Below are 72,089 nucleotides of genomic sequence, written 5' to 3'. Positions count from 1 at the left end.
TGCTATGTGGATGTTTCAAAACCTTAATATGCATTTCAAAACCTTAATATGCATTTCAACATTGTCGAAATTAAGGAACATAGATTTTGGCTTGAAATGTGAGCATTAGTTGATGTTTGAAAAATCTGGCTTGACATAAATATGAGTAAGATCACGGTTGTCACCATAAATAAAAATAGGTAATTGATTAATAAGGAATGTACAATGTAATGCTTAGTTGTATGGTTTTTATACAAAGTATTACTGGGTATATAATTTATATTACAATTGATTAACAAGGAATGTACAATGTAATGCTTGCTCGTATGCTATATTTATACATAGTTTCATTAGGTATAGAATTTATATTGCAATTGATTAAAAACAAATGTACAAAGTAATGCTTAGTTGTATAGAATTGATATTAAAATTGATTAAAAAGGAATGTACAAAGTAATGCTTAGTTGTATGGCTATATTTATACAAAGTTACACTAATTATTTTATAGTGTACAGTTTTAGTGAGAACAATTTTAAAATGAGAACCTTAAAAACTAAAAATTATATTAATTCTATAATATATTAATATCAGTTGATATTACAAAACGTATCAATTTGTGATATTCATGAACCGACATTGATAAGGATCCATGTATTTTATGATCCATTTCCCAAGAATTTACTCATTTATGATGTTTGATCTAACAATTTTTGTGAGGCTATTTTTAATTTCTCAACACACAGCAAAAGATAATAAAGAGATCCAACCACAAAAATTGAATCTAAACAAGAATGGATGGAAGATTAGGAATGGAAAGCATGTGTATAATGATGAGATAAAAGAGTTATGACCATATGACCTTGAACAAAAGGATGGAAACAACCCTAGGCAACTTTCAATAGCTCTATCACCCCTTGGCTCCACTACTCAATGGATACACTCTATTGATGCATACCTCTACTTGAATAAATCTATAAGAATTGAGACAAGCAACCTTCAAGGAAGGAATTGGATACATTCCTCAGAGGAAAAACTCACTAGGGAAATAACTTCAATCACAATCTTATCTAGAATGAAAAATGATATTAAAAGATATTTATACTAAGGGTCCAAAATGTGGAAAAAGACACACCAAATCTAATTCTCGGGTGATTCACCCGGTCGGGTGAGTTGCAGGGTGCAAAACACCCGCCCGGGTGTTCCTTCTGGACCTCCAAATCATTTCGCCCGGTCGGGTGTTGTCCAGGTTGAAAAACACCCGCCCGGGTGTTCCTTCAAGAGTTCCCCGCCTTTTCCGCGCGACTACTGTAAAACCGCCATATCTCCCTCATTCAGACTCCGATTGGTGGCAGTTTCATAGGATATCATCTCGATAGGACGGTTGCCGGTTGAATCCAGCTGTAGTGATCCTCCACTTCTTGGAAAGGTTTTGTCCTCAAGTCCGAGCCTCTTCTATTCCTCGCATCCTCGGGCGGCCCTATAGCTTTATTGAATCCTTGGCATGTCTTCACTCTCTTCCTTGCACCCCAATCAATCCATGGATCACATCGAGGTGAAGACACTTGACGTCTAGCACTGATGGTCATATCATCCTCCCCTCCTTGGGAAGGATTTGCCCACAAATCCGGGTTCCGTACACCTACAAAATAGAACGAGAGCGAATCAAATATCAAAGTACGATGATAAAGATTGAGACCACTAACGGATCTAAGAGACAATACTACACCAAAGACGTTGTATGGATTTCCAAATGACGGAAATAGGAAAATGAGACAAATTTTCAGGGACGGATGGAGTAATAATTTTGTCTGGCATATATCAAATTTATTATGTGAACGATGTGCATAATTGCTCCTCAATTGTGTGCATTCTTTTATTACCTAAAAAGAGTAAAAGCAAAATCATATAAATGTGCTTGATTTAAACCCATAATTGACTATGCTTTTTAATTTGATAGAGTTATTGTGATTGTTCAAATCATTTTAATTAGAAGAAAAATGAATTTGCAAATAATTTGGGTAAAATCATTTGTTCATTGTAACAGAAATAGTTGTTACCGTTACACATCCATAAGTTCAACCCTATTTCTCTTTATTGATAGAGCACAGAATTGATGGTGACAGATGCTAAATCTGCCCGGCCCGAAAATGGGCCGAACCGAAACAGGGACCATAAGTGGAGGTTGGCGGCGGCCGGGTGCGGTTTAAAGTGGAGCTGAATCCCAAGGAGACCACGATTGTTTCCTGGAAAATGCTTCTGAAAAAGGAAAATTTGAGTGAGGCCAAGGGGCCCGGTCTGTCGCCTCCGGGCCCGTCTCTTGAAGCCCGTGGCGATGCCATTGTAGAGCCGCCTACTCCTAGCTGCGGCGGCTTCTCATATGAATGAAACGGTGGCTAGCAAATCGAAGGAATCACAGGTGAACCGTATGAGCAACGTGATAGAAAGGATTGAAAGAATGCATCCGAGTTCGTTCCATCTTCATCGTGGTTTTCATTTTCTTCATTCCACATACGCCAACCAAAATCCACCTAAGTACAAATCAAATCTTGGATATGAATTCACCAACAATTTCCCAAACCAGAGTGTTAAATGGCAACAATATAGAATGAAAATTAATGAAAATGACATTCTTACCGCATACATTCTTTAGATCCTTTCAATCACGTTGCTCAAACACTTCGTTTGCAATTCCTTCGATTCATTATCCGTCGCTCCTCACCGAGGTCCCACGGGCTTCAACCCGGAGCAGACGGATCAGGCCCTTTGGGCTCACTCTAATTGACCTCTTTGAGATGCTTTATCCAAAAAACAATCGTGGTCTCCCGAGGATTCATCTCCACCATAAACCTCACCCGGCCGCCGCCGTCCACAACCGACGGCGCCGGTTTCAAACCGTGCCAATTCCGGCCCGTCGGATTCAGGCCTTCCACAATCAATTTTGTGGTCTACTTATGAAGGAAATAACCTTACATTTGAGTTGACGAGAGAGTGAGTTCATTATCTGATATTTATAACAGTTACAATTATGACTGACATTACTTTCATTATTTCAGATTCCACCCAAATTCTTTTTACATATTCATTTTCTAGCTCCGTTTCTTCTATTTACCCGATTAAAAAAATCATAATAACTCTTTCAAGTAGTTATAACCTACATATCAAAATCAAAATTTTATTAGTAACGATAATGATAGGCAGGTTAGATGAGTTATAGTATATGCACACTAATATCCTATTGATGTTTATAACAATTAATTAATATAGTGAAACATTTAACAATTTTTTTAATAAAAATGTGAGCATAAGTTAATTGATTAATATGAGTAAGATCACGGTTGTCACTGTAAATAAAAATAGGTAATTGATTAATAAGGAATGTACAATGTAATGCTTAGTTGTATGGTTTTTATACAAAGTATTACTATGTATATAATTTATATTACAATTGATTAAAAAGGAATGTACAATGTAATGCTTGCTCGTATGCTATATTTATACAAAGTTTCATTAGGTATAGAATTTATATTGCAATTGATTAGAAACAAATGTACAAAGTAATGTTTAGTTGTATAGAATTGATATCAAAATTGATTAAAAATGAATGTACAAAGTAATGCTTAGTTGTATGGCTATATTAATACAAAGTTATACTAATTATTTTATAGTGTACGGATTTAGTGAGAACAATTTTAAAATGAGAACCTTAAAAACTAAAAATCACATTAATTCTGTAATATATTAATATCAGTTGATATTACAAAACGTATCAATTGATGATATTCATGAACCGACATATATTTAGTCAGGAAGTGATATATATTGTTATAGTGATGTGCTCTAATTTTAAAAAAAGTTTTTAAATGAATCACCTCCGTATATATATCATAACCATTATATTTGACACCATTATTATACTAAAGTGGAACGGAAGAAATAAAGTAAAATTGAGGGACAATAAATTCACGTAAATTTCTCAGTTAGTTACTTAGATGTGCATATAAACATGACTTCACATTTCTCGCTAGTTCGAAAATACAGCCAAAATCCTATACCATTTTCAGTTATTTATCCATTTACATTTAGTATATGTTCATTACAACTCAGAAATATTATCAAGTTCAATGTTTTCACACAAATATTAGCAAGTTCAATGCTTTTCAAGTTTGTGCCATTTCTCTGCTCTACAAAATTACCAGCTTCTCAAGGAGAAGATTGGCTTCTGCCACCTCGGCATTGGGCATTCATTTTGCTTTCTTTTTCGGTTGCAAACTTTACGGCTTTGTATCCGTATGGTGTAGGATGCTGCTGGTGATCAACTTCTTTAACTTGTTCCATGTGCATTGTTAGAGGCATCCTGTGGTAAAACATTTTTTCCTTGATTTTCTCTCGATCCTAAGCCAACAAATGAAACGAAGATGACTGTGAGCAGAACAACGAAACACTAACATGGGACTTCATCGAGTAAATATAAGGAGAAACCAATGATTATACATGAAATTTTGAACATCATATATACTTCAACAATTTTCCACTAATTTCTAACTGCAAAGACAAGTCCCACTATTTGCCCACACGTTTATGAGAATCCAACATAGCAGGACGGGGCTTAGTGGCAAAACTGTAAAATCCCATACCTCCCGGAAACTGCGAATGCCTTTACTTTCTTTAGCTCTATATATAGCACGTTTAATCCTATTAATATTCATGAAGCCACTGGGCCACAATGAAGCCAGCTGCATTGCAACGAATTATATCAAATATAATGGTTATCATATAGTTTGACAAAGACAACATGCAAACACCAAAGATAGATATGCAATTCACATCATGAACCACGCACACTAGATCGTGCAGTTCTACTTTTCCAACGTAGGCACAACAAAACTTACAGACGAACATGAAGTATTATTAACTTTACTCAATATCTTCTGCAAACACAATTAACTAAACCTTATCCAGATAAGGCATTGATGTTAACTCAACATTTAAATTACCTCTTCATATAACGTTTCAACTGGAGGTCCTGAGAATTCTTCTAGTGTCTGAGATGAAAACCAAATAACAATTAGGATCGAAAACCTAAAAAACCCCAATACTATTTAAATCTTTTGGAGTATTAGTTTATTATTTATTTTCCCATACTCTTGAGCTACAAAAATCAGATACATACCTCAACATAAAAATCATATAATTTACAAATTTTATTTTCCAACACATTGTTGAAACCGTGTTTGTGTTTCTTTCCCACAGCTCGAGATTTCACCATTTCAACAACTTCTTGTTTCATCTTCTCCATTTTATCATATTTCTCTTGTTTAGCGGTTAATCCCACATTAGCCATAGCTTGAAGATTTCTCTGCCAATAAATATACTTAATGAATCAGTAATTAGCGAGGTAATCACACTTGAGAACACATTATATTCGAGGCTAATAACGCTAAACAATAATAAAAACAACAATAAATGTAACATAATCAAGAAGCACAAAAATGGTTGAAAGTATCACCCTCTTCCCCGTAAATAATTTTATATTATCATTCAAATGATGGTCTTAAAGATGCAAGGTATATTACCACACGTTTTTGCAAATAGACTTGCACAAATACGCGTTAATTCAAGGCAAATAAAGCACCCGGTACAGTCCACCACGTGTTGCATGGAATAGCGCATCAAAGGAAAAAACTGTAGAATCCTACACACTTTGAGTGATTCCTCATTAAATGGTATCCCAGTGACGTAAATGCTATAAACTAATATATTATTTTCACATATATATATAATAATAGACTTACACATATATATGTAATCCAAAGCATATGAAAAATATAGTGAGTCCATCATGTGTGACATGGAATAGACCTCCCGATGCCAAAAAAGATGTGAACATGCTAGAATCCTTGTTGTTATCGCTACAACTCACTTTTAGACTCCTTTATAAAAGAAACGCCGCTACCCACAGGAGGGCGAGTTTTAATATTACATATCTTAGATACAAAAACAGTAGGAACCGCGACAATAATCCTACGATCTTGGGCATCTTATTTGAAACTTACGATGAGAGTGGGCAACTAATTTATTGTTATGCTCTAGGTATGTGTAGACATTAAAGAGTGAACGGAAAACTTACTTCCCTAACCATACTTGGATATATATCTCCATTGTAGTTTCATTAGCATTGTTATCCTTTTCGAACATTCTACCATAGAGTGAACATTCTATTACTCAACATGAGATTCTTTATTTTACTAAATTATGTATAAAGGGTGTATTAGGGTCCTCACACATCTTTAATATAAAACACAACATAAATCACAACCTTTGTATTCTTGGATTTGATGATTGTGATAAGCTACATTATTAGACTAAGATGCTACATTATTAAACTAATAATCAACCTTATTAGACTAAAATTCTAAATTATTTTACTATAATACTCCCTCTGTCCCAAAAAAGTTGAGTCGTATTCCTTTTTAGTCCGTCCCAACAAAGTTGAGTCATTTCTTTTTTTAGCAAAAGACAAAACATCTAATCACTCTTTTTTTATTCCATCATTTACTTTATTCTCTCTTATCTTTCCTACTTTTTTTCATATCTCCTATTTATTTAATATAAATTCTTAACCTCCGTGCTCAAAAGTTTTGTCTCAACTTTTATGGGACGGAGGGAGTAGTATATTACTAGACTAATAATCTACATTATTAGATGACACGTGACATTAATCTAACCATTTGATCACAAGACCCGATGGACTAACTTGTGTTTTGTTTATAACAATATTTACCATATGAATAAGAATATATCCCTACATAATGTTTTATCAGTAAAGGAAACAAAATGATAAAGTAGCATGGATGGATAAAGAAAAATTTAGTTAGATTTCATTGGATGGTTCTGACTCATTAAATACTCCGATGATTTATAAAAGAGAATGAATTTCAGACTACTGAAAATAAATTTTGCAAAATTCCATCAAGTTGATCTTTTGTAATTGCTTAAATAAAGTCTTCCGCCCGCAAACATAGACATCTGACAAAAGATAGACCATTATTAGACTCTTCGTGTGAACTTCAGAATTCTATTCGTTTGTTACTTGAGGAATTAGTCTATGTTGATAGGAAAAATAACTTTAGATGACCATATAAATTTAAGATTCAGGAAAAAATTATTCCCAAAAGTTAAAGTGCTTCAATTGTTGGTGATAAAGAAAATAGTTCCACAACAAATATCTACTTCTAAGCCATGCATCCCATAAGAGGAGTTCACTTTGAATACATGTCTTTAAAGTTTTGGATTTATCTCAGCCTAGACATAGCGTTCCATCTCGATATACTTCTGTAATGTCATCACAAAAAAAGGTTATCAACAGCAAAATATCAATATGGAGTATATAATGAGATGATAGGACCAAATCCATCCAGTCAGTATGTATTCCAGGTCATCAAACAGTAAAGACAACCAGCAAAAAAATGATGGACGATTTTTTTGTGAAAGCCAAATAGCAAGAAGAACAAAACACAATAACCTTAAAAGTAAAAATTGTTGTCTTAAAGAGGGAAAATACCTTCAGTGTCGCAATCTTCATCAAGTGTTCCAAAATGCTCATTAGACGGCTGATCACATCCTCTAGAATCCTTCTATAGCAGGAGCCCTGAACAGTAAAAGACGTGGTTTTGATTTATACTAACAGACTGGCCAATTAAGCATAGACATAAATGATAGTTCATTAAGTTAGCTCTGTAACAAAGATGAAAAAATTCAATTGCTATTGAGTACCGCTATTCTAGCCACTTTTGCAAGGTCTCGTTTTATTTCTGAAGGCAATCCCTTTCTGTCGGAGTGAGATTGATTAACAAGATCCTGAAATCTCTTTTTGTCTGAAGGTGGCTATTCTAACCACCTTCTACAGGATCTGTAGAAGGTGGTCTAACTGTTTATGCAAAAGCACAAAACAATAAATATGGCATGAATCACACTAAAATTAATAGAAATAAACTAAGATGTAATATAAGTAGTGAGATACATTGTGCAACTGCCTTCTCCAACTCTCCAAAGGCATTCTCGAGATTTGTAATATTTGGAGATTCCTCCTGTAAAAAAAATGGTAACACGATAAATTTAGGGTGATAAAATCAAACTAAGTACGTGGACAGAAAAATAAGGCAACTTGATGAAAGAGCAGAGCACACCAACTCCGTATCATTAGTGAAAGAATCATCGGTGTCGTAGTCATCATCATCAGACATGTTGTGGAGAACAAGATCCTCCCCATCCCTGCTACCTTGCATGTTCTGCATATAAAAACAAAATCCACCCCAATCAAAAATAAATCTCGGATACGAATTCACCAACAATTTTCTGAACCAGAATGTTAAATGAAAGCTAGGCCAACAATATACCTACAAAACTCGGAAGATAAAAATAGTAAAAATCACAATATAGAAACAAAATCAATGAATTAATTAACTCTGACTTAACTGCACCAGCAAATTCAGCATAATTAACAAACATGCAACAGTTTTTTATTCACAAAATCATCAATAACAACTTTGCATGCAAGATTACCGTTTCATTCATTTGAGAAGCCGCCGCAGGAGGAGAAGTTGGCTGCTCGTCGCCACGGGCTTCAAAAGATGGGCCCGGAGCCGACGGACCGGGCTCATCGGCGTTACTCAAATTTGCTCTTTTGAGAATCTTTTTCCAGGAAACAATCGTGGTTTCCTCGGGATTCAGCTCCAAATGAAACCGCACCCGGCCGCTGCCGACCTCCACGAGTTTGATGAGTTGTAATATGTGCACACTAATATCTTATTGCCGTTTATAACAATTTTAATAAAATATTTAACAATTATTTTTATAAAAAGCATGAGGATAAGTTGACCTTGGGAAGAATCCAATCAGGCAACCTAGAAATTATGGCTTGAAAAAAAATGAATACAATCACGGTTGTCACCATAAATTAAAGTAGGTATAGAGTATATGTTTGAATTTACAATTAATTAAAAAGGATTCTGCAATGTAATTCTTACTTATACAATTAATTTGAAAGTATTCCACAATGTAATTCTTACTTATATGGTTCTAGATGGCTATATTTATACAATCAATTCGAACGTTGTAATTCTTTAGTTTCTCTGGTAGTCCATTTTGGTATTAATTGCTATGCTTTAATAGTAATTAGTCTAGCTTTACTTGCTATTTGGTATACAAGTTTAATTACTCTCTCCGTATAAAAAAATTCTATTATGATTGGTACGAGTTTTAATGAGAAATGGTAAAGTAAAAAAGAGAAAAAAGAAAAAGTATGTAAAGCAAGAGAAATAGAGAGAAAAAATAGATAAAGAGGAGAGAGAGGAGAAAAAATAGGTAAAATATGAAAGAGAAACTTTCCAACTTTAGGGAGGAGTACTATTTCTTTGTACATCCCAAATGGATGAAATGGTACTCCATTTTTCATGGACAGTCTAATATACATTTGATTTTACAATTAATTAAAAAGGAATCTAAAATGTAATGCTTAGTTGTATGGCTATATTTATACAAAGTATTACTCCATCTGTCCTATTAAAGATGATACACTTTCCTTTTTAGTTTGTCCCAACCAAGATGGCTCATTACTAATAATGGAAATACTTTTTTCTCTACTTTATTCTCTCTCTTACTTTACTCTCTTCACTTTACACACAAAATAAAGTTACATAAATTTCTGCGCCACCCAAGGAAGGAGTCATCTTATCTTCCTTGGGACGGAGGAAGTACGTATATAGTTTATATTACAATTGATTAAAAAGGAATGTACAATGTAATGCTTACTCGTATGGCTATATTTATACAAAGTTTATTAGGTATAGAATTTATGTTACAGTTGATTAAAAAGGAATATACAAAGTAATGCATAAGCTGCGTTCGGTACCACGGAATTGAGACCTTGGAATTGGAATTGGAGCCTCCAATTCCAATTCCGCTGTTCGGTATCACAAAAATATGTAGATTTGGAATTGAATTCCAATTCCTCAAATTCCAATTCCACAATTCAAATTCCATAAATTAACAAAAGAATTCTGATTCAATTCCATGTAAAAACGGGTTGGAATTTAAAAATCATGCGGACCCTAAATCGGGTCAAAATAGAAACGGGTCATATAAAAACTGAAATATGCAGCACTTTTTTCATTTCCTCTCTCCCTCTCTCCTCGCGTCTTTTTCCACTCTCCCTCCCTCCCTCCCTCTTCGCGTGCCCAAGCTCTTTCTCTCTGCAATTGCGTCGTGCCCTAGCCGCTTCATCTCTGTGATCGATTGATGGATAATCAGGTGAAGAATCAAATTTCTTATTATCAATTTGATACGGCCCGAGCTCTAGATCGCCCAATCGTGACCGATATCACACCCCTCCAACCACGATTCAACAATCAACAACAACACCACAAAATAATCGATACAAAAATGCAGGGGAATCAACAATAGGAATTGTATTACGATGAATCAAAGAGGAATTACAATGAACGATAATGAGAATTGACAATGCGAAATAACAATGTGATGGATCCACGACCCAATGCACACACACATTCACACTCTCAACATGCATTACAAAGGTGGTGGTCCTTCTATTTATACTTCTACTCTTCACGCGCTCCGCATTGCAATCCAACTCTGCATACCACGTCATGCGCCACGTCAGAATGTGCAATGTGCAATCATGTGCCTTATTGATCCTACCAACTTATTATCATCCTAGTCACCCGAGCTCACACCTTGCTACCATCGCAGACGAAGATGCAAGCTCCCTTGTTGCATGTATGGTGATGTAGAAATATGCATGCAACAATACCCCCCTCTTAGGGTTCCTTGTCCCTAAGGAACCATGAAAAGCGTTCCTTAATTACATCCGCGAATTCCCATGAAGTATCCGCCGGTGACTTACCCGCCCAATGAATCAACCACTTCGTCACCGCTTGATTATGATGTTTTACCATTTTGCGTTCAAGTATGGCTTGAGGGACCGCATCATTAATGTAGCTAATAGGTGGAAGATTGTCTACCGGGGACAACGGAGCTGCTGTTGGCCTAAGAAGAGAGACATGAAAGACATCATGTATGGCCGTGGTAGTAGGCAAACTCAACTTATAAGCAACTTTTCCAATCTTGTCGATGATTTAATAAGGACCATAGAACTTGGGATCAAATTTATGATGTTGTCTTCTGATCGATTTTTTACGATAATCTTGCAGCTTAAAGCCACACCCAATCACCTATTGCATACTCCTTATCGCGCTTTCCTTATCAGCCTGCTTCTTTATCCAATCTGCCGCCTTCTGCAAATTAAGTTTTAGTACTTCCTTTCCCCATACAACATGTAGGGATAGTTGCAGATCCTCCTCTTCACCTTCATCACCCTCTTCTTCTTGCACCTCCTCTTCTGGTGGAGCCTCCTCACTCATGAGTCTCTGTTCTATCATTTGTATCACAAATGACTTCCTCCTAGCACACTGATGATTTTGAGTAAATTTCTCTGTACACCAAAAACATTCCTTCCTAGCTCTCCTATCGTCTAACTCTTTTGGAGTCAGATTAGAGCTGGCTCTTACCCCTACCTTATTTCCTCCATTACTCCATCCTCCAGTCACCCCAGAATGCTTATGTTAGTAGCGGTTACAGCTATAGGCTTGTTGTTTGAGTAGTAGCTATTAGAGACTAGCCCTCCACCTTGTGTCACCTTTGGTTTAATACGCAAAGCCTTCACAGTGAAATCCTGCAACTTTGCCAAAGAATAGGCCTCATCTAAGCCTCTCGGCTTGAACATCCTCACAGGCATTTGGAGTTCATCCATCAATCCAGACAAAAAGAAACTAAGGGCCTGATCCTCTCGAATTCATGTTCGTGGATAGAGCTCATCAAACTCATCCATATAAAGTTGCAGTGCCCCCCCCCCCCCTCGTTGTTTCAAATTTCTTAGATCGGCTAGTGGATCTTCATAAGCGTGCGTTGCAAAGCGAGCTGACGTCGCCGCGATATAACACCTCCAATCTACATATGCTATATCCCCTTGCAAGCACGCGAAACCTTTGTGCCATTGCTGAGCTCTGCCTTCTAGATGGATTGCAGCCACTCTCAATCTGCTTCTCTCCGGCACTCTAGCAACCTCAAAAAAATATTCTGCCCTCATCACTCATCCCTCAAATCAGATCTCATCGAACTTGAAAATCTCATAACGAGTGGATCTCTCCCAATCATTCGACTCATCGTCCGATTTCGCACCCGATCCATTAGTATTCGTTGCACCCGCAGCCGATTCTCCTCCACCACTGCCCGATCCTTCTCCTTTCACCCATAGTGTTTTGAATTGCTGATTCTGCAAGTTGATCGCAGCAATAACATCTGTCAATTGTGTCATCTTCTCCCCATGTGTCATGACCGCACTTTGCTAAGGATAGCGGAAGCGGGTAAATCGCGACTAATGGGAGGGATTAAAGAAACGGGGAAAGAAAAGGGGAAAGAACTTGTGAATATGCCCGAAGGCCAAGTCGATCATATCATAGAATAGAAGTCAAATGTACCATTACATGGTCTTAGAACTAGAATAAACATTACATCAATAAATCAGAGTTCGAAGGTGAGATTCTAAGATGTCTCACTTCACAAAAGAGCAGCGGAATAAGTCCATGCTAGACGACTTCGTGTATGAAGACACGAATCATGAAAAAGATCCACTGGATTATTTAGTAGCATCGACTCCGATCATTTCTCCATCCTCTTGACGTTCAACCTGCACATTTGTAAATACATGCAGGGCTGAGTACAGGAGTACTCAGTGGACACATGCCGAAAACAAAACATACAATATATAGTTGTCATCCATCTACAGTATCGCACGGGGGTTTTTCTTAAAAGGCCCGAGCATACTAAATTCTCTGTGATCTTAAAAGTCCGACTGCAGTCTATGTTCTTTTGGATCCTCGCCTTATCTGAGAATCGTGTACCGTGAAGGTGGCCACCTTCAGCGGACACATCGCCGGCCAACCGCTGATGGCTCACGGCTCTCGTGCACGTTATTCCGAACAGGATTTGCGGTCCTATTGGGAACCGAATTTCGTTAAACTCGGGCTGGCATCGCCAAAACCCGCAGGCATCTAGCCCCTAGCAGATAGGCCTCAAAATAAACATTTTATGGCATGACAACACTTCAAAAATAATCGCTGCTTCATTTTGAGAAAATGATTTTTCATAACTTCAAAAGTATTTGCTTTATATCCACACTATAGTGCTGGATATTAAAAGAAAGCCCACCTGATATGCTTATGTCTCAACTCAATTACTCGCTTTGGCCTCACTCGCCCTCGAGCAATTTATCCCTTGAAAATAAATAGCGTAGCACGCTAATTAATACTTGAATTATTTCTCTTTAGAAAGAATGCATGCATCCTATTGGATAGCACCTATATCTCAGTCTCGTCTTATAGGATTTTTCTTAATCCTACCTCGGCTTTACTACTCTGCAGAGTTTATTTATTCTCTTTATTATCTTTGGAGAAATTCTATTCTCTCTAACTTAAATATTAGGGCACTTATTTAATAGAATAAGAATTCTTGGAAAGTCTCCTCTTAAATCCTTTCTTCGGATTTTTCTTAAGGCCGCCCATGGCGTCGCGGGGCAACGCCGGTCGGCTTTCGCGTCTCCCACTCTACTACTTTATTTTCCTGGAATCTAAATAAATTATTTAGAATTTAACTTATCAACTTTCGGGCTCCAACTCGATATTTTCTATCTTTGAAAACTTAGCAAATTGTTTGGAAATTAATTAATTGAGCTCCAACTCAAGTCCTTAAATAAATTCCATCCAACTTCTCATAATTTAAATCTTGGCCCAAAGCCCACTGCACTCACTTAATTATAACAACTCAAGTGGCCCAAATCAACAGAAATTCCTTGGCCCAATTCTTAATTAATTACTAACGCCCAACAACTATTTAAAATAAATTGGCCCAACATACTCCCCTTATACTCCATCGATCAACCCTTCTTCTCCAAATTCACCTTATTCCCAAATGAACTCTTTCTAAAGAAGAAGAAGCAGCAGCGACAGCCACTCTTCCATCTCCGGCGAATCGCCATCTCCGGCGAATCGAGGCCTCTCTGCGTCGCCGGAGCGTCGCCGGCTCCGCCTCTTCTCCCAATTTTGCACATTTACCCCAAAATCATTTACCTCTCAAACTGAAATCCCTAATCGAATTCAGAGGCGGCGCCTTTCCTCTTCGGCAAAACCGCGCCCCACCCCAACGGAATTCCGGAGTCCCGTCGGCGCGTACTCCTTCCTCCATCGAGTTCTCCCTCTTCGCTGCCCTTTCTGTCGAGCTCTCCCCGTCGCCTCTTCGCGCCAGTGGTGGCAGCGCCGCCGCCGAGCACTCGTCGGGCTCCTAGTGCTGCACGCACTCTTTCTCCGGCTCACGTGGGGAAGCTCCGAAGTTCGCCGTCGCACTCACGCCTCCAGCTGCGAGCAGGGCCGCTGCCTTGTCGCCTTCTCGGCGAATCCAGCGGCGGAGAGGAGAGCCTAGTCTCCTCTTTCCTCTCTCTCAGCCGCCTCTGCCGCTCTGCGGAAATTTTCGGACTCCGTCGACGCTCGCTCGTCGCCCGGCAGCCCCTCCGTCTAACCTAAGTCACCTCCCATTTTCTCCTTTACTCAATTTCCTTAAATTCTAGTAGATTGGAGATTGATGGTATTTCTATGTTCTTGTTGGAGTATTTAAATTCCATGATCCATCCTTTTTGAGTGCTCACTGGAATTGGTCTTTGGCTATGGTATTAAAGTTCTGATTTTTTTTCAATTGGGGCACTTGGCTTACTGTATTGAGTCTCTATTCTTACACATGCTTACTGTGGGAGATCTTGAGGTTTCTGCTATTGTTCCATACTTGGTTGTGAGAATCTTATGGAAATTCTAAGTTCTTGAGCTATCTACTTGTTGTTCTACATGATGCGAAGAGTGTTGGTGTTGAGGTTGTTTACCTCACTTGCTGGACTTGTATCGGTGGTGGCAGTTTTCGCCCTCGCCGCTCGCCACTCCTTCCTCTCCTCTTCGCCGCCCCGCGCTTGGTGTCGTGAGTGGGTGGTGGTGTCGAGAGTGGGGTGGCGGAGGTGAAGGGGAAGGTGGCTCTTATATGGTGCTAATCTATTGGAAGCTAGGTTTGAGACTTGGAGCCAAAGGATCCTATTTTGGGCTTGCTAGCACTCTCACTTTCGAGCTTGATGATTGTGAGATTCTTGCCGTTTTGGTGATGGTGGCTGATCTTCTTGGCTGATTTCTCGGCCTTGATCGACGGGGAGATGAGAGTTTGTCTCATCTTCTACTTTTGGGCTTGTGTAGGAGCTCTTTCTCCTATGCCTTCTTTGTCTTGAATCTCTTTTGATGTTAGATGAAGTGGTGACAAAAATTGACTTACCTCATGCTCTATCTTGTAGCTCTTCTAGCTGCACTATTCACCTACTTGCTCCATCTCTTATTTAGCTTGTGCTTCCCTCCCTCTTTACTTGTGTGTAACTTTCTAACCCCCAATTTGGTGTAAACTTTGTAGGTACATGGAGGCATTCTTGGAGCTTGTGGAGGGAAGCAAAATCGAGATTAAGAAAAAGAGGGAAAGAAAGGAGATGCTCCTCTTGAGCTCATTTGGTTCTATTCTCAATTTAGTTTGCTTCCAAACTTGAGAATTAAAGAAGTAGGATAGATAGCGTAGAATAGGTGCATGTTGATTTTTATCAAACTTGCAGGCATATACTATTTCCATCATCCATGTATTTCTATTTCTTCACAGTGTATCCACATTTCTCTAATAAAAGTATTTTCTCCACTTTTATTCTTGAAACTTAAATTTTCCTTGCATTTTATTTCCTCCAACGAAGATACTTAAATTACTCCAAAGTCGAATACAACGAGGAAAGTACGATTACACATCTTCTAAAAGAAATTAATTAAGCTAATAAATCTGATTTATCTCGAAAGAAGGGAACGAAATTCCGGGGCGTCACATTCCACCCTCCTTATAAGAAATTTCGTCCCGAAATTTGTGCAGCTCTACTTGAAAAGTTCGGGGTAACGTTCCTTCATCTTATCCTCCAACTCCCACGTGGCTTCTTCTTGCCCGTGGTGCTCCCACAGTACTTTCACTGAAGTGATCGCCTTATTCCTCAATTGTTGCACTTTTCTATCCAAAATTTTCTTTGGCTTTTCCTCATAGCTCAGATCCGGATTAATTATCATCTCTTCTTGGTGGATCACGTGCTTCGGATCGAACACATACTTCCTTAGCTGGGATACATGGAACACGTTGTGAACGCTTCCAAAGCTTGGCGGTAGCGCCAATCGATAAGCTACTGGTCCGACCGCTTCCAAAATATCATACGGTCCTATGTAGCGGGGTAGGAGTTTTCCCTTGACTCCAAATCTGGTGATCCCTTTCGAGGGAGATACTCTCAAGAAAACCTTATCTCCTACAGTAACTGCAAATCTGTCCGCCGAAGATCTGCATAGGACTTCTGTTGTTCTGAGCCTCTTTGATCCTCTCTCGGATTTTTCTGACAACTTCTATCATCTCTTCGACCGTATCTGGCCCAGAATTTTCCTCTCACCAACCTCATCCCAATAGAGGGGTGATCTACACTTTCTTCCGTATAAATCTTCGTATGGAGCCATGTCAATCGTTGCCTGGTAGCTATTGTTATAGGCAAACTCTATCAGAGGCGGTACTTGTTCCCAATTGCTCCCTCTATCGAGCACTACTACCCTTAGCATATCCTCTAGTGTTTGAATCGTTCTCTCCGACTGCCCGTCGGTCTGTGGATGAAAAGCAGTGCTAAAATTCAGTTGTGTCCCTAGCTCTTTCTGTAGGCTCTTCTAAAATCTGGACGTGAATTTAGCATCTCTGTCTGACGTAATCGTCGCTGGTATGCCGTGCAGGCGAATGATCTCCTTCACATACAACTGGGCTGGCTTCTCCGACCCGTATGTGATAGGTATCAGTACAAAATGGGCGCTCTTAGTGAGACGATCCACTATCACCCAGATTGCAGTATTTCCTTTTTGAGATTTCGGCAATCCCGTAACGAAATCCATAGCTATGTGTTCCCACCAGAACTTCTTCTTCAAGTCCTTATACATCTTTGTACTCCTTGGGTGGGCGGTGTATGGAGTATCGTGTGCCTCGCTCATTATCTCGTTTCTGAGCTCTTCCTGGTTCGGCACACACAATCTCCCTTCGAATGTGAGGGCGTTATCTGCCTCCTCCTGGTAGTTCTTTTATTTGCCCGTTCTCACTTTTAGGCGCAACTTCTCTAGAGTTTCGTCCCGTCTCTGGGCCTCGATGATTCTGCCTCTCAACTCGGGAATGACTACTAGAGTAGAAACTATGCCTTCTACAGTTTCGGGTGCTCGCACCATTTCTAAACTCATTCTATTGAATTCTCGCAGCAATTCCTCTTCCTGAGTGAACAGGACTGCCACTTGGTGCTGAGTCTTCCGGCTCAACGCGTCTGCCACAACGTTGGCCTTGCCTGGGTGGTAATTTATGCCGCAGTCATAGTCTTTTACTAATTCGAGCCATCTCCTCTGTCGCATATTCAAATCCTTTTGCTCGAAGAAGTACTTGAGACTCTTGTGGTCCGTGAAAATTTCACACCTAACTCCATATAGGTGGTGTCTCCAAATTTTCAAGGCAAGGACCACTGCTGCCAGTTCTAGGTCGTGTGTTGGGTAGTTGAGCTCGTGTGGCCTGAGTTGCCGTGACGCATAAGCGATCACATTCCCATTCTGCATCAACACACATCCAAGTCCGCTCTTGGAGGCATCCGTATACACAACGTAGTCCGTCCCTGGCTCTGGGACTGCTAGTACGGGTGCGCTGGTCAATTTCTCTTTTAACAGCTGAAAACTCGCCTCGCACTCAGGAGACCATGAGACCTTGGTTCCCTTCTTGAGTTGCTGAGTCATCGGCCGTGCAATCTTCGAGAATCCTTCAATGAATCTTCTATGGTAGCTGGCCAGTCCTAAGAAACTTCGGATCTCGTTGAGAGTAGTTGGTACCTTCCAATTTCGTACCGCCTCCACTTTTGCAGGGTCCACTCGGATCCCATCCGCTGTCACAATATGTCCAAGAAAATTCACCTCATTGAGCCAGAATTCGCACTTGCTGAATTTGGCATACAACTTCTCCGCCCGAAGCGTCTCTAGAGCAGTCCTTAAATGCTCTTCATGTTCCTTCCTATTCTTAGAGTATATCAGCACATCGTCGATAAAGACTAGGACAAACTTGTCGAGGTAAGGATGAAAAACGCGGTTCATCAGGTCCATGAACACTGCCGGTGCATTCGTTAGTCCAAACGGCACCACCGTAAACTCATAGTGACCATATCTGGTTCGGAAGGCCGTCTTGGGCACATCCGCTGGTATAATCTTCAGCTGGTGGTATCCCGATTTCAGATCCATCTTGGAGAACACACTAGCTCCTTTGAGCTGGTCAAACAAATCGTCGATCCTGGGTAAGGGATACTTGTTCTTGAGAGTCAGCTTGGTAAGCTCTCGGTAGTCCACACACATCCTCATGGTCCCGTCTTTCTTCTTGACGAACAGTACAGGTGCTCCCCATGGCGAGACGCTGGGTCTGATGAATCCCAGGTCTAGGAGTTCTTGCAGCTGTACCTTCAGTTCATCTAGTTCCTTTGGGGCCATTCGGTATGGTGCCTTTGATACTGGAGCAGATCCTGGTTCTAGATCTATAGTGAACTCCACTTGCCTGTCTGGCGGCAAACCCGGTAGTGTGTCAGGAAACACATCCGGAAATTCGCGAGCGATGTCGACCTCTTCCAATTTCCTTTCGTCTTTCTCCTCTTTGTTCAAGTAGACAAGGTATGCGGGGCATCCTTTCCCCATCAGCTTGTTGGCTTGCAACATCGAGATTACAGATTTTCGCGTTCCTAAAGAAGTTCCGTGAAAGCGGTTAGCTTCACCTTCGGGGTTTCCAAAAGAAATTTGCCTCTCTTTGCATAGGATCGTGGCATGGTTCTCAGCCAGCCAATCCATTCCTAGTATTATGTCCACATCCCACATGATCATAACACTCAAGTTGTTCGCTACAACCTTAAGTTCGCCCAGAGTGATCTCTAAGTTCGAGCAAGTTCGAGAAATCTCTATACGACCTCCTACTGGGGAGACTACTTCCATTCTATGTTCTGACTCCTTAGTAGCGAGTTTCAAAGTAGTCACGCAATTTGCAGAAATAGACGAATGCGAAGCACCAGTATCAAACAGAAGCATAACAGGGGTATTGAAGAGCTTACCCATGCCTGCCAAGTTTCCCTAGTTCACCTCTGGCTGCTTCTGCCTCATTGCATAAGCTCGAGCCTGTGATGGGAGTTTTGGCCTCTGCTGCTGATTCCTCGGTGCCTGTCGTGGATTTGCTCCAGGTTGAACATTCATTGCGCGCAGTCGTGGGCGCTCCCGTCCCTGAAGTCTTGTTTGGGCAGTATTTGGCAAAGTGCCCAGTCTTCCCGCAGTTGAAGCAACCATCCGTCCCTGACTTGCAAATGCCGCTGTGCAGTCTGTTGCATTTGGGGCATTCGCGGGACCTTAAGGTGTTCCCCTTGAATGATCCAGGGCTAGTTTGATATCCGCCATCCTGTGGCTTGCTTGGTCCATATCCTCCCCGCTTAGGCTCAGATTGGGCCTGTGGTCCTTCCCATTTCCTCTTGTCCCTGTATGCTTGGGACTGAGCTGGGGGTGGAGCATGATTCACAGCTGACCCGGTTTTCTCTCTCGGCATAGCTGCCTCAATATCTAGTGCTCGTCCTAGAGCTTCAGTGTAGGACAGTCCTTCATGACTGGCCAGAGTCATCCTTATCTCGTACCTCAAACCGGTACAGAATTTCTCGGCCATCTTTTGGTCGGTGTCCACCTGATCTGGTGCATACCGAGCCATCTCACAGAACATACGATCATAATCAGTCACTGACATCCGTCCTTGTTTTAGATGGTAGAATTCTACCTCCTTCTTCTTCCGGTAGATCTTAGGGATGTACTTGCCATAGACCTCAGCTTTAAATTCCTCCCAAGTCATCTCCCTGAGCTGCTCTGGAGTCATGGTCTTCTTCCTTGCTTCCCACCAGAAGTCAGCAGGTCCAATCAGTTGAAAGGTCACGCAAGATAGACGTGTTAGAGTTTGTATACTAGAAATCACGTTTCGAGTGATTGCATACTGTAAAACTCTTATTTTATTTTCCAATAAATAAAACAGATTATTTTTGTCATAATATTGTTATGTTTTACATTTAATGGATGTTAATGCATGTTTAAATGTATAAGTCAACTTAACAAAGTCTAAGTCTTTGTTTTAGTAGACCGGTTGTGGGCGTCGTCCACTTTAAGGTAATACGGTCAGTTCTAAACAAAGAAAAATATGTATTTCACAACCTAGATGGAATTTGACTATCCATCGAGAAAGGTTGCAATGTCAGTCCGCATATTTCTAAGCTTTACTGAAATAAGATGACATTGGTGTAGTATAGCACTGAATGGATCTAACAGCAAGACTTGCCTTAGGCTATCTACTGAAAGGCGAGGTCTTGATAAATATTTATTTCTTAATCAATGTAGGTTAGCATTGAGCATACGGTATTGATTGTGCACTACTTTGACTTATCAAATGGTGCGGGTTTTTCGTAACCCAATGATCCTGATATATTGGGTAGTGGTGATCAATATCTAGCGGTGCTAGGATTGCTATTATATTGAATCGTGCGCAAGCTGAGTCTCGTTTGATAATGTTCTCAAGAGGAGCGCGAAACAAGGTTTTATTATTCGGAACCAAGCTAGTTGGAGTGTGATTACTCTATGAATAATAAATAAGCGTTTCATGCTAAGTCCACTCTTGGAATCAATAAGAAGTTAATTAATTAAGTCAATAGCAGACATTAATTAATTAATGGACATTTTAATCTTAAGCACGAGAAATGAAAGATAAACGGAAACCCAGATTACTTGTAATTTCGGATTTGGATGGGGAGAGTTCAATATTACTTCTGTAGTGGCTGCTCGTAATATTCCAATTATAACTTATATTAAATTGTGGGTTCAATTTAATTAGTAAAAAGTAAATTGGATGAGCCCATATCCAAAACCTTCCATAGATCCCTGTCTGGGCCCAATAGGAACTTAATATAAATAGGAGAATAAAGTAGACAGAAAACACAATTTTTCATCATTGTAATTTTCGAAAATTCCCCTCCCCAGCTGAGGAGATTTTCGAATTCCTCTCCTATTCCAAAAAGGATTTCTTCTGTCTTCTTTATTTAAGTCCTAGTATTCTAGTAAGATCAGCCCACACTGATATTGGGATACAGTTCGGGAACCAGAGAGAAGATTTGTGGTCTAGTACTCAAAGCATCACGTGGAGAAGAAGCTAGCCATCTTCAATTCTTTGGAGAATTAATCAGGTATTTTTCTGCTGCGTAGAAAAGCATGTTTTAGGTTTCAATATTCTTAAAGCATGATTGATTCAAGTTGTAAGCATGATACATGTGATATTTACGCGAATAGGTTTTGTCTAAATTATCTGCTAAATAGATCTGATTATTATGTGATTGATTTATTGTTTTAAACACTCCGCTTCCGCTGCCAGTTCCAACAATTGGTATCAGAGCCAGTCTTTGGCTCTGATTATTTGGATTTAAATTTCGCGAAATTCATGTATGCATGTCTTATTTGATTTCGAAGCATGTTCTTGTGTTTTTATTATTTATGTTTACGCATGATGAATTCAAGAACATTCAAATCATAGAACTTGAATTATTCGAACGTATGAGATGTGTGATTCGTCGGCGTTTACGCCGGGACGAATCGCACTACATGCGATCGGAGTAGGGTTGTCGAATTGAGTGGGAGCCGAGGGTCACAGGCAAGGGGCGACGCGCCGGTGAGATTGGACTCGCGCGCGCCACCGGCCGAACCCGCAAAACCCTAGCCGGCCCCGATCAAAATCTCGACTATCGCCAACGTAAATATGGGAGCCGAAGGACGCGATCATACGGCGACGCGCCGACGAGCATGGGCTCGTGCGCGTCGCCGGTCGAGACCGCGATCCTTGGCCGGCAGTCTGCTACGTCGCGCGAAGGAAAACGGCGTGGTGGCTCGTCCGAGAGCTATCGAGGCGCCAAGAATCCAACAAAATCCTAACCCTAACCCTAGATCGTTAGTCGACCCAGCCCTAACGAGGCGCGACCGAGAGCGGCAACGCCGGCAGGCGTCGGCTGCTGGAGCGCGCGAGCTCGTCGGGCAGTGGGAGATCGCCCGAAAGTCGCGGCTCTGGCTGCGTTTTCTGGCTTGACGTCGACGGAAGGAGATGCGGCAATGCCGCGGAAGGGAGAAGGAAGCAGCGCGCCATCGGCGCGAACTGCCGGCGGCTGTCGGGCGGCGAACACGCCGCTCCGGCGAGAGTCTCCGGGCGGAATCTTCAAATCTTCGTCGTGATGATTCGTGCAAACCTCGAATCGCAAGATATAGACGATAGATTATTTTAATGATTATTTAATTGATTAATTAATAGAAATCATTAAAAAATAATATTATTTAATGAAATAAAATATTTTGGGAAGATTTCCCTAGATTTTAGGAATATTTGGATTATTTTCTATATCTATGAATATTTTATATCCTAGATGATATAGATAAGAATAATTTAATAGTTTCCTAAATATAATATATCTAGAATCTATAATAAGATAAGATATATGTAAGATTACATTAAATAATATAATTTAATTTTCTTCCTAATCTTGAACTTAGAAATTATATGAATTTAATTTTTCATGTCTAATTAAGATTATAAATAATGTACTTTATTTTAGATATATCTTATAATATGACGTGAATAAGAATTAAATTCTAGAACAATAATTCCTAAACTAAGATATTAAAGATAATAAAAGTATTAATTATCCAGTCAATTAAATACCAACAGAATTTAATTTAGTCTTAATATGCCTTAAGGCTAAAGGATAATTAATTAAAACCATAACTTAAATATCTAAGCGATAATTATGAACTAAAAGTTCTTATATGGTCTCCATCGGTTGGACTGCCAAATTTTGTGAAACTGATTTTCTAATATTATCGCCACCTACAGAGTAGGGACAATAATCCTACGAAAACAGTAAGTTCATAAGGGTGGAATTCTCAAATAATAAATAGAATGAACTAGAAAGTGGTTCCTAATATTATCGCCACCTACAGAGTAGGGACAATAATCCTAAGGAACTACGAGTTTCAGGGTTCAATCAGAATTTATGAGATAGCTTGGTTTTGTTATCAACACATGAACATTGTTATGGGAGTGTGTTGTAGAAATAAAATTATGTAATGCTAAACCTGATGGTCGTGCTTAGGCAGCATTAGATATGTCGACCTCCAAAGGAGGAAGCTATTGATATGTCGGTGTTGTGACCAGTAAATTGTCAAAATTTTAATGCGTATTAACCTCCAGAGGAGGATACAATTTATTAATTTGGCTGTTGTAAGATTTTGAACAAGTTTTATGGTTAATCTACTCAATTTCCTTACATAAGTTTATGACAAATAGTAAAATCTTCTGTTTGCAGTGCAATAAAATCCGTCAAGATGTCTTTTAATCCTCTTTCTGCCATTCTCAAAGAAAACAAACTCGAGGGCCAAAATTACATAGAATGGAAACAAAACTTGGATATCGTTCTCACAGCCGAAGAGTACAAAGTTGTGCTCACTACTCCACGCCCAGCTGTGCCGGCAACTAATGCCGCACAAGCACTGCGAGATGTGCATAGACGGTGGCATAAGGCGAATGAGATGGCTAAGTGCTATATGTTGTCTTCTATGTCATCAGTACTCAAGCATCAGCATTCTGCCATGGAAACTGCCGCCGAGATCATGACGAATCTCGCAAATCTTTTTGGTACTCAGAATCGAACGGCTAAGTCTCAAGCCTTTCGGAGTATCATGACGAAGTCTATGAAGGAAGACTCGTCTGTGAGGCAACACGTCCTCGAGATGATGAGCCACCTCAACCAGATTGAGATTTTGGGAGGGACGATTGATCCCGAGTCCCAGGTTACTATAATCCTTCAAAGTCTTTCCCCTAGCTTCCAACAGTTCAAGCTCAATTTCGAGATGAACAAGCGGAATTACACTTTGGCAGAGCTGCTGACTGAACTTCAGTCGGCGGAAGACCTTATGGTTCAAGCTAAGGTAGCTATGCTGAGTTTGGCGCCTAATTCCTCTGGCTCTAAGCCTAGAAAAGGAAAGAAAAAGGCACCCAACCCAGTGGCAGCTAAGAATGCTAAGGGAAAGAAGAAACAGCGGGGTGACAAGAAGCCTACTGGAAAGTGCTTCAAATGTGGAGAGAAGGGTCATTCGAAGCCAGATTGTCCTAAAAAGGGCAAGGCTACAGGTACGCACCATGCTCTAGTAGTCGAGTCATGTTTGGCTTCGACATCTACTCATACTTGGGTTATTGATACTGGAGCAACTGATCATATTTGTTTTGATCCTGACTTAATGCAGGTGACAAGACGGCTACATGATCGTGAGATCGAAGTCCAGCTGGGCGACGCTACGAAAGTGGCGGCCGTTGCAGTGGGAGACGTTTATTTACGTTTTTCTAGTGATAGATTTTTGATTTTGAAGAATGTTTTGTTGATACCTTCTTTTAGAAGAAATTTAATTTCAGTTTCTAAATTGTCTTTTGATGGATATTCGATTTCTTTTAATGACAATTGCGTTATTAAGAAAGATGGTTCTTATATCTGTCGTGGTATCATGGAAAACAATCTGTACACGATCACATCTACACAATTTAATCAACTTAAATCAGAACTCAATGCTACATCGAAAATTTCTAAGAAAAGAAAGAACCTTCAACTTCAATGAATGAAACGTACTTATGGCACCTTAGACTTGGTCATGCCAACGAAAGAAGGATTCATGCGATGGTTGATCAAGATCTTATTAAAGGTCTTGAGAAGGAACCGTTTTCGAAGTGTGAGTCCTGTCTCGAAGGCAAGATGACTAAGAGACCTTTTAGGTCAAAGGGGAATAGGGCCAAGGAAGTACTTGAGCTCATTCATACTGATGTGTGTGGACCAATGTCAACCGAGGCAAGGGGCGGTTTTCGATATTTCGTCACCTTTACAGATGACTACTCGAAAATCAGATACATCTATTTGATGCGCTACAAGTCTGAAACTTTTGACAAGTTCAAGGAGTTTAAGTCTAAAGTAGGGACGCATCATGGTAAGAGTATCAAATGCCTGTGATCTGATCGCGGAGGCGAATACCTAAGTGCCGAGTTTTTGGACTATTTATCAGTGGCGGGAATTGAGTCCCAAACGACTGCGCCGGGCACACCCCAGCAGAATGGCGTGGCTGAAAGAAGGAATAGGACCTCATTGAATATGGTCCGGTCGATGATGAGTTATGCACGGTTACCTGTTTCGTTTTGGGGTCACGCTTTGCTTTCAGCAAACTATCTCTTAGACAACTTACCTTCTAAATCTGTTCCTACTACCCCATATGAGTTGTGGAATGGGCGCAAGCCTAATCTGGAACATCTCAGAGTATGGGGGTGTCCGGCTCATGTATTGGAAAAGGATCCAACTAAGCTGGAATCAAGGACGGAGGTTTGTGTGTTTATAGGATACCCTAGAGGAACGAAAGCTTATGAATTCTATAGTCTCAGAGATCAGAAAGTGATTGTGAGCACACATGCCACATTCTTAGAAGAAGACTATGTAATGAATCATAAGCCCAGCAGTGAGATAGCTCTTGAAGAGCTCACTCAAGTTACAACTTCCATTAACCAAGAACAATTACCTAGTGTACAAATAATTCCAGAAATTTCAACTAATACTCCAGATATTGTAGTGCCGCGCCGCAGTAGGAGGGTCTCTCATGAGCCCGATAGATACATTGGTTTGGGAGAGTGCATGGATCACTCCTCGGACAGCAATGTACTTGATCCCTGGAATTTTGCAGAGGCGCAGGCAGATGTCGATCATTGCGAATGGGTGAAAGCAATGGATTCAGAACTACAATCAATGGTAGACAAGGACGTCTACGATTTGTCTGTCCTACCCGAAGGTATTAGGAATATTGGGTTGCGAAAAACCCACACCTACTGATAAGTTAAAGCAGCGTTTGATTAAATAACGTATGTCCAATATTATTACAAGGATTAAGAAATATTAAATCTCCAAGACATCATCTTTCAGTAGATAGCAAATAAAGACGTGTCTATACTTTAGATACATTCATTGTTATACCACACTAGTGTCACTAGTCATTCTCAAGCTAAAGACGACTTTCAGATTAACACTGCAACCTTTCGCAATAGGTAGCCAAAGTCTATCTAGGTTGTGAAAAAGTTTTACTTGTACAAGGTTACGGTTGGGCCACCTACTGTGATGACCTGTTCCATGACCCAACCTTCAATGTAGAAGACTTAGACTGAGTTTACTTTCCGGCGTTTTAATTATATAATTAGATATATAATTAAAGACGATCAATACCCATTAAATTAAAATACACAACATGAAGAAAACATTTATTATTCTCACGTAAGGAGAGTTTACAATATACAAGCAATTTATCAAATTCATAATAAACTCGAAAAATGCTTTTTAGTATATATGTCCCAAAACCTCTACCATATTCGTCGTTACTTCACCTTATCTACGACCTTTGTCGTATGCCATTGTCCATTGCTCTGCATCAATGCGCCGAAGGTACTCAACTGCCTCTAGACTAACATACCATAAGGAACGTCTTCTCCTAACATATTTTCTCTCTTGTGTTGCTATCCCCATTTTCAACACTAGACTCTTCACCCTCACATCCTTGTGATGTTGTAACACATTTTTTCGTACATGTACTAAGCAAAATCAGTGAATGCGTCGTGGCGGTTGTTCCCATATATCAGACTCTATTGCATTCAACATTCCTGGGTAGACCTGCCCAAGGTTTACCGAACTGGCGGTTAAAACCGAAACCGTAACCGTCGGTTACGGTTCCGAACCGAAACCGTGAGAATTTACCCTAACCGAAACTGTCTATTTTTGAACCGTGGTTCGGTTTAGGTTCAAAAATTTTTGAACCGAAACTGTGCCGGAACCTCCGGTTCCGAGCGGTTCCAAATCGGAACCGCAAAAAACCGGTGGTTCAGAACTGCGAAAAACCGTAAAAACCACCGGAAAACCACCGGTTTGGAACCGAAACCGGCGGTTTTGGAACCGGAACCATAACCCGCAAAATTCCCTCGCGGTTCGGTTCCAGTTCGGCAATTTCCAAAACCAGAACCGGCGATTACGAACCGTAACCGTCGGTTCCTGAACCGTGGGCACCTCTATTCCTGTGTGTCTATCAGATATGATGCAAACATCTCTATCGCCTTTCATAACATGAAGTTTGATTAACTTCATAAACCAATTCCAACTTCACTTTTTTCATTATCAACAATTGCGTAAGCAATAGGTAAATAGTTCTTGTTTGCATCAAACCCAACATCGCAAAGAAGTTTACCTTTGAGCCTTCCACGCAAATGAGTTCCGTCAACTGCACTGGCTTCTGAAAAGCCTCCACACACGGCCCGAATGCCCAAAATACATACTTGAACAACTTTCGGTCTCGGTACTAAGTCTTTCATCATGATGCCACTCAACAATTGTTCCATGGGTGTGCTTCTGCAACTCAATCATATAACTAGGCAAATCTTTGAATGATGACTCTCATCCACCAAAAGCAAGCTCTATAGCCTTCCTCCGAGCATACCATGCTTTCTTGTAGAATATTTCAATATGATACTTATGCTTCACATCCTCAGGCTCCTTTAGAATATGATGCTTAATGCACAAAGCCACCATTTCTGATGAAACGTTGGCGTGGTCCCTGTAGTTCGGATTACCTACACAAGTATGTCTATTAGTCCATGTCTGATTTCCCATTTGTGGTCGTGCTTCCTCAATGTTGCTCAGAGTTTCCAAATACAAACTATTTTCTTCCGTTGTCTCCCCTTCCCTTTTGCATTTTTGCACACCACATTCCACTTTGTTGGTTTACTTTCCACCACTCTGTATTCTTTTGTGGATGACTCCAAATGCCACAAAGTAAGAGTAGTCTTCAACTATAGCTTGATATCAAATTTGGGTTCTAAGCCAATCCGTGTAGAATTCTTCTCATCCCAAAACCAACTGCTACATTCAGAATCATCATGGTTACTTTCATAGTAATTACCTTTTGTCGTCAGTAAAGTACGAAAATAACGTACCCCTGGATGCTCATACTCCTGCTCACTTCGCTCTTAGGGACTATTGGGGCATACATGCGAGGCACATTCAATATTCACCATCACATGCATCTTGGGTTGCTTTTGAATCTTCACTCAATTCAGGTGGGGTTGTTGATTTTTGGGAGATTATGAAGAAAGCATGTAACTTACCCGAGGAAGAATCAATTAGACGAATTTGGTGATTTAGGCAAGAATTGGACAAAAAGGTGGCATTCTTGCAAGGGGTTCGCGAAAATGAGGAGTATAGACCGATACTGAACATTCTGAGTTCTGTTATGTTTGTTGCGATTGTAAAATTTCAATTGAGATACGCATTCTAGGAATGTGTATTTAAATGTGCATTCTTGGAATGCATATTTAAATGTGCGTTCTTAGAATGCGTAACACCCATTGATACAAAAAAAAACAGCCCATTTACAAAAGCAGTTTTTCAGAACTGCCCATTTATAGAATTTTCCAGTAACTGTTTTATGTTTATGCTGCCTTCTTCAAAGATCTTATGATCATTTTCTTACTATGTAATTAATACTCCCTCTGCCCAAACTTAAGAGTCTTGTTTTGTCATTTTCGTCCGTCCCAACTTAAGAGTTCTATTTCACTTTTACCATAAATGGTAAGTAGGTCCTACATTGGACCATAGCGCACCCGTATATATATATATATATAGGGGTGTGTTAGGGTCCTTACAGCATCTTAGCGTAAAACACAGCACAAATCACAGCCCTTGGATCATTAGATTGGATGGCTGTGATTTGTTACATTATGATACTAAAAATCTACATTATTAGGCGAGGTACATTATTAGACTAGAAATGTACATTGTAAGACTAAAACTGTACATTTCTAAACTAAAATGCTACATTATTAAACTAAAATGCTACATTATTATCCGAGCTACATTATTAGTCTAAAATTCTACATTATTAGATGACACGTGGCATTAATCTAACCATTAGATCATATGATCCAATGGACTGCAAGTGTTTTGAGTTTTACTTATACTTAGCGTTCTGACCTGAATACATCCCTATATATATATATATATATATATATATATATATATATATATATATATAGGTCCATGATCAATTGAGATTTTTTAGGGTAATTGAGAAATGAGATGTGATACGCTCGGATTTTGCACTATTTTAAGGCCAATATTTGGTCCGTTTTGATGTCAAAGTCACTCTACACGTCCATTATTTGCATATTTTGTCTATTTTGTTATTTTGACGTGTTTTGTGAGAAATGTGCATAATTGAGCAGAAAAAGGGAGCCAAAACGCGTAGTCTGGAAATCTGGAGTCAGACGGCGACCGACGACCGCCGCGGAGTTGTACGGCGACCGCCGGCGCCCGGCGGGCAGAGCAATGCAGCGGTTCGCCTCAGAAAAATACGCTTGGAAGAGAAGTCTCACCCGATGGTCCGCCGCCGGAAGAACAGACTCTCTGGACTCCAACTCGCCGACCGCCGGCCAAGGTGCGGCGGCCCGCTGGAGAAATGCGGCGAATCCGAGATGCCCTAGATTTGCTCCAAGATTTTGCCATATTTTGAAGATCTTTTCCTTCTACAACAAGGAATGGCTTTCCCCTATAAATAAGACCTCAAGCTTCATCAAAAAGAGAGAGCTTCTACTTGCAAAATAATTCATAGAGATCAAAAGCTAGAGTACTTCACTTGTGTAAGGAGTTGGAGAAGGATTACAAGAACATCAAGAACGACAAGGATTCAACCTACGGGTTTTATTTGCTTTAGTTTTATGTTCCAATTGTCTTCCTTTCAATCTATATGTTTAGCTTATTTCATTATGTGTAACTAAACTCATAGGATTCTAGGGATGTGTTAGTAACGACTTTGGTTATACAATTCCTTTTTCTATTTAATATATGTTTTGTTTTTACTTTGTTTCTTCTCTAAGTAATTCTGATGCTGCTTGATTGAGTGACACAATCGTGTATGATTTAATATAATTTGCTTCATAACTGTGAGACAGTTCTAGCGAGTTAGATCCACTTAGTAGACGCAACAATTAGCTTCCCTTAAAACGACACTGTTAATTGACAGTGAGGACTTTTCAAGGGTCTTCGGAGCTATTTGGAGTTACGTGTTAGGATTGACAACCCTAATCTTGTAATCAACGTTTGCATCGCATGAGCATAAGCTGGGCGACTCGTCCTATCAAAGCAATAACTGTGCTAGGGTATTGTAGTTTGGAATTTGTATAACCACAACTGTGAACGCACATCCCTGGGATTCCCTTATCTCTATCGATTGTCTCTGTGTTTTGCTTGCATATAGTTGTTAATTGTTTTCAAATATTTTATGTTTTCAAAAGTTTTCAAAATCTCTTGATCTTCCAAATAGTAATTGAGTTCTAGTAGAGGATAGACACTTTATGTTTGCCTTCCCCGTGCTCGATATCTGGTACTAACCTTTAGCTATACTATATATACTCTGTGTACTTGCAGGTTTATTTAGTGCTAAAAAATAGTGCATCAAGATGCAATATCAACCACTCATTTTTATTAAATGAGTGGTCCAGATTTTGCTACACAAAAAATATTTTTAGATTAATTTATTATGAAAGGGAAGAATGGTAATTTACTGATAAGGTTAATTTCATGCATTTGTTATGGGGTTAAATTCGTTGAATTTCTGAGTCTAATAAAGATTTTAAGCCAGGTGTGTAGAGGAAATTACTAGATCCGGAAAGAAATAAAGGAAGTCACTGGGCGAAGGAGTTTGGCGAGAAAATGAGCAGAAAAGGAAGAAATTCCCAGACGGAGGAATTCAAGAAGATTCTAGAAGATTACCTCCACGTCTATAAATAAGAGCACGCAACATACAAGGAGGGATATCACTTTTTCTCTTAGCTCATTTTCACACACTTTTATACACACTTGGGGGGGGGATACCGGAAATTCAAGGGGATTGGGGTTCGTGTTTTAATCTACCGTTGTGTACCACTGTCTATACGTGAGGCGAAGAAACAATTTACTTCTTTAAGTTTCAATTTCTGCTTTGGAATTCCCTAAGTCTTCGTTGTTCGAAGCTCGACATTGTTATGTTGAATCGCTGTCGAATTCTTAATCGTTTAGCTATGGATGTTTATTCTCTGTTTCCGTTCAATGTTTGCTTCGATTGTTGCTTTACCTTGGATGCTTTTCGCACTTGAATTTGCTTTTTTGAAGTTGGATTGTGTTGGAATTGTAGTTGATCGGTTAAATTTGGTTAGATCGGAGTGATCGGAGATGGAATTTGTTGAGGTTTGTTGTGGATGGCTTGGATCCGGAGTGGATGAAGCATCCGGTGCTAGATCTGTTGAATTCTGCATGATTATGAGTTTTAGTTACTGTTTTTAGTTTACCTCGTCTAGCTACTCTAGATCTGAGTATTTTTCGGTGATCTGTGTTTTTCCGACGATCGAATCGTCGTGTTCTGTTTTAATCTGGGTTGTTGCTCTGTTCTATTTGTGTTTATGCTTGAATCGGTTGAAGATATGAAGATGGATGTTAGTTAAATGCGTTGTTAGTTATTTGCAGCTTTTCGTTTGTACATTTGCCGTTTTAGGAAATGGTCCCCATGGTCTGTTCTTCATCTGTGTAGGCATTTTAGGTAAGTTAATCACTAGGTCTGGTAAATTTCGTTGCCGAAGTGTTGATCTGTTTACATCTCTGTTTTTAGCATGCATACCTTTGTTATGTTTTCCTTTTCCTAGGTCTAGCTGTTAGAATAGAGCATTTGCATTTCCCGAGTCTAGTAGTTATGTTCTAAACCCAAAATTGCGTGGCAGCAGCCAAACCAGTCCAAAGTCGTCTTAACTCTCACTCGAGTCCTATCTGTCTCTGTGGGTTCGAACCTTACTTCTCTATGCTAGTTACAGTGTAGTCTTGTAAATTTCATTGACCTGAGGATTATGAATTAATTGATACGAACTGTGCTCTTAGCTCTTAGAACCTATCAATGACACATCTTCAACTAACATCATTTTCACACTTTCACGCACAGGAGAGTGAAACTTTGGATCTGAATGTTGCCACCACCTTCTCCGACGACGACCTCGGCTGGCACAACGCCTCTACCTCCGCCGCCGAGGTCGACTGCAGCACCTGGATTCCCAAGAAATCCATCTCCACGCTCAATTTCTTAATCCTCGAGGATGACATCAACATCAGCGGGAGTGAGCTGCAGCTCTTCCCGATAACCTATTCGTTTGCGACGCCTCTGGTTAGGGAGAAGTTGTTAGAGTTTTTAAACAGATTATTTTTGTCATAATGTTGTTATGTTTTACATTTAATGGATGTTTATTACATGATTAAATGTATAAGTAACTTAACAAAGTCCAAGTCTTTGTGACCGGTTGTGGGCGTCGTTCACTTTAAGGTAACACGGTCAGTTCTGAACAAAGAAAAAGAAGAATTTCACAACCTAGATAGGTTTAGACTACCTATCATGAAAGGTTGCAATGTCAGTCCGATTATCTATGAGATTTGTTTTTAAAACCACAAACTTTCATTTCGTTAGGATTTTCCCAACCCGACCCGAATAGCATAATTCAAAATGTTAAAGTTGTGTTTTGTTTATTCAAAAGTTGTCATTTGTTATGTAATAATTGTGACTGTATGTATTATTGTGCCAAATAGGATCCAAGTAATCAATTTAGTGACAAATAGGATTAAAATTGACATGTAGACAACCCGCGTTTCGTCATTGACCCACCGGGGGATATTCCTAACAAAATGAAAGTTCGTGGTTTTAAAAACAAATCTCATAGTTCATGGGAAAAACCAAAATTCGGAAAAAGGTTTTGATTTAAAAAGCCAAAAACCCTATATTAAATTGGGTTTAATTTAATTAGTAAAAAGCTAATTGGAGGAGCCCATATCCAAAGCCTTCCATAGATCCCTGTCTGGGCCCAATATGTGACTTAATATAAATAGGAGAATAAAGGAGACAGAAAATACACTTAATTTTCTTCCAAAATTTCGACCCCGTCTCTTCATAGATAAGGGGCGATTTCTTCTCCTTCGTGGGAAAGGTTTTCCGTCTTCTTTATTTAAGTCCTAGTACACTAGTGAGATCAACCCACCCTGATATCAGTTTACAGTCCGGGAACCAGACAGAAGATTCGTGGTTTTGTACTAAAGATCTTCACGTGGAGAAGGCGCTAGCTATCTTCGATTCTTTGGAGAATCATCAAGGTATAATGGCTAAACCGTAGAAAAGCATGTTTTAGGTTTCAATTAATTTAAAGCATGTTTTATTTGAGTTATGAGCATGATACATGTGATAATTGCACGAATAGAATTTGTCTAATTAATCTGCTAAATAGATCTGAATTATTATGTAATTGATTTATGAGAGCGCTTCCGCTGCCAACCCCTTCAGAAGTATTGGCAGAATTTGTTGGTGCCAGAGGTTTTCGCCTCCACTCTGGTAATTTGGATCGAATCCGCGCGACGCCGTTGTTGCTGATTCCACCAGACCTTCGTTCCTTGCTGCTTCTCATCCCTTCTTATTAGATATTCAATTACATATTTACCGATTGCAGATTTGATTTCAATTTTGCAGTACGTGCGTGTGTGTGTTTTTGAGAGAGAGAATTTTGAAAAAAAACACTACTGCAAATTGTAAGCTTTATGAGAGATAATTTTTTGGAATTGTGTTGGTGAATTGATTGAGACAATGAAGTGAATTCAAAGGGAAGTGAGATTCAGACGCAGTTTTCCATTCGAGAAGAAGGATGATTTTATTTTACGAGTTGTTGACATTTGATATTCAAACTATTGATATGTGATTATAAGTGTTATTTGTTAGTTGTTGACATTTTAATACGAGTTGTTGACATTCGATATTCTGGCTATTGATATGTGAATTATAAGTATTATTTTTTAGTTGTTGACATTTTAATCCGAGTTGTTGACATTCGATATTCTATCTATAGATATGTGAATTATAAGTGTTATTTGTTAGTTGTTAACATTTTAATACGAGTTGTTGACATTCGATATTCTAGCTATTGATATGTGAATTATAAGTGTTATTTGTTAGTTGTTGATATTTTAATACGAGTTGTTGACATTCGATATTCTGGCTATTGATATGTGAATTATAAGTGTTAGTTGTTAGTTGTTGACATTTTAATACAAGTTGTTGACATTTAATATTCTCGGTATTGATATGTGAATTATAAGTGTTAGTTGTTAGTTGTTGACATTTGATATTCTCGGTATTGATATGTGAATTATAATTGTTATTTTTTAGTTGTTGACATTTTAATACGAGCTGTTGACATTTGATATTCTGACTATTGAAATGAAATAATCGATAATACCCCCTAGTTGACATAATCTTCTTGCAGTTGACATTTTGAAATGAGTGGCTGGTATTGCATCTCATTTCTCAATTAAGCTAAAAAATCTCAACCTAACAAGACCATATATATATATATATATATATAGGGTGTATTCAAATCCTTTTCATATCTTTTGTCCTTTTTCCTTCTTAATCCTAGCCCCACGATTTTGTCATCTGACGGTTAGATTAATGCCACGTGTCATTTAATAATGCACATTTTCATTCTAATAATGCACAGCGGCTAATAATGCAATATTATAGACTAATAATGCACATTTTCATTCTAATAATGCACAGCGGCTAATAATGCAACATTATAGACTAATAATGCATTGATCACAACCATCCAATTCAAGGATCCAAAGGCTGAGATTAAGAAGGAAATAGGACACTTAGGGTGCAAAGGAGCCTAACGCACCCCTATATATATATATATATATATATATATATAAGTGGGATCCATATTCTACTAACTTATTCAACCCACTTTTGTTTACATTTCTTAAAATCCGTGCTCTAACTAATTAGGACTCTTAAGTTGGGACGTAGGGAGTATTAATTTTTTTAGTTCTTATAGTCATTTTTAAAAATTGGTGACAGTTGGTTATGTACACGGTCTGAATTTAACTTGTGAACTTTGATAAGTTGTATTCTAAGCCTTGGTTACTGGTCAGTATGTTGTGATTTGCATGTATTATCCGCAAAATAGTTGCTTAAGTGTGCAGGAGAAAGGGCACCAAGTCAGCCGGAGATGGTTCGGATGTCGCAGGTGAAAAGAGCGCAAGAAGGGTGCAATACTGATCAGGATGCATGCCAGAGAAAAGGCACGAGATGGAGAAGAAGGATAGCTGGGATGATCAATAACAAGGAAAGAAAAGTCATTTCGCGGAGGAAGTCTACCCTAAAAACAAGGGAAAACCTCCCTATAAAAGAAGCCACTTGGAGAGACAGAAAAAGTTCGCAGTTCGAAAGTCCAACCACTACACTTAGTTAGAATTCTCTCTAGAAGATCAGTTCCTTCGGCATTGTCCAGTTCTTCTCGTTCCTCGCCACAGCCATGATCACCTGAAGTTCTAGCCGTCTATCGGAGAGTCATCATCCCACCGTTCCAGCCAGTTTGTCATCGTAGTATAGCAGTTTCATCGCCCGGAGTGGCATAAACAATCTTTAATCGCTTTCATAGTTTAAAGTTTACTTGCTTTCTTCGTTGGATCTGTTGCAAACATTAAATCTTGTTGTCTTTTGAAGTATTTGGTTGCGATCCAAACATTTTAATTATGAAGTTTCTATTTCGTATGTCTCTTTGGTTTGAAGTTGCTTCGTTCTGCCTAGGAAAGTTAGATCTAGTTGTCGCTTTTAATTTCTAAGTGTTTGCATATATTCTCGTTGAGTATTCTAGATTTGGAGTTGTTGATTGAAGTTTGAAGTTATGTTTTAGTTAAGTTTTCGTGCATGAGTTTCCTATTTTACGTTGTCGTCACCACCTTGCATGTTAGCCAGTAGGAGTAATCTGCAGTTTAGCCGTTAATCTTAAGATTAAGCTTTTTAATCGATGGATCTTGTGTGTAAATTTGTTGATCTGAGTTCATCCATGGATTTTGAGTTCATGTAATTTCTGTTGATACTTGTTGAACAAGAAAACTTCACAATCCACTTTTGCTATAGACCACTTTTGCTTTTTGGTTACTTTTTGCTTTTGTCTTTTACTTTTCAGTTGTACCTTCCATACCTGTCATAGTAGCCACCCAACCACTCAATATACCCTGCTTTCTACTTTCCTCATTTATTAACTGTCTTCTTTCCACATGTCCCTGAGATACCTTATCCTCTATTTCCACAAACACAACCACATGTCGGTCACTTTCACGCCCACTAGTCAGTAGAGTACCATCTTTAAATTCCGTCTAGGTAGAATCTCAACCCAAAGCGTGGTAGCTAACTAAAACCACACAGGAGTATCACCACAGTTATCCGAACGTGTCCATCCTTGTGGGGTTCGACCCTTACCTCCACTATACTAGCCAGTAGAAGTGGGTTGAGGAATTCGTTTGATATCCGGTTGTCGTGCCAATGACTCAGCTAGGTTGGGATTTTCATCCTGGTCAGTTGGACGCACTCTCTTTAATTAACAAGAAACCCTAACCCGTGGAAACCTGAGCATCATCCGATTCCTCCTTAAAAATACAGAATTTCTATTAAAATAAATTAAAACAACATTGAATTAGATCTCCTTGGAAGCATGGTATTCTATTTCTTTCTAAAATGATTTTAGATTAAATTACATTCCACTTCTTACAAAATGTGTAAGAACATAATTAAATGTTTAATTAGCCGTTATTTATATTACCAAAAAATCCAGTTTCAAGAATTGAGCATCTCTCAGTAGAAAGCTCTTAGAGCATCTTGTTAAGAAATGACATCTCTCAACTGCCTTCTCCGTCCTAAATCAAACTTCCACAATCAAATCTGGCGCCCTTCTGAAGAGGGTCAGCGGCGGTAGATAGCTGGCGCGCGGGAATTCTCCCGTCGGCAGTCAAGGGTTTGTGAAGAAACTTGATATGCACGATATTGGGAAATTATATATTTCATTAATTAAGGAGAGAATTAATGAATAGCCCTATTTATATAACTAATTAAGGACCGTAGGGTTGATTCGACCTATCCTAAACATCCGGGAAAAAATCAACAAAGAAAACCCGAACGGAGCTTATAAAACGCTCGACGTAAAGTTTAGCAATTAAAGGAAAATAAAAGAAAAGTCATTAAAATAAATTAAACACAATAAACTTCTATTGTAAGAATTACACGTGGAACTTCTGCGGAGGCTTCAAGTTCTCTCTCGGACGGAGCTTTCTTGCCATCTTCATGTGCCTCTCGGTCACATACTCTCATCTTCCCTCGCATGCTCCACCTCGTTCTCTTCCTCCGGTGATGTCTCATTCTCTTCCTCTTGAGATGTCTCCTCTGTTTCTTCCCTCTTACTCTCTCTGTCTGACTTACTCCCGGCTCCTCACTTGTACTCTCCGTCGGCGACTTCCTCATCACATGTTCCCATTCATCATCGGGAACGCATCTTCGTATCACCATGTCGGCACATCGCCTAAACAAGAATGGCTCGTCCCAAAAGTAGAACTTGACATCGTGGAAGAACTTCTTCTGATATGACTTGTAGTCCTTCGGGAATGATCTTTGCCACCAAAAAGTTTACAATATTTGCAAACCACGGAGATGAGCCTTGAGCATAGAAGAGATGCTCGTCGGGGAATTCTTCATTGATGGGAACCTTCAAATTCTCCCCTTCAAAACAGTGCTCTAATCTCGACAAGTGGTCACCTACCACGTTCTCACATCCTTGTTGAAGTAGGACCAATCGTATCAGTCTCGGCTTGGCATTGTTAGAGTTTGTATACTAGAAATCACGTTTCGAGTGATTGAATACTGTAAAACTCTTATTTTATTTTCCAATAAATAAAACAGATTATTTTTGTCATAATGTTATTATGTTTTACATTTAATGGATGTTAATGCATGTTTAAATGTATAAGTTAACTTAACAAAGTCTAAGTCTTTGTTTTAGTATACCGGTTGTGGGCGTCGTCCACTTTAAGGTAATATGGTCAGTTCTAAACAAAGAAAAATATGTATTTCACAACCTAGATGGAATTTGACTATCCATCGAGAAAGGTTGCAACGTCAGTCAGCATATTTCTAAGCCTTACTGAAATAAGATGACATTGGTGTGGTATAGAACTGAACGGATCTAACAGCAAGACTTGCCTTAGGCTATCTACTGAAAGGCGAGGTCTTGATAAATATTTATTTCTTAATCAATGTAGGTTAGCATTGAGCATACGGTATTGATTGTACACTACTTTGACTTATCAAATGGTGCGGGTTTTTCGTAACCCAATGATCCTGATATATTGGGTAGTGGTGATCAATATCTAGCGGTGCTAGGATTGCTATTATATTGAATCGTGCGCGAGCTGAGTCTCGTTTGATAATGTCCTCAAGAGGAGCGCGAAACAAGGTTTTATTATTCGGAACCTAGCTAGTTGGAGTGTGATTACTCTATGAATAATAAATAAGCGTTTCATGCTAAGTCCACTCTTGGAATCAATAAGAAGTTAATTAATTAAGTCAATAGCAGACATTAATTAATTAATGGACATTTTAATCTTAAGCACGAGAAATGAAAGATAAACGGAAACCCAGATTACTTGTAATTTCGGATTTGGATGGGGAGAGTTCAATATTACTTCTGTAGTGGCTGCTCGTAATATTCCAATTATAACTTATATTAAATTGTGGGTTCAATTTAATTAGTAAAAAGTAAATTGGATGAGCCCATATCCAAAACCTTCCATAGATCCTTGTCTGGGCCCAATAGGAACTTAATATAAATAGGAGAATAAAGGAGACAGAAAACACAATTTTTCATCATTGTAATTTTCGAAAATTCCCCTCCCCAACTGAGGAGATTTTCGAATTCCTCTCCTATTCCAAAAAGGATTTCTTCTGTCTTCTTTATTTAAGTCCTAGTATTCTAGTAAGATCAGCCCACACTGATATTGGGATACAGTTCGGGAACCAGAGAGAAGATTTGTGGTCTAGTACTCAAAGCATCACGTGGAGAAGAAGCTAGCCATCTTCAATTCTTTGGAGAATTAATCAGGTATTTTTCTGCTCCGTAGAAAAGCATGTTTTAGGTTTCAATATTCTTAAAGCATGATTGATTCAAGTTGTAAGCATGATACATGTGATATTTACACGAATAGGTTTTGTCTAAATAATCTGCTAAATAGATCTGATTATTATGTGATTGATTTATTGTTTTAAACGCTCCGCTTCCGCTGCCAGTTCCAACAAGACGCACTTGGTCTGTGCAGTGCAAAAAGTTGAATATGTGCTCCAGTGCGCGTATCCAAGTTTCAGCAACAGTTGGGTCTCCTAACCCATTGAACACTGGTGGATTCTGTCTCAGAAACATCTCTCGACCCTACGGTCCTGTGGCTGGGGTGGTGGTGGAGGTGGTGAAGGCGGTGGAACAGGTGATGGGGGTGGTGTCACTTCATACCAATCTCCTTGAACTTCTTCCTCCAAGATAGGGAGTTCTCTTCGGCCTCGACCTCGGCCTCTCCCACGTCCTCGGCCTCGTGGCTCATCAGCTCTCCTTGGAGGCATCCTAATTGTTCGTGCAATTACTCGTTATGTACTATCAAAATTTTGAGGACAAAACATAACAACTGAATCATGGAAGCGAACACAACTTTTCCAAGATAACTAATTTTCCATAATCTGCCAAAACAGTATATCGTCATAGGAATAAAGAGTCTGCCTTGAAAGGACTTTTTACGAAAGATGAATCCTAAAACGTACACCCAAATACGTATTGTGAAGCCCCGATACTGCGGAACATCACTAAAGTACTTAGCCACTGCCCTCCTAACATCCCGGGTCTTATGTGCTAACAAAATGTGATCTACTGAAGGTCCTAGAAAGAAAAGAGCAACTACATCAGAACGCCATCATACTAGGACGTTTCTAATGGTACAACCTCCTTACTGATCCTCAGTACCAAACCTACTTCCCGGAAGCAGTGTAGTAGCCGCAGTCCCAGGCCTCCTCGCTGTCGCTGTCCTGTGGGCGCTCCTCTTTTGGCCCCTGCTCCTCATCGCTGTCAACAAGTATAGGATTATTCTCATCCTCTCCGCAAGCCCAGTCCCACATGAGATGCGGGTCCTCCTTGTTCTCCTCGGTGGGGGCTGGGGGTGCGGCCTCAACTCCAGTCTCCCTAAGGTTCGGCCATATGGCGTCCACTGGCACCATACGCCTCCCCATGTCTGGGTAATCGGCCTCAACTGCCGAGTGAGAGCGTGAGTAGTTGCTCGGGACCGCGATGGCCTGCAGACTAGAGCTCCTGACTGGAGCGACCTCGGGTAGGTCCTCCTCCTCATCCTCCTCAGAATCGGGGACAGGGGCTTTCCCCTTCCGGGCAGCCTCCTGTGCCCTATGCTCTATCTCTGGGAGGGATACGGGGTCCTGTGAAGACGGTGGTTGTGCTGGTGGTACTCTGCGCAAAGTTGGAGTAGGGAGTCCTACTCCCTGCCGGTGGGCGGGATGGCCCTGCTTCGGACCCCTGCTGACTGGGACGTCCTGGCGTCATTGGTGCCGGAGGGTCCTGGACCTTGGACACTGGCAAATCGGTCATCGGTGGCGGGAGAGACCCGTGGCACACGAAGCGAGTGAATACTGCTGACAGGAATCTGGGGAAATCTCCCACTAGGTCGTATGCAGGATAAGCAGGGACGACGTACTCTTTGGCCTCCATAGTGGCCCACTCTCTCCATCCGTCGGGGAGCAAGCTCAGTAGACGGGCTATACCGTCGTATCCAGTGACGTTGCCATGGAAGGCCGCATCCCACCATAGGCGCTGAAAATGCGCCAGAAACTCCCCCAGTGAGTCACCATGATACCTCCGGTAAGTCTGGTAAGCTCGCACATACTCTGCGGGGCTAGCACCCCTCCTGACCCGCTTCCGTGCGGTAAAACGTCGACGAGCCATCTACACAAGGTATATCTCGAGTCAAAAGTAGTACTCGCAGGGAGAACGTAGCGTAAAAGCGATGCATGAGAGTCTAAGTCAAAGGAATCCTCAACTAGAGCCACTATACTGTGTGATCTAACGTCAACAAACTAAGTTCACACCTCAAATCTAACGTTTCTAAAGGGTCTCGGGAAACGTGATGGAATCGATACTCTCTTTCGGATCTAGTCGAGTGGCATAGCCACCGTGAGGATCTATCTTGTGCTATTCCCTTATAGCATCGTTCCTCATTTCCATTTTCAACATTTGTCCCTCTTGTGCTCTCGTGCATTGGGCGTCGGCTCTTCTCGCGCAAAAAGTCGTGTCACCGCGGATCACGCTTTCGTGCCTAACTCTGTCTAGCATTGTCTCAAGAATTGTTGCTTAGGAAAACAATTATAGGATTTATGGTTCATCCTTTGTAGTCTCATCTCGAGCTACATTCTTTAAGGAAACTCTTTTTCACACTATGTTCTTTCATTCTCGACTGGGATTATCTTTCGTCACACTTGCATCGGTTATCTCCAAATTTCACTTCTTTACTTCCAACTTGGTTGAACGTCATGGAGATGATCGAGTCGATTACTTGGAATGATCTAGTGAACAAGTCTAGATCTTGACTGAAGAAAGTTTGGATCTCAGAGCAGGAAAGAAACTGAGGCTCTGATACCACTCTGTCACGACCGCACTTTGCTAAGGATAGCGAAAGCGGGTAAATCGCGACTAATGGGAGGGATTAAAGAAACGGGGAAAGAAAAGGGGAAAGAACTTGTGAATATGCCCGAAGGCCAAGTCGATCATATCATAGAATAGAAGTCAAATGTACCATTACATGGTCTTAGAACTAGAATAAACATTACATCAATAAATCAGAGTTCGAAGGTGAGATTCTAAGATGTCTCACTTCACAAAAGAGCAGCGGAATAAGTTCATACTAGACGACTTCGTGTATGAAGACACGAATCGTGAAAAAGATCCACTGGATTATTTAGTAGCATCGACTCCGATCATTTCTCCATCCTCTTGACGTTCAACCTGCACATTTATAAATACATGCAGGGCTGAGTACAGGAGTACTCAGTGGACACATGCCGAAAACAAAACATACAATATATAGTTGTCATCCATCTACAGTATCGCACGGGGGTTTTTCTTAAAAGGCCCGAGCATACTAAATTCTCTGTGATCTTAAAAGTCCGATTGCAGTCTAAGTTCTTTTGGATCCTCGCCTTATCTGAGAATCGTGTACCGTGAAGGTGGCCACCTTCAGCGGACACATCGCCGGCTAACCGCTGATGGCTCACGGCTCTCGTGCACGTTATTCCTAACAGGATTTGCGGTCCTATTGGGAACCGAATTCATTAAACTCGGCCTAGCATCGCCAAAACCCACAGGCATCTAGCCCCTAGCAGATAGGCCTCAAAATAAACATTTTATGGCATGACAACACTTCAAAAATAATCGCTGCTTCATTTTGAGAATGATTTTTCATAACTTCAAAAGTATTTGCTTTATATCCACACTATAGTGCTGGATATTAAAAGAAAGCCCACCTGATATGCTTATGTCTTAACTCAATTACTCGCTTTGGCCTCACTCGCCCTCGAGCAATTTATCCCTTGAAAATAAATAGCGTAGCACGCTAATTAATACTTGAATTATTTCTCTTTAGAAAGAATGCATGCATCCTATTGGATAGCACCTATATCTCAGTCTCGTCTTATAGGATTTTTCTTAATCCTACCTCGGCTTTACTACTCTGCAGAGTTTATTTATTCTCTTTATTATCTTTGGAGAAATTCTATTCTCTCTAACTTAAATATTCGGGCACTTATTTAATAGAATAAGAATTCTTGGAAAGTCTCCTCTTAAATCCTTTCTTCGGATTTTTCTTAAGGCCGCCCATGGCGTCGCGGGGCGACGCCGGTCGGCTTTCGCGTCTCCCACTCTACTACTTTATTTTCCTGGAATCTAAATAAATTATTTGGAATTTAACTTATCAACTTTCGGGCTCCAACTCTATATTTTCTATCTTTGAAAACTTAGCAAATTGTTTGGAAATTAATTAATTGAGCTCCAACTCAAGTCCTTAAATTAATTCCATCCAACTTCTCATAATTTAAATCTTGGCCCAAAGCCCACTGCACTCACTTAATTATAACAACTCAAGTGGCCCAAATCAACAAAAATTCCTTGGCCCAATTCTTAATTACTTACTAAGGCCCAACAACTATTTAAAATAAATTAGCCCAACATACTCCTCTTATACTCCATCGATCAACCCTTCTTCTCCAAATTCACCTTATTCCCAAATGAACTCTTTCTAAAGAAGAAGAAGCAGTAGCGACAACCACTCTTCCATCTCCGGAGAATCGCCATCTCCGACGAATCGAGGCCTCTCTGCGTCGCCGGAGCGTCGCCGGCTCCGCCTCTTCTCCCAATTTTGCACATTTACCCCAAAATCATTTACCTCTGAAACTGAAATCCCTAATCGAATTCAGAGGCGACGCCTTTCCTCTCCGGCAAAACCGCGCCCCACCCCAACGGAATTCCGGAGTCCCGTCGGCGCGTACTCCTTCCTCCATCGAGTTCTCCCTCTTCGCTGCCCTTTCTGTCGAGCTCTCCCCGTCGCCTCTTCGCGCCAGTGGTGGCAGCGCCGCCGCCGAGCACTCGTCGGGCTCCTAGTGCTGCACGCACTCTTTCTCTGGCTCACGTGGGGAAGCTCCGAAGTTCGCCGTCGCACTCACGCCTCCAGCTGCGAGCAGGGCCGCTGCCTTGTCGCCTTCTCGTCGAATCCAGCGGCGGAGAGGAGAGCCTCGTCTCCTCTTTCCTCTCTCTCAGCCTGGTGCTCCGCGGAAATTTTCGGACTCCGTCGACGCTCGCTCGTCGCCCGGCAGCCCCTCCGCCTAAGCTAAGTCACCTCCCATTTTCTCCTTTACTCAATTTCCTTAAATTCTAGTAGATTGGAGATTGATGGTATTTCTATGTTCTTGTTGGTGTATTTAAATTCCATGATCCATCCTTTTTGAGTGCTCACTGGAATTGGTCTTTGGCTATGGTATTAAAGTTCTGATTTTTTTTCAATTGGGGCACTTAGCTTACTGTATTGAGTCTCTATTCTTACACATGCTTACTGTGGGAGATCTTGAGGTTTCTGCTATTGTTCCATACTTGGTTGTGAGAATCTTATGGAAATTCTAAGTTCTTGAGCTATCTACTTGTTGTTCTACATGATGCGGAGAGTGTTGGTGTTGAGGTTGTTTACCTCTCTTGCTGAACTTGTATCGGTGGTGGCGGTTTTCGCCCTCGCCGCTCACCACTCCTTCCTCTCCTCTTCGCCGCCCCGCGCTTGGTGTCGTGAGTGGGTGGTGGTGTCGAGAGTGGGGTGGCGGAGGTGAAGGGGAAGGTGGCTCTTATATGGTGCTAATCTATTGGAAGCTAGGTTTGAGACTTGGAGCCAAAGGATCCTATTTTGGGCTTGCTAGCACTCTCACTTTCGAGCTTGATGATTGTGAGATTCTTGCCGTTTTGGTGATGGTGGCTGATCTTCTTGGCTGATTTCTCGGCCTTGATCGACGGGGAGATGAGAGTTTGTCTCATCTTCTACTTTTGGGCTTGTGTAGGAGCTCTTTCTCCTATGCCTTCTTTGTCTTGAATCTCTTTTGATGTTAGATGAAGTGGTGACAAAAATTGGCTTACCTCATGCTCTATCTTGTAGCTCTTCTAGCTGCACTATTCACCTACTTGCTCCATCTCTTATTTGGCTTGTGCTTCCCTCCCTCTTTACTTGTGTGTAACTTTCTAACCCCCAATTTGGTGTAAACTTTGTAGGTACATGGAGGCATTCTTGGAGCTTGTGGAGGGAAGCAAAATCGAGATTAAGAAAAAGAGGGAATGAAAGGAGATGCTCCTCTTGAGCTCATTTGGTTCTATTCTCAATTTAGTTTGCTTCCAAACTTGAGAATTAAAGAAGTAGGATAGATAGCGTAGAATAGGTGCATGTTGATTTTTATCAAACTTGCAGGCATGTACTATTTCCATCATCCATGTATTTCTATTTCTTCACAGTGTATCCACATTTCTCTAATAAAAGTATTTTCTCCACTTTTATTCTTGAAACTTAAATTTTCCTTGCATTTTATTTCCTCCAACGAAGATACTTAAATTACTCCAAAGTCGAATACAACGAGGAAAGTACGATTACACATCTTCTAAAAGAAATTAATTAAGCTAATATATCCGATTTATCTCGAAAGAAGGGAACGAAATTCCGGGGCGTCACATTCCACCCTCCTTATAAGAAATTTCGTCCCGAAATTTGTGCAGCTCTACTTGAAAAGTTTGGGGTAACGTTCCTTCATCTTATCCTCCAACTCCCACGTGGCTTCTTCTTGCCCGTGGTGCTCCCACAGTACTTTTACTGAAGTGATCGCCTTATTCCTCAGTTGTTGCACTTTTCTATCCAAAATTTTCTTTGGCTTTTCCTCATAGCTCAGATCCGGATTAATTATCATCTCTTCTTGGTGGATCACGTGCCTCGGATCGAACACATACTTCCTTAGCTGGGATACATGGAACACGTTGTGAACGCTTCCAAAGCTTGGCGGTAGCGCCAATCGATAAGCTACTGGTCCGACCGCTTCCAAAATCTCATACAGTCCTATGTAGCGGGGTCGGAGTTTTCCCTTGACTCCAAATCTGGTGATCCCTTTCGAGGGAGATACTCTCAAGAAAATCTTATCTCCTAAAGTAAACTGCAAATCTGTCCGCCGAAGATCTGCATAGGACTTCTGTCTGTCCTGAGCCTCTTTGATCCTCTCTCGGATTTTTCTGACAACTTCTATCATCTCTTCGACCGCATCTGGGCCCAGAATTTTCCTCTCACCAACCTCATCCCAATAGAGGGGTGATCTACACTTCCTTCCGTATAAAGCTTCGTATGGAGCCATGTCAATCGTTGCCTGGTAGCTATTGTTATAGGCAAACTCTATCAGAGGCAGTACTTGTTCCCAATTGCTCCCTCTATCGAGCACTACTGCCCTTAGCATATCCTCTAGTGTTTGAATCGTTCTCTCCGACTGCCCGTCGGTCTGTGGATGAAAAGCAGTGCTAAAATTCAGCTGTGTCCCTAGCTCTTTCTGTAGGCTCTTCCAAAATCTGGACGTGAATTTAGCATCTCTGTCTGACGTAATCGTCACTGGTATGCCTTGCAGGCGAATGATCTCCTTCACATACAACTGGGCTGGCTTCTCTGACCCGTATGTGATAGGTATCGGTACAAAATGGGCGCTCTTAGTGAGACGATCCACTATCACCCAGATTGCAGTATTTCCTTTTTGAGATTTCGGCAATCCCGTAACGAAATCCATAGCCATGTGTTCCCACTTCCACTCGGGAATTTCCAACGGCTGCAACTTTCCATAAGGTCGTTGGTGTAGTGCCTTCACTTGTTGACAGGCAAGACACCTCTCAACGAAAGATGCTATATCTCTCTTCATGCCGTCCCACCAGAACTTCTTCTTCAAGTCCTTATACATCTTTGTACTCCCTGGGTGGGCGGTGTATGGAGTATCGTGTGCCTCGCTCATTATCTCGTTTCTGAGCTCTTCCTGGTTCGGCACACACAATCTCCCTTCGAATGTGAGGGCGTTATCTGCCTCCTCCTGGTAGTTCTTTATTCGCCCGTTCTCACTTTTAGGCGCAACTTCTCTAGAGTTTTCGTCCCGTCTCTGGGCCTCGATGATTCTGCCTCTCAAATCGGGAATGACTACTTGAGTAGAAACTATGCCTTCTATAGTTTCGGGTGCTCGCACCATTTCTAAACTCATTCTATCGAATTCTCGCAGCAATTCCTCTTCCTGAGTGAAAAGGACTGCCACTTGGTGTTGAGTCTTCCGGCTCAACGCGTCTGCCACAACGTTGGCCTTGCCTGGGTGGTAATTTATGCCGCAGTCATAGTCTTTTACTAATTCGAGCCATCTCCTCTGTCGCATATTCAAATCCTTTTGCTCGAAGAAGTACTTGAGACTCTTGTGGTCCGTGAAAATTTCACACCTAACTCCATATAGGTGGTGTCTCCAAATTTTCAAGGCAAGGACCACTGCTGCCAGTTCTAGGTCGTGTGTTGGGTAGTTGAGCTCGTGTGGCCTGAGTTGCCGTGACGCATAAGCGATCACCTTCCCATTCTGCATCAACACACATCCAAGTCCGCTCTTGGAGGCATCCGTATACACAACGTAGTCCGTCCCTAGCTCTGGGACTGCTAGTACGGGTGCGCTGGTCAATTTCTCTTTTAACAGCTGAAAACTCGCCTCGCACTCAGGAGACCATGAGACCTTGGTTACCTTCTTGAGTTGCTAAGTCATCGGCCGTGCAATCTTCGAGAATCCTTCAATGAATCTTCTAAAGTAGCCGGCCAGTCCTAAGAAACTTCGGATCTCGTTGAGAGTAGTTGGTACCTTCCAATTTCGTACCGCCTCCACTTTTGCAGGGTCCACTCGGATCCCATCCGCTGTCACAATATGTCCAAGAAAATTCACCTCATTGAGCCAGAATTCGCACTTGCTGAATTTGGCATACAACTTCTCCGCCCGAAGCGTCTCTAGAGCAGTCCTTAAATGCTCTTCACGTTCCTTCCTATTCTTATAGTATATCAGCACATCGTTGATAAAGACTAGGACAAACTTGTCGAGGTAAGGATGAAAAACGCGGTTCATCAGGTCCATGAACACTGCCGGTGCATTCGTTAGTCCAAACGGCACCACCGTAAACTCATAGTGACCATATCTGGTTCGGAAGGCCGTCTTGGGCACATCCGCTGGTATAATCTTCAGCTGGTGGTATCCCGATTTCAGATCCATCTTGGAGAACACACTAGCTCCTTTGAGCTGGTCAAACAAATCGTCGATCCTGGGTAAGGGATACTTGTTCTTGAGAGTCAGCTTGTTAAGCTCTCGGTAGTCCACACACATCCTCATGGTCCCGTCTTTCTTCTTGACGAACAGTACAGGTGCTCCCCATGGCGAGACGCTGGGTCTGATGAATCCCAGGTCTAGGAGTTCTTGCAGCTGTACCTTCAGTTCATCTAGTTCCTTTGGGGCCATTCGGTACGGTGCCTTTGATACTGGAGCAGATCCTGGTTCTAGATCTATAGTGAACTCCACTTGCCTGTCTGGCGGCAAACCCGGTAGTGTGTCAGGAAACACATCCGGAAATTCGCGAGCGATGTCGACCTCTTCCAATTTTCTTTCGTCTTTCTCCTCTTTGTTCAAGTAGACAAGGTATGCGGGGCATCCTTTCCCCATCAGCTTGTTGGCTTGCAACATCGAGATTACAGATTTTCGCGTTCCTAAAGAAATTCCGTTAAAGCGGTTAGCTTCACCTTCGGGGTTTCCAAAAGAAATTTGCCTCTCTTTGCAAAGGATCGTGGCATGGTTTTCAGCCAGCCAGTCCATTCCTAGTATTATGTCCACATCCCACATGATCATAACACTCAAGTTGTTCGCTACAACCTTAAGTTCGCCCAGAGTGATCTCTAAGTTCGAGCAAGTACGAGAAATCTCTATACGACCTCCTACTGGGGAGACTACTTCCATTCTATGTTCTGACTCCTTAGTAGCGAGTTTCAAAGTAGTCACGCAATTTGCAGAAATAAACGAATGCGAAGCACCAGTATCAAATAGAAGCATAACAGGGGTATTGAAGAGCTTACCCATGCCTGCCAAGTTTCCCTAGTTCACCTCTGGCTGCTTCTGCCTCATTGCATAAGCTCGAGCCTGTGATGGGAGTTTTGGCCTCTGCTGCTGATTCCTCGGTGCCTGTCGTGGATTTGCTCCAGGTTGAACATTCATTGCGCACAGTCGTGGGCGCTGAGCTGACGGGTGAGATTTTGCTCCCATCCCTGAAGTCTTGTTTGGGCAGTATTTGGCAAAGTGCCCAGTCTTCCCGCAGTTGAAGCAACCATCCGTCCCTGACTTGCAAATGCCGTTGTGCAGTCTGTTGCATTTGGGGCATTCGCGGGACCTTAAGGTGTTCCCCTTGAATGATCCAGGGCTAGTTTGATATCCGCCACCCTGTGGCTTGCTTGGTCCATATCCTCCCCGCTTAGGCTCAGATTGGGCCTGTGGTCCTTCCCATTTCCTCTTGTCCCTGTATGCTTGGGACTGAGTTGGGGGTGGAGCATGATTCACAGCTGACCCGGTTTTCTCTCCCGGCATAGCTGCCTCAATATCTAGTGCTCGTCCTAGAGCTTCAGTGTAGGACAGTCCTTCATGACTGGCCAGAGTCATCCTTATCTCGTACCTCAGACCGGTACAGAATTTCTCGGCCATCTTTAACAATTGTTTTTATAAAAAGCATGAGGATAAGTTGACCTTAGGAAGAATCCAATCGGGCAACCTAGAAATTATGGCTTGAAAAAAAAATGAATACGATCACGGTTGTCACCATAAATTAAAGTAGGTATAGAGTATAGGTTTAAATTTACAATTAATTAAAAGCGATTCTACAATGTAATTCTTACTTATATGGCTATTTATACAATCAATTTGAACATTGTCATTTTATTTAGTTTCTCTTGTAGTCCATTTGGTATTAGTAACTATGCTTTAATAGTAATTATTCTAGCTTTACCTACTATTTGGGATACAAGTTTAATTACTTTCTCTGTAAAAAATATTTTCTATTTTGATATACGAGTTTTAATGAGAAATTGGTCAAGTAAAAAAGAAAAAAAAAGTAGGTAAAGTAAGAGAAATAAAGAGGAAAAATTGATAAAGAGGAGAGGAGAAAAAGTAGGAAAAATATGAAAGAGAAACTTTTCAACTTTAGAGAGAAACTATTTCTTTGGACATCCCAAAATGACAAGATGATTGTTAAGGATGAACTTCCTTAACTCGGATAATTTGCGTCGAACGTCGCGGGAGCTGTTGCCCGACGATCACTCCGGCGTCAAATTTAAGGATAAAAGGTAGTCGTCGGAGCTTTGCCGGTAGATCAAACCAGGAAGGATACGATAAAAGCGTAAAGATAAAATAAAAGGATAATTGATATTTCTTAATTGAAATAGAAGAATACAATATCTCCTATTTATAAGACAATTCTGACTTAGGGAACAAGAAATAAAGATACTAAGAATATATGATCGATATCGAAAATCAATAACTAACTAACTAATAGATATCGGGATAATCCTAGGTAATATACCGTATCAACTCCCCCACGGTTAAAATCACCTTGTCCTCAAGGTGGGAACCACGACACACCAACGAGCGTCGCAAACAGAAACTTTGGCAAGCTATCCCCACCGGGATCAAACGCACACCGAATAGTTGAACGACTCCCTTCATTATTCCCATAAGAAATCACCGAGGGAGGACTGTGTTGGATCCGAGTCCTTGTGTTCTCTTGTTCGTGCTTTTCAACTAGAGCGGTCCGAAGCCCATACAACTCTCTGTTCCACCTTAGCACTTAATTGTCGACGATTATCTTGCTTAACCATCTCCATCAGTGCTATATCGAGCTCTTCTGCCTTGAGCTCAACTGACCGTTTTTCCTCAATCAACATGCATTGCTCAACCTTGAGCCATTCGACATGCTCCTGAAGATCTTTAGCAGGATCCCTCTCCACATCGGAGATCTCTTCCTCGGAGTCTTCTTCAGGTGCTCCTTTTTCAGGTCTAGTCTCATCAATGGATTGAAGCGGCTTCCTAGCAGCAAGATCGGTCCATGTGTGTACTGTATGAACTTTTCCACCATTTTTACATGGCAAATCTGAATATCCCTCGATCAACATATTTGGCCTAATCTGGTTTCCAACAGAATTAGCCACATTACTTTGACTATCAACAGCGGTTATTTCGGGTGATCCATTTACAGGAATCTGATCCCCATAGAGCTTTCCCGTAATAGTGTAGCACGACATAGGTGTCGGCGGGGCTGCAGCGGGCAGTGTCATTGCTGAACAGCAGTGGTTTGGCGGACTGAGCTGTGGCTGCATCACAGCAAAATACTGTCCATGGCAGAAGCGGCTTTGAGTGGAATCTGTCGGGGAAATCGCCGAGGCTATATATGTCGGAGTTGAATTCAGAACCTGATGTTGTGGCATATTGACCCAAGAAGAAGGGTCACCGAGCTGTGGTGGTTGCCGGACAGCAGCTGCAGCAGGTTGGATATAGCGGTGGTATGACTCTGGCATCGGCACAGGGGGCGTCGGCGGTGCTGAATTGGTTGAAACATCAACAACGTCAGGCAAGCTCCAAAGGTTGTTATGTGGCGGATATGGCTGATATGGTGGCTGTTAGGGCGGGTAAGGTGCCTGTGCTTAGGTGTACCGCTGGGTTCGGTCGGGTGGATCAGGTTCGGGTTGCAACGGAGGGAGCATTGCTGCTACCCTGCGCTCATGCTCTAGCAATAGGGACTCGATTCTAGCCAACCTAGCGAGAATATTCACCCACGTTACTGCTGTTGAAGTCAATTGCAAGCCTTCAGATGCGTGCGATATCTCCGACCATGAAGAAAGATTGACTTCAGCCATGAGTTCGAAAATAGAAGCACCAATTGTTAAGGATGAAGTTCCTTAACTCGGATAATTTGCGTCGAACGTCGCGGGAGTTGTTGCCCGACGATTACTCCGGCGTCAAATTTAAGGATAAAAGGTAGTCGTCGGAGCTTTGCCGGTCGATCAAACCAGGAATGATACGATAAAAGCGTAAAGATAAAATAAAAGGATAATTGATATTTCTTAATTGAAATAGAAGAATACAATATCTCCTATTTATAAGACTATTCTGACTTAGGGAACAAGAAATAAAGATACTAAGAATATATGAAAAGATATCGGAAATCAATAACTAACTAAATAATAGATATGAGGATAATCCTAGGTAATATACCGTATCAATGATACAACATTTTTCGTGGACATTCTAATATACATTTGATTTTACAATTAATTAAAAAAGAATCTACAATGTAATGCTTACTTGTATGGCTATATTTAAACAATCAATTTGAACATTGTCATTTTTTTAGTTTCTCTAATGTTCCATTTGATATTATATGTTTTAATAGTATTTATCCTAGCTTTATACTATTTGATATAGAAATTTAATTGTTACTCCCTTCGTCCCATTGAAGTTGACCCACTTTCCTTTTTAGTTTGTCCTAACTAAAATGACTCATTACTTAAAATGGAAACACATTTATCTCTACTTTATTCCCTCTCTCTTACTTTACTCTCTCCTCTTAACACACAAAATAAATTTGCATAAAATCATGTGTCGTCCAAGAAAGGGGACATCTTCCTTGGGACGGAGGGAGTACATAGTATGTGTTATTATTTTGGTCTGTCATATTTTTAAATTGGGATATTGGCACCTAATATCAGACTTTCAAAAAGTTGGGTTTTTTTTCCGTGAACTTTGAAATTGGCAAATAATATCATGAATTTTACCCGAGTTTATTATTTCCCACTAGTAAAAAGATTCTGGTAAATAATATCATGATACAGATTTTTTTCGTAATTTCTCGATAACCACTTCGAGAGTTTCAAGATTTTCAATATTTGAGAATAGTTTTTCTTGAAGCACACCCTACAAATTTGTTCTTCAATCTATTAATATAGACGAAATTTTTTCACTTATGGGAAATAACAGTTCGTGATATTATTTGCCAATTTCAAAGTTCGTGAAAAAAGCCCTACTTTTTTAAAGTTCCAAGATATTAGGTGCTAATATCCCTTAATTATTTAAACTAATATTCTTTAAAAGGAATCTACAATAATGCTTACTTGTGTGGGTATATAGAGTTGTGATCAATGTCGAACCTTTCTTAAAGACCGAACTAGAGATCAAATTTTGGCCACTCATTTTTCTTTATCTTATGGTTATGATTAATTTAGAATTAATTTTGTATTTTATTAAATAAAAATGTTTTTAATTTATTTTTTAAAAAAAAACATTTTAAATTTTAAAATTTTTTTTTTTTTTAAAAAAAAATTTAGAATTTTTTTTTTTAAATTATTATTTTATTCGATAAAAACTTGCTGGAGTAAATAATGAACTATATTCACTACATAATGAACTAAATGAATATATGTTATGAAGTAATTTTTTGCATTCTTTACATACTGAATTTATTTCAACTGAAAGATAATTATGTCATAACACATTATGAAGTAATAAACTAATAAAATGAAGTAATAAACTAATGAATTGAAGTAATAAACTAATGAAATGAAGTAATAACATAACTGAATGAAGTAATAAACTAACTGAATGAAGTGATAAACTAACGGAATGAAGTAATAAACTAACAAAATGAAGTACTAAACTAATAGAATAAAGTAATAACATGACTGAATGAAGTGATAAACTAACGGAATGAAGTAATAACCCTAAACCTAACTGAAAGATAATTATGTCATAACACATTATGAAGTAATAAATTAATGGAATGAAGTAATAAACTAACAGAATGAAGTAATAGCATGAATAAATGAAGTAATAAACTAACGGAATGAAGTAATAACTCTAAACCCAACTAAAAGATAATTATGTCATACACATTATGGAGTAATAAACTAATGGAATGAAGTAATAGCATGACTGAATGAAGTAATAAACTAATAGAATGAAGTAATAGCATGAATAAATGAAGTAATAAACTAACGGAATAAAGTAATAGCACGACTGAATGAAGTAATAAGTTCATAACATACATTCATTTAGTTCATTATGTAGTGAATATAGTTCATTATTTACTCCAGCGAGTTTTTATCGAATAAAAAAAAATTAAAAATTATTTTAAAAAAATTTAAAAATTAAAAAAAATTAAAAAAATCCAAAACAAAAAGTTTTTATTTAATAAAATATTAAATTAATTGTAAATTAATCATAACCATAAGATTAAGAAAAATGAGTGGCCCTAATTTGATCTCTAGTTCACTCTTTAAGGGTGGATTTGTGGTTAATAGGACTCTGGGTATATATATGTACAAAATAACCATTATATTTGAACCATTTTTGTTTAAATGGAGTATACAATGCAATGCTTACTTGTATGGTATTATTTATAAAAATTATCCGTTATATTTGAACCATTATTCCGCTAAAGTGGAATGGCTTAAAATAAAATTCACGTAAATTTGCGGTCTGATACTATGCAATAAACGTGACTTCACGTTTCTTACAAGCTTGAAAAAAATACCACTTAGCAGTATTTTGTTCCCAGTTAATTGTTTATTTATAATTGTTTTGTTGTTACAGTTCATGAAAAAAAAAATAAAAAAATTGAAATCCTAACCCTTAGGGGCTTCTTATTATGATGAAATGGAATAAGGAGGGAATGGAGTGGAGATGAGAATGGAATGAGGATGTGAATAGAATGTGGATTCCATTCCATTCTTGTGCTTGGTTCATGTAACGAATACAAATGGAATGAAATTGAGCAGTGTGTGTAAATTATGTGTAGTGTGTGGAGAGAGTGTGTATAGTGTGTGTGTGCGCAATGTGTGCGTAGTGTGGATTTTTATTAATAATTAAAAATTCTAAAATTATAATTTAATTATAAAATTGACTGATATTAAATTTAAATATAATGCTCCCTCCATCCATGAAAAATAGACCACATTGTGAATGGTACGTAAGAGAGAAGTGAAAAAAGTAAAAGACAAGTAGTGTTAGTGGAATGCAGGTCTATGTTATTAGTAGTGTTTAATTGTGTTAGGTAGCAAATGTGAGGCGCTTTTTCAAACTTGGTCTATTTTTCGTGAACAACCAAAAATGCCAAATGTGGTCTATTTTTCGTGAAGGGAGTATAATACTACTAGGTTTTATAATTAAAATCTAAAATAAAAAGAAAACAGAAAAATGGAATGGAATGGTCCTTCCTTAGCTAAATGGAAGGAATGACTAGTACCATGTGGAATGGAATGGTGATTCTAAATGAAATGTGTAAATGAAGGTAGGAATGTCATTTCATCCCACTATACTAATAAGGCCCTAAGGGTTTCCTTCATCCTGGCCTAAAGGCAGAGGGATGTAAGCCACTATCTTGCCAAAAGGCAACCTCCCATGCCTCACACTTGTGTTTGAAAGGTATTGCAACTACACAGCAGTAGTGAGATTCTGTCCTTGGTCATTTTTGCAAATCTATCTCTCCGGAACCAACTGCACTGCCCATACGAGATTGTTGTTATGGTTTGCAACATTTTTCATTACCCTTTAAAGCTTTTATTCGCTTTTATTTTGTCACTTGTGAGTTGAGATATTTCGAAGCCTAAAAATAGTCCGTTAACTAAATTAAAACCGATTTTTATGTGTCACTAACAATTTGTATACTTTTAGAAATTTTATACCACTTCGTTCCCTCATAGTTGAGGTGAAGTTTTTCGGCACTGGATTTAAGAAATAGACGTTGAGTGTGTTAAATAAATAGATAAGAAAGTAAGAGAGAATAAAATAAGAGAGAAAAAAGTAAGAGAGAATAAAAGTGTTACAATATATAAAAATTACTCAACTACGAGGGAACGGATTATCAATTTCAGTTTTGAACATTTAGTTTTATTTATGTAATGAATGATTATAATTAACTTTTACCCAATTAGAGTATTGAATCATCTGTTTGTATTTAATTTAGAATCTTATTAGTTAATACTCCCCCGTCCTCTAAAAATAGAAAGTCTTTCTTTTTTGGTCCGTCTCTTAAAAATAAAAAAATTTCTATGTTACGAAATTTGTCTTAAAAATAAAAAAATTTCTATGTTACGAAATTTGTCTCTCTAATGAGGTGTGACTCATTTTCCACTAATACATTTTTCTTTCTATCTCTCTCTTACTTTACTAATTTTAGGAAATTTATCTCTCTAATGAGGTGTTACTCATTTTTCACTAACACACTCTTTGTCTTACTTTACTAATTTTACATTAAACTATGTGTCATTTCAAAAGTTTCTAATTTTGAAGAATGGAGGGAGTAATTGATTATTAAAGTAGATAAATTCACAGTGAGATTATTTAAATTTTTGCTTCAAAGTTTAACCTTTCAATATAAATGTTACACTATTTTTATATATAGGTCAATAATAGTCTTTTACTATATTCTTCTTTTTTTATTTGGTCTTTTTGCCAATAAATAATGCATTAAGCTATAGTTGAGACGGCCTAAAGAAACCATAGGTGGGATGGAGAAAATAATATAGTATTTCATATAATTCTAAAATAGAATATAAATGAATTATAAGTAAAAATATAAAATTATATAGATATAGGGACGTGTTCAGATCAATAAGTGAAATTCTGTCAAAAATTAAAATAAATCTCAGTCATTGGATCTTGTAATGTAACCGTTAGATTATTGTCACGTGTCATCTAGTAATGTAGATTACTAGTCAAATAATGTAACTTAGCTAATAATGTACTATTTTAGTACAATAATGTAGCATTTTAGTCTAATAATGATAATGTAGCATTTTGGACTAATAATGTAACTTATCATATCCATCCAATCTCAGGATCCAAGGGCTGAGATTTGTTTTGATTTTTAACAGAATTTCACTTATTGACCATAATGCGCCCCGGTAGATATAACTATTTTTTTTTTTATATAATATATAATACTATAAAATATAAAAATATGTAAAATTTTTAAAAATATATGAAAGCTTTCTACGCAATCTAGTTTAGCCCAACCAACTTTACATACTTTTTAAGTTTTAAGATGACAACCGTGATCTTAAACATCAATATATCCTCATTTCTTTTAAAAACAATTTTACATGTTTCACTAAAATTGTTATGAGGGCAATTTCCAACTTTTTACTGTAGTTTCAAATTTATTTTTAAAGTATATGCATATAAAAGTAGTTTAACTCCAAGTATTTATATCAAATTCAAATTTTATATTAATATACTCCCTCTGTCCACTCTAACTACAACATTTCCATTTCGGTACGAGATTTTATGTAGTGTTGTTTTATTAGTTAAGTGGAGAGAATTAAATACGAGATAGGAAAACAGTAGAAAGAGTGATGTTTTTATTTATAGAAATGTGTCGTTTAAAGTGGGACATCCGAAAAGGAAAATGGTTCACTTTTAGAGTGGGACCGAGGGAGATGTCTCACAAAATTTTTGTAGTAGCTACAGTATATACTCCTAGTTCATTATGTTCCATAGACAAATGCAAAAAAATATATTTTAATTTGCAGTATAATTACATAAATTTCCAAGGCTAAAAATGTGATTTAGCGTACTGATTATAAATAGTCTAAACATGAATAGGATATTAGTGTGTGCATATTCTTGTTATTTTGAGTTTGACGGGAAGGAAATCAACTGGTATCAAGTATGTATACAAAGAGCATCTGCAACGGGTGCTCCTGCAGAAGAGCTCGTCCTTGCCTTAGGCACGACAAGCGGCGTGCTCGCCGCTGCACTCGTGCCGTCATCCATTTTTTTACATGAAATTATCTCTCTCATATTTCTCTCATATTCTTTTATACAACTAACCTTCATCAAATTAGGAATTTAATTACTCAATTTTTTATTTTTAGGATTTCAATTATGCACTTTTTTATTTTTTTAATATATAATAGTATTTAGAATATTTATAATGCATTTTAATATTGTGGAAATGTTTTTAGTAATTATAGTATTTAAATTAAATAATAAAATGTGAGTGGAAAAAGTTAGTGGAATGTGGCATTTTGTAGACATGGTTCGGTTATTCCCATTTGTCTCTATCTATTGGTGGGGAGGTATATGAAGGAACGAATCAGTGGATTGAGGAATGAAAGCTCGAAGACAAAGAGAACCGGGCTTTTCCAAAGAATTACTGCAGCTTTCCCACTCCCTTTGATTATCATATACAAAAAAGTATCTTCCACTTTCCTACCAAATCTCTCTCTATTCTGGCACATAAATGAAGGGATGGAAGAGATTATGGTAATTTAAGAGAGCCAATATGAGTGATAGGCAAACCATTACCGATGAATATATCGTCCAACCCGGGGAATGAAGTGCCAGATTTGCCTTTAGTAAGTAGGTTGCTATTGAACCCGGTCTTCCAGACTTGCCAATTTATCGATTGAAGGAATAACGAGTGAGATCACTACCATATCTTTTCCCCCTTGCCTTGAAAGAATTCACACGCGGCCGCCAGCTTTCCCAAAATAAGGGGAGATCTGCTGCTTACTGCTCACGGCCATTTCCGAACCTGTCTTTCTCACCCTATTCAATTCAATGGAGGACTTCTCAATTCTTGCGATTCCCAACTCCCTTAGCTTATTCTTATTATATATTATTAGAAATTCAAAAAAACGTTAGGGTTCCAAACGGCAAAATAGGCTCAATGATCTCTTTCTTCGATAGACCGGTCCGGCGCTCCGCGTGGTTATATTCGTACATGTTCCGACTCGCCGGTCATTATGGATATAGTGGCATGGCGAGTCAAAGGGGGGGAGTTCTTCAACAATGAATTAATTTCTCGATGGGAACCCAACATCAACATAGCAGAGTGGCCAACCAAGCCAAGAATCATCGCCCGAGAAAGCAAGGATCGTAGAATATAAAATTCCCCACGTAGCGGTAAGAAAAAAAGCAAAGGGTGGCTGTAAGGCAGCTTCCATTCCTCAGCAGAATGACTCTTTTCACGAACCCGCAGCTATAGCTATTTCATATGCTGCAAAGTAAGTAGTACTTTTTTTTTACCGGGGAATGGGAATTCTCTTTCCTAGGGGACGAGCGAAAGGCTGATTAGTCTTTTCGAAAGAAAGTTGCTAGGCGTGCTAGCATGTTAAGTTAATGGTAGCATAGTCTTGGAGGAAGAAAGCGATGTGATGTCTTCAGTTGCTTGCTCTTTTTCCCTTAAGCGAGTTCGGGCTCGGGTAGGCAACTCACCAGGAATAGTCTACAGAAGCGATAGGCCAATTGTAGTTGATCCCGTCTCAAAGCCCATCTCTGACTTAATAGCCTTGCCATATCGGAGGCTACCCAGCTACAACAACAAAGAACGAGTCCTACTTTTATATATTAGTTTTATAATAAATTGTGAGTAGGAATTAGTTAGTAGAATATGGGGTCCACCGCCAAAAATGGTAAAAATGAAATTGGACAAATTTTGTAGGACATACGAAAATAGAAAATTGGGAAAAAATTTCAGGGACGGATGGTGTAATAATTTTGTTTGGCATCAAATTTATTATGTGAACGATGTGCATAATTGCTCCTCAATTGTGTGCATTCTTTTATTACCTAAAAAAAGTAAAAGCGAAATCATATAAATTTGCTTGATTTAAACCTAAATTGAATAAACTTTTTAATTTGATAGAGTTATTGTGATTGTTCAAATCATTTTAAATAGTATAAAAATAATTTTGCAAATAATTTCGGTAAAATAATATTCCTTGTAACATAAATAGATGTAACCGTTACATGTCCAAAGAGTATGAGAAAAGTTAAATAATCATTTCCTCTTTCTCATCAACTGAAATCCAAGCTTGTTTCTTCAAAGTTCAACCCTATTGCATCACAACCCTACTATTCATTCTTACTCTCGTTTCATTATAAAACTAATGTATAAAAGTACGACCCACATTCTACTAACTTTTTCAATTCACTTTTCATTACATTTCTTAAAATCCGTATCTGATCAAAGTGAGACAATCTTTGTAGGACAGAAGGAGTATTTGAATTTGAGACAATCTTTGTAGGACAGAAGGAGTATTTGAATTTGCAGTATAACTACAGAAATTTCCTAGACGAAAAATGAGATTTAGTGTATGATTGGAGACAGTTTGAACGTGAAGATGATATTAGTGGGTGCGTATAATTGTTATTTTGAGTTTTGCAGGCAGGAAATCAACTAGTGTCAAGTATGTATACTACTCCATCCGTCCGCCAAATATTGTCCCACTTTGACCTAGCACGGGTTTTAATAAATGTAATGAAAAGTGAGTTGAAAAGTTAGTGGAATGAGAGTTCTACTTTTATATATTAGTTTTACAGTAAAATGTGCGTATGAATGAGCTAGTAGAATATGTGGTCCACCACCAAAAATGGTAAAAATGAAATTGGAAAAATTTTGTGGGACGGACGAAAATAGAAAAATGGGACAAATTTTTAGGGACGGATGGAGTAATAATTTTGTCTGGCATATATCAAATTTATTATGTGAACGATGTGCATAATTGCTCCTCAATTGTGTGCATTCTTTTATTACCTAAAAAGAGTAAAGGGAAATCATATAAATGTGCTTGATTTAAACCTATAATTGACTATGCTTTTTAATTCGATAGAGTTATTGTGATTGTTCAAATCATTTTAGTTAGAAGAAAAATGAATTTGCAAATAAATTGGGTAAAATCATTTGTCCCTTGTAACAGAAATAGTTGTTACCGTTACACATCCAAAAGTTCAACCCTATTTCTCTCTATTGATAGAGCACAAAATTGATGGTGAAAGATGCCAAATCTGCCCGGCCCGAAAATGGGCCCGAACCAAAACAGGGACCGTCAGTGGAGGTTGGCGGCGGCCGGGTGCGGTTTAAAGTGGAGCTGAATCCCAAGGAGACCACGATTGTTTCCTGGAAAAAGCTTCTGAAAAAGGCAAATTTGAGTGATGCCAAGGGCCCGGTCTGTCGCCTCCGGGCCCGTCTCTTGAAGCCCGTGGCGACGCCATTGTAGAGCTGCCTACTCCTAGCTGCGGCGGCTTCTCATATGAATGAAACGGTGGCTAGCAAATCGAAGGAATCACAGGTGAACCGTATAAGCAACGTGATAGAAAGGATTGAAAGAATGCATCCGAGTTCGTTCCATCTTCATCGTGGCTTTCATTTTCTTCATTCCACATACGCCAACCAAAATCCACCTAAGTCAAAATCGAATCTTGGATATGAATTCACCAACAATTTCCCAAACCAGAGTGTTAAATGGCAACAATATAGAATGAAAATTAATGAAAATGACAATCTTACCGCATACATTCTTTAGATCCTTTCAATCACGTTGCTCAAACATTTCGTCTGCGATTCCTTCGATTCATTATCCGCAGTTTCATTCATACGAGAAGCTGTTGGAGGAGGAGGTGGCAGCTCCTCAACGAGGTCCCACAGGCTTCAACCCGGAGCAGACGGATCAGGCCCTTCGGGCTCACTCAAATTGACCTCATTGAGATGCTTTATCCAAGAAACAATCGTGGTCTCCCGGGGATTCATCTCCACCATAAACCTCACCCGGCCGCCGCCGACCACAACCGATGGCGCCGGTTTCAAACCGTGCCAATTCTGGCCCGTCGGATTCAGGCCTTCCACAATCAATTTTGTGGTCTACTTATGAAGGAAATAACCTTACATTTGAGTTGATGAGAGAGTGAGTTCATTATTTTATATTTATAACAGTTACAATTATGACTGACATTACTTTCATTATTTCAGATTCCACCCAAATTCTTTTTACATATTCATTTTCTAGCTCTGTTTCTTCTATTTACCCGATTAAAAAAATCATAATAACTCTTTCAAGTAGTTATAACCTACATATCAAAATCAAAATTTTATTAGTAACGATAATGATAGGCAGGTTAGATGAGTTATAGTATATGCACAGTAATATCCTATTGATGTTTATAATAGTTAATTAATATAGTGAAACATTTAACAATTTTTTTTATAAAAAATGTGAGCATTAGTTGATGTTTGAAAAATCTGGCTTGACATAAATATGAGTAAGATCACGGTTGTCACCATAAATTAAAATAGGTAATTGATTAATAAGGAATGTACAATGTAATGCTTAGTTGTATGGTTTTTATACAAAGTATTACTAGGTATATAATTTATATTACAATTGATTAAAAAGGAATGTAGAATGTAATGCTTGCTCGTATGCTACATTTATACAAAGTTTCATTAGGTATAGAATTTATATTGCAATTGATTAAAAACAAATGTACAAAGTAATGCTTAGTTGCATAGAATTGATATTAAAATTGATTAAAAAGGAATGTACAAATTAATGCTTAGTTGTATGGCTATTTAATACAAAGTTACACTAATTATTTTATATTGTACAGTTTTAGTGAGAACAATTTTAAAATGAGAACCTTAAAAACTAAAAATCATATTAATTCTGTAATATATTAATATCAGTTGATATTACAAAACGTATCAATTTATGATATTCATGAACCAGCATATATTTAGTCAGGAACTGATATATAATGTTATAGTATGTGCTCTAATTTAAAAAAAAAAGGTTTTAAAATGAATCACCTCCCTATATATATCATAACCATTATATTTGACACCAGTGTTATACTAAAGTGGAATGGAAGAAATAAAGTAAAATTGAGACAATAAATTCACGTAAATTTCTCAGTTAGTTACTTAGATGTGCAAATAAAGATGATTTCACATTTCTCGGTAGCTCGAAAATACAGCCAAAATCCTATACCATTTTCAATTATTTATCCATTTACATTTAATATATGTTCATTACAACTCAGAAATATTATCAAGTTCAATGTTTTCACACAAATATTAGCAAGTTCAATGCTTTTCAAGTTTGTGCCCTTTCTCCGCTCTACAAAATTACCAGCTTCTCAAGGAGAAGATTAGCTTCTGTCACTTCGGCATTGTGCATCCATTTTGCTTTCTTTTTCGGTTGCAAACATTATGGCTTTGTATCCATATGGTGTAGGTTGCTGCTGGTGATCAACTTCTTTAACTTGTTCCATGTGAATTGCTAGAGGCATCCTGTGTTAAAACATTTTTCTCCTTGATTTTATCTCGATCCTAAGCCAACAAATGAAACGAGGATGACTGTGAGCAGAACAACGAAACACTAACATGGGACTCCATTGAGTAAATGTAAGGAGAAACCAATGATTATACATGACATAAATTTTGAACATCATATATAATTCATCAATTTTCCACTAATTTCTAACTGCAAAGACAAGTCCCACTATTTGCCCACAAAGTTATGTGAATCCAACAGCACAGGATGGGGCTTAAAGGAAAAACCTTAAAAACATACCTCCCGGAAACTGCGAATGCCTTTCCTTTCTTTAGCTCTGTATATAGCGCGTTTAATCCTACTAATATTCATGAAGCCACCGGGCCACAATGAAGCCAGCTGCATAGCAACGAATTATATCAAATATAATGGTTATCACATAGTTTGACAAAGACAACATGCAAAGAACAAATACAGATATTCAATTCACAGCATGAACCACACACACTAGATCGTGCACTTCTATTTTTCCAACGTAGGCACAGAAAAACATACAGACTGACATGAAGTATTATTAACTTTTATCAATATCTTCTGCAAACACAATTAACTAAACCTTATCCAGAGAAGGCATTGGCGTTAACTCAACATTTAAATTACCTCTTCATATAGCGTTTCGACTGGAGGTCCTGAGAATTCTTCTAGCGTCTGAGATGAAAACCAAATAACAATTAGGATTGAAAACCTACAAAAAACTAAAATATACTATTTATATCTTTTTGGGGGATTAGTTTAATGTTTATTTTCCCATACTCTTGAGCTACAGAAATCAGATACATACCTCAACATAAAAATCATATAATTTACAAATTTTATTTTCCAACACATGGTTGAAACTGTGTTTGTGTTTCTTTCCCGCAGCCCGTGATTTCACCATTTCAGCAACTTCTTGTTTCATCTTCTGTATTTTATCATATTTCTCTTGTTTAGCGGATAATCCCACTTTAGCCATAGCTCGAAGATTTCTCTGCCAATAGATATGCTTAATGATTCAGTAATTAGCGAGGTAATCACACTTGAGAACACATTATATTCGAGGCTAATAATGCTAAACAATAATAAAAAAACAACGATAAATATAACATAATCAAGAAGCACAAAAATGGTTGAAATTATCACCCTCTTCCCCGTAAATAATTTTATATAATCAAATACGCGTTAATTCCAGGCAAATAAAGCACCCGGTATAGTCCACCACGTGTCGCATGGAATAGCGCATCAAAGGAAAAAAAATGTAGAATCCTACACACTTTGAGCGATTCCTCAATAAATGGTATCCTAGTGATGTAAATGCTATAAACTACCATATATTATTTTCACATATGTATACTACTGGCTTATAACTATAGACTTACACATATATATATGTAATCCAAAGCTTATGAAAAATATAGTGAGTCCATCATGTGTGACATGGAATAGACCTCCCATGCCTAAAAATATGTGAACATGCTAAAATCCTAGTCGTTATCGCTACAACTCACTTTTAGACTCCTTTATAAAAGAAACGCGCTACCCACGCGAGGGCGAGTTTTAATATTACATATCTTAGATACAAAAACAGTAGGAACCGCGACGATAAACCTACAATCTTAGGCATCTTAATTGAAACTTACGATGAGAGTGGGAACTAATTTATTGCTATGCTCTATGTATGTTAAAGATTGAACGGAAAACTTATTGCCCTAACCATACTTGGATATATATCTGCGTAGTAGTTTCATTGTAGCATTGTTATCCTTTTCGAACATTCTACCATAGAGTGAACATTCTATTACTCAACATGAGATTCTTTATTTTATTGACATATATTTTCAAATTTATGTATAAAAGGGTGTATTAGGGTGCTCACACCTCTTTAGTATAAAGCACAACACAAATCACAACCTTTGTATCCTTGGATTTGATGATTGTGATAAGCTGCATTATTAGACTAAGATGTTACCTTATTAGACTAATAATCTACCTTGTTAGACTAAAATGCTAAAGTATTTTACTAAAATAGTACATTATTAGACTAATAATATATATTATTAGATGGCACGTGACATTAATCTAACCGTTTAATCACAAGACTCAATGGACTAACTAGTGTTTTGTTTATAACAATATTTACCATATGAATAAGGATACATCCCTACATAATGTTTGAACAGCAAAAGAAACAAAATGAGAAAGTAGCATGGATGGATAAAGAAAAATTTTAGTTAGATTCCATTCGATGGTTCTGACTCATTAAATCCCCCGAAGATTTATAAAAGAGAATGAATTTCAGACTACTAAAAATAAATTTCGCAAAATTCCATCAAATTGATCTTTTGTAATTGCTAAAATAAAGTCTTCAGCTCGCAAACATAGAGGTCTGACTAAAGATAGACCATTATTAGACTCTTCGTGTGAACTTCACAATTCTCTTCGTTTGTTACTTGAGGAATTAGTCTATGTTGATAGGAAAACATAACTTTAGATGACCATATAAATTTAAGGTTTAGGAAAAAAAATATTCCCAAAAGTTAAAGTGCTTCAGTTGTTGGTGATAAAGAAAATAGTTCTACAACAAATATCTACTTCTAAGCCATGCATCTCAGAAGAGGAGTTCATTTCGAATGCATGTCTTTAACATTTTGGCTTTGTCTCAGCCAAGACATAGTGTTCCATCTCGACATACTTCTGTAATGTCATCACAAAAAAAGGTTATCAACAGCAAAATATCAATATGGAATGTCAAAATAATGAGATGACAGGACCAAAACCATCCAGTCAATATGTATTCCAGGTCATCAAACAGTAAAGACAACCAACAAAACAATGATGGACGATTTTTATGTGAAAGCCAGATAGCAAGAAGAACAAAACACAGTAACCTTAAAAGTAAAAGTCGTTATCTTAAAGAGGGAAAATACCTTCAGTGTCGCAATCTTCATCAAGTGGCCCAAAATGGTCATTAGACGGCTGATCACATCCTCTGGAATCCGTCTATAGCAGGAGCTCTGAACAATAAAAGACATGGTTTTGACTTATACTGCCCAATTAAGCATAGATATAAAAGATGGTACTATAAGTTAGCTTTGTAACAAAGATGGAAAAATTTCAATTGCTTTTGAGTACCGCTATTCTAGCCACTTTTGCAAGCTCCAGTTTTATTTCTGAAGGCAATCTCTTTTTGTCGGAGTGAGATTGATTAACATGATCCTGGTGAGCATCTGTAGAAGGTGGTCTAACTGTTTATGCAAAAATACAAAACAATAAATATGGCATGGATCATACTAAAATAATAGAAATAAACTAAGATGTAATATAAGTAGTGAGATACATTGTGCAACTGCCTTCTCCAACTCTCCAAAGGCATTCTCAAGATTTGTAATATTTGGAGATTCCTCCTGTAAAAAAAATGGTAACACGTTAAATTTAGGGTGATAAAATCAAACTAAGCATGTGCACAGAAAAATAAGGCAACTTGATGAAAGAGCAGTGCACACCAACTCTGTATCATCAATGAAAGAATCATCGGTGTTGTAATCATCATCATCAGGCATGTCGTGAAGAACAAGATCCTACCCATCCCTGCTGCCCTGCAAGTTCGGCATATAAAAAACAATATCCACCCCAATCAAAACCAGATCTCGGATACGAATTCACCAACAATTTTCCAAACCAGAGTGTTAAATAAAAGCTAGGCCAACAATATACCTATAAAACTAGTAGCTCAAAATAGTAAAAATCACAATATAGAAAGAAAATCAATGAATTAATTAACTCTGACATAACTGCACCAGCAAATTCAACATAATTAACAAACATGCAGCATTTTTTTTCACAAAATCATCAATAACAACATTGCATGCAAGATTACCATTTCATTCATTTGAAAGGCAGCCGCAGTAGGAGGAGTTGGCTGCTCGTCGCCACGGGCTTCAAAAGATGGGCCGGGCCCATCGGCCTTACTCAAATTTGCTCTTTTGATAATCTTTTTCCAGGAAATAATCATGGTTTCCTCGGGATTCAGCTCCAATTGAAACCGCACCCGGCCGCCGCCGACCTCCACGAATGCTCCCTGTTTTGATTCGGGCCCATTTTCGGGCCGGACGGATTTAGCACCTTTCACCATCAATTCAATTCTTTGCTCAACCAATGAAGAGGAGTAGGTTTGTTTAGAAATGGGGTTAAATTTTGAAGAGAGAAGCTTGCATTTGAGTTGATGAAAGAGTGAGATGGAGAGTGGGAAAGATGATTTTCATTTTCTCATATTGTAACGGTTGCAGCTAGGAATTAATGAAGAGCTTGTCTGATCCCAACAAATTCCCTAATTTTAAGATTCCACCCCATATCTTTTTACAAATTCATTTTCGAGCCATATTTTCAGTCAAATAATTGATTTAAACAATCATAATAAAAATATCAAAGAGTTATAACCCACCGTTCACACTCAATACAATACTATTATTAATAATAATAATAATAATGATAATAATAATAATAATAATAGAGTTTGATGAGTTGTAATATGTGCACACCAATATCTTATTGCCGTTTATAACAATTTTAGTGAAATACTCCCTCCGTTCCACGTAATTTTACCCAGTATTCCGTTTTGGGCCGTCCCATATAATTTTACTCATTTCACTTTTACCATTTTTGGTAGTGGACCCCATATTCCACTAACTCATTCATACTCACATTTTATTATAAAACTAATACTTTAAAAGTAGGACCCACATCCCACCAACTATTTTAACTCAATTTCCATTACATTTCTTAAAACTCGTGTCGAGTCAAAGTGTGTAAAATTATGTGGGACGGGGGGAGTATTTAACAATTTTTTCTATAAAAAGCATGAGGATAAGTTGACATTAGGAAGAATCCAATCGGGCAACCTAGAAATTATGGCTAGAAAAAAAAAATGAATACAATCACGGATGTCACCATAAATCAAAGTAGGTATAGAGTATATGTTTAAATTTACAATTAATAAAAAGGGAATCTACAATGTAATTCTTACTTATATGGCTATATTTATATAATCAATTTGAACATTGTCATTTTATTTAGTTTCTCTCGTAGTCCATTTGGTATTAATAGCTATGCTTTAATAGTAATTATTCTAGCTTTACTTGTTATTTGGTATACAAGTTTAATTACTCTCTCCGTAAAAAAAAAAGTTCTATTTTGATCTATACGAGTTTTAATGAGAAATCGGTGAAGTAAAAAAGAGAGGAATAAAAAAGAAAAAGTAAGTAAAGTAAGAGAAATAGTGAGAAAAAAATTGATAAAGAAGAGAGAGGAGAAAAAGTAGATAAAATAAGAAAGAAAAACTTTTCAATTTTAGAGAGTAGTACTATTTCTTTGGACATCCCAAAATAACAAAAATGATACTACATTTTCTATGGACAGTCTAATATACATTTCATTTTACAATTAAATAAAAGGAATCTACAAGGTAATGCTTACTTGTATGGCTATATTTATACAATCAATTTGAACATTGTCATTTTTTTTAGTTCCTCTAATGTTCCATTTGGTATTATATGTTTTAATAGTATTTATCCTAGCTTTATATTTGATGTACAAGTTTAATTATTTCATAGTAGTGTATTAGGGTCCTCACAGCTTTTTAGTGTTAAGCTTCAAACAGATCACAACCCTTGGATCCTTGAATTGGATGGTTGTGATTAACTATATTATTAGACTATAATGCTACATTATTAGAATGAAAATCTACATTATTAGAATGTAATATTATTATTGGTCAGTGTGCATTATTAGAATGAAAATCTGTATTAGTAAATGACACGTGCCATTAATCTAACCACCAGATAACAAAATTGTGGGGCTGAGATTCAGTTGAATATTTGAACAGTATATAGAAAAAAGATTTGGATACATCCCTTTCATAGTATGTGTTATTTTTAGGTCTGTCATATTTTTATATTTTGATATGTTAAAAAAATCCACCTAATAGATGGATTGACAGTCTCGATTAAAAAGTCAATTATGATAACTAACTCAATTTTATTTTTACTATTGTCAATTTTTTCACTTATTTCACTTGATCAAGATAGAGTAAAGGAAAAAGAGAAATAATATAGAAAAGAGTCTTATCTATATTATCCTCTCTTTTACTTTACTCTTTCCCCATTTTAGCTATTTTCCTAAAACGAGTGCAGAAAATGAAATTATTCAATTACAATTTTTACTTAAATACTAATTAAAAAATATACAGACCTATCTTTAGTGTAGGAGCCGTGCATATTGAGAAAAAAGAGAGAAAAACGTGTGGAAGGAAAGAAGAGGAAACAAGTATAGTATAAACCTTACTAATATTAGGTGGATCGAGCTTGTTGTAAATGAATTTGCCTAATTTTAAATTGGGCCAGCGAGTCGCCGAGTTGCAACCCAGCGACTCGCGATGGACGAGTTCGAGTTGATTTCAGGCTTCTACTTATAAGAAAGCGTCAAACACGTCCATTCACGCCCCGAGCATCATAATTTTGTGCTAGAGCAAGAGGATTACGTTGAGAGATTATTTTAGTTGGACGGTGTAGTCATGACTAATTATCACATCATTACTCATCTTGGATTGAGTTGTGGGATTCTATCTCACAAACCAAACACACTATATATTTAATCTCGATATATAATCTTGCAAACTAAACAGTTCCTTTAAGAGTACAATTATGTTCTTTAATGACGTGACTTATTGGTAACAACTTGTGTGACAAGGGAGGAACATATAAGGTAGGAGATAAAAATTTCCCTAAACCTGTGATACGAGTAAAACTCGCATTGGAGAATAATGGCGAAAAATCGCCGTATAAAAGAGGTCCATTCGCGAAAGGAATTCCGTCGAGCCGATGAACAAAGACTGGGAAAAGTAAATTGCTTAAAAGTAAAAAACAGTAAAATATAATTATATTTCTTCAATGAATGATTCCAAGGATAACAAAGAGTCCGATTATTAATACTAATCTAACTTAGTGATCAAGAAACAAATATATGGAAAGATATGCAAAATCCCCCATGGTTGAAAATAATAGAGTATGAGGAATATTCATAGAGATATGCTCGTATCAGCTCCCCCACGGTTGAAATTAACCTTGTCCTCAAGGTAGAAACCAAGAAGCAAAGAAGGCGTGCAACTCTGAAATTTAGCTATTATAAAACATGTTGTAAAAATTGACACTTGCATAATCTCAATGAATATTTAAAAGGAACCTAGATATAAGAGCTTGAGGTTTTGAAATTTGCTGACTAAGGACCCATTCATAAAGAAAGTTTGCAGCAACATGAGCATGACTCATGCTCTTGACCACCGCGCAGAATGCGCCAATCGCAATGGCCAACAAAGACTGCAGAAGCTCTTCATTCACTTTAGTTATAACAAAATATACCATCACGACGAGTAAACCACCGTGGATTACAAATGACTCATCATTGCCTTTTCCAATGGAAGTAGCATATGTAAACCATGATTTACCCAACAATATACCCACCAATACAGTCTCTACCCAAAGAGTAACCGATGGAATTTGCTGAAGATTAGTAGAAAATTTCCTACTAAGACCACCAATAAATGTGGAGGGAACCACTGAACTGCCATGATCCCGTCGCTGATATATTTTCCCATTTGTACTCATGATGCAATTTGTGATTACGAAACCACTCCGGGTTGCTGCTAGAGATCAACTTCTTTTATTTTTCCCGTTTGAGATGACAGGACATGACACTTCTTCTAGTCTCTATGATGAAAACCAAATAACAATTAGATTGAAAACCTAAAAATACCAAAATATATTACTTATATCTTTTAGCGGATCGTTTTGTTGTTTATTTTCCCATACTCCTCTTAGTTTCCATTTACTTCGGGGCTGGGGATTAACAGTGAGCTATAGAAATCAGATACATACCTCGACATTGAAATCATATAATTGACAAATTTTATTTTCCAACACATTGTTGAAACTGTGTTTGTGTTTCTTTCCCGCAGCCCGTGATTTAACCATTTCAGCAACTTCTTGTTTCATCTTCTGGATTTGATCATACTTCTCTTGTTTAGCGGATAATCCCGCATTAGTCATGGCTCGAAGATTTCTTTGCCAATAAATATGCTTAATGAATCAGTAATCAGCGAGGTAATACCACTTGAGAACACATTATATTCGAAGCTAATAACGCCAAACAATAATAATAAAAACAACAATAAATGTAACATAATCAAGAAGCACAAAAAGGTTGAAAGTATTTACTAAAAAAGAGGTTGTAATTGTTACTCCATAGCATATCAAAGAAGGTAATGAAACTATATTGAGAAAAAGTAAAACACACAAACATCATAAAAAGAACGGAGAAAGGAGATAAAGAATGGCACATTTGGGGATGGAGTGTTGGAAAATTTGTATTTTGACGGAAACAAGTGACGACAAATTACCATTAAGAGGTTTGGTTTGATGAGAAAAAGGAGCAAGAATAATGATAAAAATAAAGATATTGGAAATATATGCCCCTAAATAACCAGGCTTATACTAAAGTAGCCTCATCAAGGTATCACCTTCTTTTCCGTAAATAATTTTATATTATTGTTCAGATGATGGTCTTAAATATGTTAGGTATATCGCCACAAATTTTTGCAAATAGACTAGCACAATTATGCGTCAAAGCAAATAAAGCATCCTGTATAGTCCACCACATGTCGCATGGAATAGCGCTTCAAAGGCAAAAAAATGTAGAATCCTACTCAATTTGGCCGATTCCACATTAAATGGTACCTCAGTGACGTAAATTCCATAAATTACCATATATTTATTTTTCACATATGTATACCAGCTTACAACTATAGACTTACACATATACCCGTGTAAGTGTGTGATCAAATACTAACTATTTTATAGTAATAACTAATAACTAATATCAATATTGTATGTTAAAAATGTCAACAAAAAGACATAAATTTATCAATATTCCTGTGTTGATAAACTTATGTCTTTGTGTTGATATTTATATTTACATGTTGTATTGATATAATTATGTCTTTGTG

The 72,089-nt window shown here is 38.5% G+C and overlaps 1 protein-coding gene and 2 long non-coding RNA genes across 3 annotated transcripts; 1 reads left to right on the top strand and 2 right to left on the bottom strand.

The window, feature by feature from the left end:
* The first annotated feature begins 43,593 nt into the window (after positions 1-43,593).
* LOC125219736 (uncharacterized) lies at positions 43,594-45,378 on the top strand. Its single transcript, XR_007176199.2, has 2 exons — positions 43,594-44,887; positions 45,100-45,378. It is a non-coding gene; the product is annotated as an uncharacterized LOC125219736 (long non-coding RNA).
* A 3,037-nt stretch (positions 45,379-48,415) lies between these two features.
* On the bottom strand, positions 48,416-48,983 carry LOC148934119 (uncharacterized). Its single transcript, XM_089062195.1, has 2 exons — positions 48,501-48,983; positions 48,416-48,439 (listed from the first exon to the last, which is right to left on the bottom strand). Exons 1-2 carry the CDS (start codon positions 48,981-48,983, stop codon positions 48,416-48,418), a joined length of 507 nt encoding a protein of 168 aa, XP_088918321.1.
* Positions 48,984-65,709: 16,726 nt separating this feature from the next.
* Positions 65,710-66,252, bottom strand: LOC125219740 (uncharacterized). The gene is made up of 3 exons (XR_007176202.2): positions 66,167-66,252; positions 65,962-66,048; positions 65,710-65,728 (listed from the first exon to the last, which is right to left on the bottom strand). It is a non-coding gene; the product is annotated as an uncharacterized LOC125219740 (long non-coding RNA).
* Between the last annotated feature and the right edge of the window lie 5,837 nt (positions 66,253-72,089).

Source organism: Salvia hispanica, chromosome 1 (assembly GCF_029641045.1).
Source record: "Salvia hispanica isolate PSC_SH4W2 chromosome 1, Shi_PSC_v1, whole genome shotgun sequence".
NCBI classification, from domain to species: domain Eukaryota; kingdom Viridiplantae; phylum Streptophyta; class Magnoliopsida; order Lamiales; family Lamiaceae; genus Salvia; species Salvia hispanica.
The sequence above is the reverse complement of the archived record's forward strand: the minus strand, read 5'-3'. Positions and strand labels throughout refer to the sequence as shown.

Coding starts and splice junctions, on each gene's coding strand:
- LOC148934119 (XM_089062195.1), bottom strand. CDS start 48,983: ATGGGTAAGCTCTTCAATACCCCTGTTATGCTTCTATTTGATACTGGT. Junction 48,440..48,500: donor ACGAAAGAAAATTGGAAGAG/GTCGACATCGCT, acceptor GTTTGCCGCCAG/ACAGGCAAGTGGAGTTCACT.